Below are 72,089 nucleotides of genomic sequence, written 5' to 3'. Positions count from 1 at the left end.
GAGAAGGGCAGTGTCTGGGCCCTGGCTTCCTCACCCTGCTGCTGAACTCACACAGAGGCTAAACTCGCTGTGGCTTACTTGGCACTTTGTTCCCAAGGCACTGGGTTTCCCAGAGGCCATGTGTGCTTCTGCAGAGAGGTGTTCGCTTCTGCTTGCACAGTGTGGTGAGGGTCCTGCAAAACTTAATTCTTTGCACTCTTTCTAGCTACGCCACTGCCCCTAATTTTTCCCCATTGTGTGTCACAGTTGACAACCTGAGCAGTATATAACCACTGGAATCTTAAAATGGGCAATGACCAGTCTGACCATAGGGCAGTAAGGTACTGCTGAGGAATCACAACTCAGAGGAGCAGGCGGGATATTGACATGCTTATCAGGCAAGATAAAGAACGGTGTAATCACTATGCAGTTAGCTTGTTTTAAAGAAACATTAACAGATCTCTGTGAATAGTCCCTGTGGAGGTGCTTCTGAAATGCAATCCCTATATGTTGATGAACCCATATTTGGATAGAACCACCTTTCAGAGCCTATATGTTGATGAACCCATATTTGGATAGAACCACCTTTCAGAGCGCGATACCATAGTCTTTTGAGACTGAAGGTTGCCAACTACTACTATTTGGATAGAAACCTAGTAGCTCAAGCAGGTCATCCAATAGATTTTTACAAGAGAATCCTTTCTATATCATCCTCCTAACCCTGTCACATTACAGGGTTAATAAAATTTCTCCAATCCAGAAGCATTTTGTTACCAGCAATTACTGCTGTTGTGATTTTGTCATGTGCTTATCTCACATGCATTTAACCCGCACAATATTTTATGACCATTTGGCTCCACTCCTTAAGTTTTGTTAAATCAACACTGGTATTAGTGAGGGAGGGAGTGATACAAACTGACGAAAAATATGCTCCATCTAGTCTAGTGATTGCTAGGTATTCTGCTAAAATGGTAACATATCATCTGAAAACACAGATTTACAGCACAGGCCTATACATGTCTACTCAGAAGTAACCTCCATTGTGTTCAAGTACATTTAGGGACCAATCCCATCCAACTTTCCAGCAGCAATACAGCTGCAATGCAGCCCCAAGGTAAAGAAACAAACATCCCCTTACCTTGAGGAGGCCTCCATGACTGCTACCCCCAGTGCAGGATGCAGCACACACCCTATTGCTACAGCCAGTGGCGTCGCTAGGGGGATGACGTGCACTGGGGAGGTGAAGCGCTAAAATTGCGGTGGTTGGGAGTAACCCCATCATGTTATATGCCATCGGATGCAGAATTCCCAGCGGAACGCAATGCAAAAAACCAGAGTGAAATATCTCTTTTCTATCAAAGGTTATGGCCAAAAAAACCAGTGAACAAAAAATGCATGGAGCCCTATGGAAGGTGAAACCAAGCCGTATCGCGCGTTTACTCACGAGTAGGCAAACTTCCCTTAGTCCACCGGAAAGGACAGGCTGAGAGGAATCCAACAACACCAGAATGGTCCTGATCCAATGAAAGTAGCCCCCAAAAAACATCTGAGAAGGAAGTCCCTCCCTCCAAGCTGGGAATGTATTGAGCCCTATGGAAAGTGAAACTAAGCCACATGGTCGTGTTTACTCATGAGTAAGCAAATGTGCCTTTGCTCCTGGGCAGGTCAGGCAAAGAGAAATGTGAGGCCACCAGAATGGTCCTGATTTGATGCAACTGGAACTCAACAAATGCTCCAGAAGGCAGCCCCCCCCCCCTAAAAAGAATGAAACAGAGGTAAGACTTGACAGGGTAAGGTGAATCTTTTTCTGTTTTAGGCTGCAATCCTATCCACTTTCCTGGGATTAAGCCCCATTGGCTATAATGGGACTTACTTCTGAGTAGACAGGCATAGGCTTGGGCTCTCAGACTTGTAAAGCCAGGTGGGTCCTGATAGTGATATGCTTGAAATATAAAAACTTAAATTGAACTGGGTACTGGGTAGGGATGAAAATCTTACTGATTCTTTTGGGGGAGGGTGTTATTGCAGGCAGGCTACATAGAAAATTCACTTGGTGGAACAGGGCTGGCTTCCCCTTATTTAATTATTTGTTTTACTTTAATTATTTATAACTATTTATTTTAATTTGCTTTGTGATGGGTTCTGTCATTCTAAAAAGATTGTCATTCTAAAAAGTGGTTCCCAGTGCTAAAAGTTTGAGAACTGCTCCAATAAGATGTTAGTGACATCCTGGGGGGAGGTGACACCACTAATGACCAAAATCACTAAAATCAGTTTGTAAAAATACCATCATGTTATATATCAATCAACGCGTAATTTCATGCAGAATGCAATGAAACAAACTGCGTTGAAATATCTTTATTCTATCAAAAGGTAGAGCCAAAAAACCAGTGGGGGCAGGGCGATGGTAGATCACGCCCACCACCCGCAGTGTTGCCCCGCCCACTGCATGGGGGTGATCCGCTGGCCTCCCGCACTGGGTGACGTGAACTCTAGTGACGCCACTGGGTACAGCTGCATCAGTGCTGGAAACTTGAATAGGCTTTGGCCCTTACAGCCCAATTCTAGGTCTCCACCCCTACCCCCGCTGATGCAACCATGCCAAAAAGGGAACATTTGTTCTCTTTTCCAGGGGTAAGCCTCCAAGGCACAGATGGGTCTACTTGGATCAGTGCCAGCAAAATGGCAGGTTGGAGGATCAGGTTCAGGAAGGGGGATAGGATGTGGTATGTGCCACTGCCGCTGATCCCGCCTGCCCCAGGGCCTGATCCACCCACCCCCACCCCGTTGCCACCTTTCCTCTGCCCCATTACACCCCTCCCTGCCCTCCTCCCACTCTGTCCAACCTCCGTGCTTAGCACAGATCTTACCGTCTGTTGTGCACATAGCTCCTTCTGGTGGTGCACATGGGCCAGTATGAACCTTCACACCAGCGCTGGCTACTGTGAAGTCATCACAAAGTGCTTTGCAGCACTTCTGCAATAGCAAGCACCAGTGCAGCACATGCTATACTGGCACGCACCTTCCTAGGGTTGGGCTATAAGGTGAGACATAGCTGCATGGCAACTTCTTTCAGCTGTGCAGGGCTTCTATAACAACTGTGCAGTGCAACTTACAGGTAATAGTGACTGCCAGTGGCTGGCTTGCTCTGACATCACAGCCTCAGTTGTTCTAATGGGAGCCTAGGGCCAGGCAGCTGACAATGTGAGGCAAAATCTTTGGTTTTGAATTTCAAAAACCAAGAACAACTGTGAGCAAATCAATTGCAGTTGCAGTGTGTGATGTGACAGAGTTTCCAATGACATCAGAGGGTAGAAAATTCTTGAAGCATTTAACTGGAAATAGACAAACGTATAAAGTTGGGTATGTGTGAGGTGTTCTTGAAAATTATACATATGAATAAAATAATAAAAAGAAAGAACGAGAATAATAAAAAACGAGAATAAAAAAATAATTTCCATTATTCTGGAAAATAATGGCAATTGGCATAAGGTGTTGTCCAGCATACACAAAATATCTTTGTGCATATAGCATATATACTGTACATATTCGATCTTCCTATTTTATATGTATTATATGTACCCATAGATATATATACTCACAGATATGTAAACTGTTTGGGTATATAAACACACACTATATATACGGTCATATGAAAATATATTTTGATCCCTTCTCTCCCATTTCATCAGTTTCTAGTGCAGCACAGATGGTGTAGGAAATTGGGGTAAATCTCATTTAGGTTCTAATCTGCACAAACATATGCTTAATTAGCCTAGTCCATTTTACATGGTATAAATCGGAAGCCTACTGTATTGCAATAACTGAATGATGGCAAAATAAATTGGTTTATTCTTATCTTCCCTACTAGGCTACAAACTATTGCTTTATCATTCAGATGTGGTGATGAGTATTAGCTCCATCTTGTTGAAGGGATAAATGAGAACATAACGAAGGTGAGATAAGGATTAATCAAACTAAGCCCCTATTCCTGCCCAAGATTACTGTGTGTGCTTAATTGGGCTCACATGACTTCCAAAGAACCTGGAGTTGTATAGTCCAAACCCCCCCCCCCCATTTTACAAAGAAAGATTTGTATTGTTCAGGGTGGCACAAGAACTCATGAGAAGAGCAACAGAGAAATCCATTTCGGGTAAGTTTGTGTAAATGTTCAGTAAATCCCCCTCCCCAATTTTTTTGTATGTTGCAGGGTCAGTGGCACTGGGCACCTAGTTCACACTCCAGCCCAGATCCCTGCTGGCTGTAAGAGCCCCTTGCTTTGCTACTAATGCACCCCCCTCCTTCCTGTTACTGCCTGTTAACCTGCCCTTTCTGAGCACATAAGCAGTCTTTGCTTGCCCTTAACACCCCCCCACCCCCCCTTGGTGCTGCAGATGGGGCCCTGAGGCAGCTGGACAGTGACTGGGTAGTTCTGATAGTCAGAAACAGGGATTCACTAAAGACCTTCAGGAGAGCTGAAATATATTAAATGTACATTTAATAAACTATTCTTATTAATAAAGAATATTTGTATACCACATTTCAACAACAAGTACATAAAAAAGTGGTTTCCAGAGCAAAATAAATGAATAAATGGTTCCCGGTCCCCAAAGGCTTCCTGGTCCCTAAATTTTTTGCAGTCTACAAAGAAATGCAGAGGAGGCATTGGCAACAGCCACTGGAAAAGATGCCATGCTGGAGCTTTTATTGTGAGTCAATACAAGAAAAATAAAACAATGTTAGAGAAAAGGCTAGGTCAGAGCTGTGCTTGGCCATACCAGGAACCAGGTCTGTGTTCCAATCAGTAGCTTAGCCAGAGGGGAGGGTATGGTAAATAGTGCAGGCACCACAATGCATCATGAAAGAGGCCCTTCTCACAATAGGAACCATTAGGGCATCGACAGCAAAGCACAGGTGCTAAGTTGCCAAATTGTTGTAACTTATAAGTGATATTATAACTTATAATCAACTCAAAGTACTCACAGAAAAATCAGATGCAAGGGCAGAAGACATTTTTTGTGGGCCTTTCTGCATTCAAAGGTGGGTGGTGGGTAGGTCGTGACCTAAAGCAGGACATTCTTGGTTATGGCACCCTGACTCTAGAATGTGCTTCCCTGGGAGGCTCACTTGGTATCATATCTGATGTCTTCCTGGTGCCAAGCCTTTCTTTTTATTTGCCCAGGTCTTTTGGATCTTCAGTTTGCTTGTATGCATTCATTTATCTGGCTGTAAGTTTCTCTTGCAATTTTTTTCCTTTTTTATGTAATTGAAGTTTGTGTGCTTATTGCTTGTACTGATATCTTACGTTAGCTGCTCTGGATGGTGATTGCCTGGAGTATGGCAAATAAGTGCTTTCAATACATGAATAAATCAGGCCAGGCTCTTACTATTTCTGCCAGGTCTGGCCAATCTAGAGGCTCCATACTGCTTACCAACTGCAGAAACCAAGGTTGCCTACCTCTATTTCTATCTCTATCTCTGGGCCTTGAATGGCATCAAGGGTTCACAACCATCAGAGAGGCCACCTGTCCAGGCTGCCCCTTCAAAACACTGAATTGCAACAGTGGCAGATTGCAAGGGGTCCGAGTGGGCAGATTTGGGCTGCCTTTCTTCCTGAGTCTGCTGTTGCCGCCACCTCCTTCCAGCCTGCTGCTAGTGCACTCAGTATATTATTCACCCCTTTTCATGTTCCTTCTGGGCTGCTGTCAAACCTAGAAATCCCAACAGTGCACTAGAGCATAGTCAGGATTTTACTTTTGGTTATTTTGGTAGTGCAAAGGTGGTAGGCCTGAGATAGCATCAGGTAGTATTCTTGTTTGTACCACCCCATGCTCATTGACTCTGGACTGGCATCTCTTAGTTCCAAGAAGGGTGGTGCTTACCAGACTCCCATTAAACCCTTCAGAACCAGCTCTTACTTTTTGTCTCTGTGCTACTGCTGAGACCTGCTCCTAAACTCTTTCCTGGCTCCTCCTGGCCTGACCTGCTTCTCCATATTGTAGTCATCTCTGCCCTAGTGAGCCAGCTGTCTGGCCTCCTAAACTGGGAACAGATTCTTGGGCAGTTAGGAGCCAACAGTTTATGGGATTCTTCAACAGAACGCTTACCTGGGTGGGCCTTTATCAGATCCAGCAACATATATCATAGGACGCTTATAGTGAGTCGAACCGTCTAGTTCAGTATTGCTGACATTGCCTGGCAGCTAAGGGTTCAGGCAGGGACACCTCTCTGCCCTGGAGATAGTGCCAGGGACTGAACCTGGAACCTTCTCCATGCAAAACAGGTGCTCTGTCATGTCTTATATTCTCAACAAAGCATAAGTACTAGAGATTGCTTGCCACACAGGGTTACACCTTAACTGTGAAGAGATCCTGAAGATGCAGCCATGTTCTAAAAACATAGCAAATAGGCGTCAAAAAAAAAAGATAGACCAGTTCTGACTGGTCCCATCATAGCTTATGAGATACACAGGATGCAAATAAGAGGATCTGTGGAAGGTCAGTAGCCTCCAAGCCTAGTTCTTAAGTAGCTATGATGGCTCACTAATGGTCACTTTAGAAAGAATAGATTATCTTAGGGAGCTGAGCACCTGACTCTTATTTATCAAGGCTGGGCTGAACAGTTAATAGCTCATCACTTAAATGCTTCATGGTATCAGTCTGACACTGTGATACTGCCCTTCCCTCCCCCATACACATTTCTTTGTGGCTGCTTCTTCTTTTTCCCCTAACCAGAAGATAAGGCAATTTCTAGAGTCTTTCACAGGTCCTCTACAATCCTTTTTTGTTTGAATCTCACAGTGGTGTTTCATGTAAGGATGCAGATTTTAAAATGGCTTTCCTTAGCCATGAGACTGAGCTGGGAGAAGTGTCACATCCTTTGTGTAGAAACATCACAGTCCTCTTGTATTTCAAGGTTTTCAATTTTTGGTTCCTTTCTTTCAACTGAGGCTAACACCTGAGGGAGGCTAGCACGCAACTGGTGAGTGCTGATGCAACAACAAACGTGATAGTCTTCAAGATGCCATACATTTCTTTGTGTGTGTGTGTGTGTGTGTGTGTGTGTGTGTGGTTTTTTTTTCTTTTTTGCTGCAACAGGATTTTGCTGCAATCCTAAACATAGTTTAGACTCCATTAAATGTAGTTACTTTTGTACTACATTTGTACAATGTTACTTTTGAATGAGCATACATAGGATTGCACTGTCAAATGGCTACCATGAATACCCCTTGAATATGAGGACCCCCATTGGATCAGACCAAAGTCCATCATTCTGTTTCCCAGAGTCAGGGGTGGTGTGACCCAGAATGCTGCCCGCTGCTGTCTCAGGTCCACCACCTCTACTGTCCCTGTAAATGAATCTGGAAGTCCAACACTTCCAGGTTTGACATCGGTGCAGCTGGGGGAATGACCTGCTTCCTGCTTGAGTTTGCATTGGTGGCAGGTTGGAGGGAGGAGGTGGCAGACTCAGGTGAAAGGTATGCCTAATTTGCTGCCCCCTTTGAGCCCTCACAACCTGGTATTACAACCTGAATATTACAACCTGGATGCGGGAGAACCCGTGGACATTATATATCTGGACTTTCAGAAGGCGTTTGACACGGTCCCTCACCAAAGGTTACTGAAAAAACTCCACAGTCAGGGAATTAGAGGACAGGTCCTCTCCTGGATTGAGAACTGGTTGGAGGCCAGGAAGCAGAGAGTGGGTGTCAATGGGCAATTTTCACAATGGAGAGAGGTGAAAAGCGGTGTGCCCCAAGGATCTGTCCTGGGACCGGTGCTTTTCAACCTCTTCATAAATGACCTGGAGACAGGGTTGAGCAGTGAAGTGGCTAAGTTTGCAGATGACACCAAACTTTTCCGAGTGGTAAAGACCAGAAGTGATTGTGAGGAGCTCCACAAGGATCTCTCCAGACTGGCAGAATGGGCAGCAAAATGGCAGATGCGCTTCAATGTCAGTAAGTGTAAAGTCATGCACATTGGGGCAAAAAATCAAAACTTCACATATAGGCTGATGGGTTCTGAGCTGTCTGTGACAGATCAGGAGAGAGATCTTGGGGTGGTGGTGGACAGGTCGATGAAAGTGTCGACCCAATGTGCGGCAGCAGTGAAGAAGGCCAATTCTATGCTTGGGATCATTAGGAAGGGTATTGAGAACAAAACGGTTAGTATTATAATGCCGTTGTACAAATCTATGGTAAGGCCACACCTGGAGTATTGTGTCCAGTTCTGGTCGCCGCATCTCAAAAAAGACATAGTGGAAATGGAAAAGGTGCAAAAGAGAGCGACTAAGATGATTACGGGGCTGGGGCACCTTCCTTATGAGGAAAGGCTACGGCGTTTGGGCCTCTTCAGCCTAGAAAAGAGACGCTTGAGGGGGGACATGATTGAGACATACAAAATTATGCAGGGGATGGACAGAGTGGATAGGGAGATGCTCTTTACACTCTCACATAATACCAGAACCAGGGGACATCCACTAAAATTGAGTGTTGGGCGGGTTAGGACAGACAAAAGAAAATATTTCTTTACTCAGCGCGTGGTCGGTCTGTGGAACTCCTTGCCACAGGATGTGGTGCTGGCGTCTAGCCTAGACGCCTTTAAAAGGGGATTGGACGAGTTTCTGGAGGAAAAATCCATTATGGGGTACAAGCCATGATGTGTATGCGCAACCTCCTGATTTTAGGAATGGGTTAAGTCAGAATGCCAGATGTAGGGGAGAGCACCAGGATGAGGTCTCTTGTTATCTGGTGTGCTCCCTGGGGCATTTGGTGGGCCGCTGTGAGATACAGGAAGCTGGACTAGATGGGCCTATGGCCTGATCCAGTGGGGCTGTTCTTATGTTATGTTCTTAATACCCCAGCAACTGGTATTCAGTGGAACACTGCCTCTGAACATGGAGTTCTGTCTGCTTGTCATGTGGAATAACTGTTGATAGACCTGCCCTCCATATAACTAAAAGTGAAGAACAGATCCCTCGATGGGGAATATTGAGCTACAACTTGAACCTGGAAGCTATTTATTCTGAACAAAACTGAGACTTGAACTAATTTTCCTAACTGTAACCAAGATATGCACTCATTTTAGCTTGAAGGTAATGCTAATTTGATTTTTTTTTTTTTAAAGGATCACTATGTTTGGGTATGTCAGATCTAGTGCCTGCATCAACACCATTTGATTTACACATCTGATGCTCCTGACAATTGCTGGTGTCCAAGTCTTGGCTTCCAGGTTGCTGTATGATGATATTGCATATGTAAGTGCACAGATGCACAGTATCCAAAGGGAACAAGGCAGATGAAACTGGGTCACTAAGGGCACAATCCTAACCAGGTCTACTCATAAGTAAGTCCTATTCTGTTCAATGGGGCATACTCTCAGGAAAGTGTGGTTAGGAATGCAGCCTAAGAAGTTCTAAGCATAATAGAAAAAAATATGCAACTGAAGTTTCCAACCTTTCAGCCATCCTATGGCACACTGTTTCAAGTGGCTTGATAAGCGGGAACTACTAAGGGCACAATCCTAACCCCTTACGTCAGTGCTTTCCAGGGAACAAATATTCCCTTACTTTGAGGAGGCCTCTGTGAGTAACACTCAACTGCAGGATGCAGCACATGTCTCATTGGCACCGCCTATGCCAGTGCTGAAAAGCACTGACATAAGGGGTTAGGATTGCGCCCTAATTGTTGTAAATCAAGTTGTTATTAAAAAACATAGCTACAGAGGCTGGTTGAATCTACATACAAAATTAAATATTCACAATGTTAAACCTGCAATCCTATGCCTGCCAACTGGGGAGTAAGCCTCACTGAAATGGAACTTATTTGAGTAAACTAAGGGCACAATCCTAACCCCTTAGGTCAGTACTTTCAAGCACTGGCATAATGGTGCCAATGGGACATATGCTGCATCCTGCAGTTGGGTGTCACTCATGGAGACCTCCTCAAAGTAAGGGAGTGTTCATTCCCTTACCTCAGAGCTGCATTGCCCTTAAGTCAGTGCTGGAAAGCACTGACATAAGGGGTTAGGACTGTGCCCTAACTTGCACAGGAGTGTGTGGTTACTTAGCCCTTGGTTTGTTTGTCAGTGGAGGAAGTTGAATTTGTATTTTTAATATGGCAAATAAGGAAGAGCAACTACCAGCTGTTTTCTAAAATTCTGGCCTTTCAAGCTGAGTATGTGCAGCCTTCAAAACACATAGAAATCCAACATAAATTACATTAAACACATAGAAATCACAACACACCTACTAGAAACTAGGAATAAAGAAATCAAGCATATTTTCTAGCTTTACATTCTCTTTCCCTGGTAGGCTATGCTGATACTCTGGTCGCTTTAGGTTAAAAAGAGTACCATTGAGAAATTGCTTTTAATTCGTGTGTGTGAGTTGCCATTAAATATCTGCAAAAAGAGAGATTCAGTCAAAGAATTGGTGTAAGTTCCATTAATTTCAGTAGAGTTCAAAGCCCTCCCATTGAAATCAGTGGGAGTTTGCAACTTTTTAATTTGACTAGATTGTGCTCACAAGGTGTGATTTTGCCATTGATACCAAGTGAGCCTCCCAGGGAAGCACATTCTAGAGTCAGGGTGCCACAACCAAGAATGTCCTAATATCTTATATTTCTTATTTATGGCAGGTTTTAATATTTTCTTCTTTTGTAATCTGTTGTAAATTGCTGTGGCTTGTTATGAAAATTGGGATGAAAATTGTACAGATAAAAAACAAACAGTATTTACTGGCTGTCTGTTGATGCAGCACTCTATGGGCAAGAGAAAGAAGTCATTCACACTCTCTTATTGGAAAAGCACTTCAAATGTCCATGAAACTTAGCTGGTAATTTTGAGAAGAGATGGTTGATATTAGGCTTACTATATAGCAATATGAGCTTGGAATGAAGTTATAGAACTGTACTGCCTCTGTCTGCAGATAGAGGATCACATTTTAAAATACTTCCCTATGTAAATAAAACTTCCTATATGCAGAAAACTAGTGCAGCCTGGAGAGGAGAGATAGAACCTGGCTTTTTATTATTATTATTATTTTTACTACCAGGAAGTTTTCATATGGAGGAATACTCTGAAAACATATTTATCTGCAGTCTAAAGCAGTACTGTCCAATCGATCCGTTGCATGTGTAGACCATGCTTTAATAATACACTATTCATATGCATTATGGAGGAAAACATCCCCAATGTATATTTTGGAAGCACTGTTAGGTATATAAACAGTGTTAGAAGAGGAAAATTAGTGTATAATCTTGGATAGCATCTAACACCCCACCCCATTATTATATGTGACCTGCAATCCTATGGTTGCACCTATATATGGTTAGGTGGACACTAACCATTACGAGATATTGTTGAAAGCTCTCCTTTTCCTCCTTTCGTGCACTGTATTTATCTAAGGTTGCAATCCGTAAGGCACATTTGTGCCTCCTCAAGAGTTGGCAGGGATGCGTGCTGGCCTGTGCTGACCTTGATGGGGAGGCTTGTGTTGGCCAAGCTTGGCAGACAAAAGGGTCTTTGGAGGGTGGGGAGGAGGAGGTGTTCCAGGATGGGGAAGGGTGGTCAGAGGGCAGTCCGAGGGGTGGGCGGGGAGTGGAAGGCAGGGCTGAGACCCAGCATATATGCAGGAGCCTAGGCCCAATTTCCAAGCAGCGTGGAGTGGCTGCAAGCCACTTCACTCTCCTCAGACTTATGCCACCTCTGGGGGTGGCACAAGTCTGAGGAGACCCATTGGGGCTGCAGTGACTTACCTGGGGTAAGGGGAAAGAGTTTCACCTTACTTCCAGAAGAGCCACTTTGGGACCCTATCTTGTGCTGGATACAGTGTAGGCATCCAGGCCTTCCTGTTCCAGCGCAAGATAGGATTGTGCTGTAACTTGCATTTAGGTTAGGCCTAAGTTGCACTGGGTTTACTACAGGTTCACAAGACCAAGTCCACAGTCCACCATCCATAGAATGCTGTCTGTGCTTCATGTAAACCTAGTGATTCACCACCTAATGGTGCTGAGAGCAACTGGCCTGCTTATCCCCTTCAGAGCCATTCCAGCCCGCTACAGCAAAATGGAGGTGTATGCCTTTTGGAGCGTTCCAGGGAAGACTTTTGGGCGTGCGCCTCCATTTTGCTGTAGTGGCCTGGAATGACTCCAAAGAGTCATTGGGGGCCATTTGCACACATGATGAAGCACCATGCAAAACTTGGTGCTTGGCACCCTCACCTACGAGGGAATGTGTAGGTGGCTACGCTACGGAGTACCAGCGGCCCACGTTTTGTGTTTTGAACATGTCTTTCTGTTTCTCCTCATCACTTTTATTGCTCCCCTCTTTCTGTCTTCCTCTTTTTTTGTTAATAATCACAATAATAGGCAAAAACAAAAATCTCTCTTTGATGGCTTGGGCTTGAATATACCCTTGATCTTAATTTCTGTAAACATAAATTTATTAGCAAGAAAACCATCCTGCATTGCTTCCTGTGTCAACACCATTCACAGGTGCCACACAAGCATTCCCCTCAGCATCCCTGAGCTGAGGGATGTGTAGTTGTTAGATAACCTCAGAGTAAATATCTGAGGTAACTTCTGATGGGATGTGTAGTTGTGAAGTAACTTCTATGGGGACGTAAGTTTGGAGGTAACATGAGGGGATGTGTAGTTCAAAGGTAACCTGTGAGGGGATGTGTAGTTCTGAGGTAACCTGTGAGGGGACGTGAGAGGTAACCTCTGAGGGTACATGTAGTTCTGAGGTGACCTGTGAGAGGACGTGAGAGGTGACCTCTGAGGGTACGTGTAGTTCTGAGGTGACCTGTGAGGGGACGTGAGAGGTGACCTCTGAGGGTACGTGTAGTTCTGAGGTGACCTGTGAGGGGACGTGAGAGGTGACCTCTGAGGGGACGTGTAGTTCTGAGGTGACCTGTGAGGGGACGTGAGAGGTGACCTCTGAGGGGACGTGTAGTTCTGAGGTGACCTGTGAGGGGACGTGAGAGGTGACCTCTGAGGGTACGTGTAGTTCTGAGGTGACCTGTGAGGGGACGTGAGAGGTGACCTCTGAGGGGACGTGTAGTTCTGAGGTGACCTGTGAGGGGACGTGAGAGGTGACCTCTGAGGGGACGTGTAGTTCTGAGGTGACCTGTGAGGGGACGTGAGAGGTGACCTCTGAGGGGACGTGTAGTTCTGAGGTGACCTGTGAGGGGACGTGAGAGGTGACCTCTGAGGGGACGTGTAGTTCTGAGGTGACCTGTGAGGAGACGTGAGATGACCTCTGAGGGGACGTGTAGTTCTGAGGTGACCTGTGAGGGGACGTGAGGTGACCTGTGAGGGGACGTGTAGTTCTGAGGTGACCTGTGAGGGGACGTGAGAGGTGACCTGTGAGGGGACGTGTAGTTCTGAGGTGACCTGTGAGGGGACGTGAGAGGTGACCTCTGAGGGGACGTGTAGTTCTGAGGTGACCTGTGAGGGGACGTGAGAGGTGACCTCTGAGGGGACGTGTAGTTCTGAGGTGACCTGTGAGGGGACGTGAGAGGTGACCTCTGAGGGGACGTGTAGTTCTGAGGTGACCTGTGAGGGGACGTGAGAGGTGACCTGTGAGGGGCGTGAGAGGTGACCTCTGAGGGGACGTGTAGTTCTGAGGTGACCTGTGAGGGGACGTGAGAGGTGACCTCTGAGGGGACGTGTAGTTCTGAGGTGACCTGTGAGGGGACGTGAGGTGACCTCTGAGGGGACGTGTAGTTCTGAGGTGACCTGTGAGGGGACGTGAGAGGTGACCTCTGAGGGTACGTGTAGTTCTGAGGTGACCTGTGAGGGGACGTGAGAGGTGACCTCTGAGGGGACGTGTAGTTCTGAGGTGACCTGTGAGGGGACGTGAGAGGTGACCTCTGAGGGGACGTGTAGTTCTGAGGTGACCTGTGAGGGGACGTGAGAGGTGACCTCTGAGGGGACGTGTAGTTCTGAGGTGACCTGTGAGGGGACGTGAGAGGTGACCTCTGAGGGGACGTGTAGTTCTGAGGTGACCTGTGAGGAGACGTGAGATGACCTCTGAGGGGACGTGTAGTTCTGAGGTGACCTGTGAGGGGACGTGAGGTGACCTGTGAGGGGACGTGTAGTTCTGAGGTGACCTGTGAGGGGACGTGAGAGGTGACCTGTGAGGGGACGTGTAGTTCTGAGGTGACCTGTGAGGGGACGTGAGAGGTGACCTCTGAGGGGACGTGTAGTTCTGAGGTGACCTGTGAGGGGACGTGAGAGGTGACCTCTGAGGGGACGTGTAGTTCTGAGGTGACCTGTGAGGGGACGTGAGAGGTGACCTCTGAGGGGACGTGTAGTTCTGAGGTGACCTGTGAGGGGACGTGAGAGGTGACCTGTGAGGGGCGTGAGAGGTGACCTCTGAGGGGACGTGTAGTTCTGAGGTGACCTGTGAGGGGACGTGAGAGGTGACCTCTGAGGGGACGTGTAGTTCTGAGGTGACCTGTGAGGGGACGTGAGGTGACCTCTGAGGGGACGTGTAGTTCTGAGGTGACCTGTGAGGGGACGTGAGAGGTGACCTGTGAGGGGACGTGTAGTTCTGAGGTGACCTGTGAGGGGACGTGAGAGGTGACCTGTGAGGGGACATGAGAGGTGACCTCTGAGGGGACGTGTAGTTCTGAGGTGACCTGTGAGGGGACGTGAGAGGTGACCTCTGAGGGGACGTGTAGTTCTGAGGTGACCTGTGAGGGGACGTGAGAGGTGACCTCTGAGGGGACGTGTAGTTCTGAGGTGACCTGTGAGGGGACGTGAGAGGTGACCTCTGAGGGGACGTGTAGTTCTGAGGTGACCTGTGAGGGGACGTGAGAGGTGACCTGTGAGGGGACGTGTAGTTCTGAGGTGACCTGTGAGGGGACGTGAGAGGTGACCTGTGAGGGGACGTGTAGTTCTGAGGTGACCTGTGAGGGGACGTGAGAGGTGACCTGTGAGGGGACGTGTAGTTCTGAGGTGACCTGTGAGGGGACGTGAGAGGTGACCTCTGAGGGGACGTGTAGTTCTGAGGTGACCTGTGAGGGGATGTGAGAGGTGACCTCTGAGGGGACGTGTAGTTCTGAGGTGACCTGTGAGGGGATGTGAGAGGCGACCTCTGAGGGGACATGTAGTTCTGAAGTAACCTGTGAGGGGACATAAGTTTGGAAGTAACCTCTGAGGGGACGTGTAGTTCAGAGGTCACCCCTGAGAGGAGGTGTGGGGAAGTAGCCCCAGGGCCTGTGTGAAGCGCGGCTCTGAGAGGGGCTCCCCGCCCCCTGTGCAGCCTGCAGGCGTCGCACTCATCCCGCGCTTGCGTGGCGTCACGTGGAAGTGCCCGGGCTAGGAGCGCCCTCCAGCCCGCCTGAGGGTGCTGGGGAGAGGCGCTGCTGTGGCTGGCCGGAACTCTTTCCCGCCCAGTGTGCGAGCCGCAGGGCTGCGCGGAAGGTTACAGTCCCCGCGGAGGAGTCTGCGCAGACCAGTGCGGCTCGGCTCAGCCCAGCTCTGCTTCGCTCCTTCCTCTTCTTCTCCTGGCGCAACCAACCCCAAGCGCTGCGGACATGTGGGCGGCACTACGCTGCGCTCAGCCAATCCCAGCCCTCGGCTTCTCACGCTGCCGCCCGCACCCTCCCGCCGCCTGCCCCGCCTCCGCCCCTTGACGCTTAGCGGGCGCCTCACGCGATTGGCCGCCCTTCCTGCCAATCTCCGCCTCCCCAGGCGAGCTGAGGCAGCAAGTGAGGAGGGAGGAGCGAAGAGCGAGGGTGGGGGCTGAGGGAGCCGCTCTCCGCCCCTCCCCCTCATCCCTCTGGTACATTCCAAGGAGCGGCCGCCTCCTGACGGACGAGGCCGCCGGCCAATGGGGCGCGCTCAGGGGCAGGGGTGGGGCCGGAGGGGCGGGGCCAGCTCGTCAGCCAATGGCGGGCGTGGAGCGGTGAGGGGCAGCCAGCGAGAGAGGGAGTGAGGGTGGCAGAGGCGCAGCTCGGGGGTGAGGAGGTTGGTCTCCGAGGTTTGGGGGAGGGCTTGCGGGGCTCCCACCGGGCCCTGAGGCGAAGGGGGCCGCGTGCGGGGAAGCGCTGGGGGCCTGCGGCCTGCGCCGCGCCAGGGGGTGGCTCCCTCGCTTTGTTGTGGTGGGAGGAGGCGGTGCTGCTGCGGTGGGGGAGGGGAGAGGAGTCCTTCGGTGTGGGAGGGTTAGTGAGGGGGACTCACTGCTGGGGGAACCCCCAAAGCCGAGCTGGGCTGTGAGGAAGAGCCAGAGGAGGGCTTGGGGGGGCTTGTCGCTTCCCAGCCCCCTCCTTTGGGCTTGGGAGGTCTTTCTCCCCATTGAACTTAGTGCGACTTTCCCCTCTCCTGGTTCAGCCTGCCCCCGGGGCTGTGATCCCGTTGCACGCTTTACCTGGGAGGAGGAGGTGCCAGTTGGGTTCAGGCGGTGATGGTGGGGGGGGGGAGGGTGTTAAGTTTCCCAGTCCAAACGTGCTGGGGCTCTGGTTGCAAGGCTGTGCCCAGTGGTGTAGCCAGAGGGGGAGCAAAGCGCTAAGTTGTGCAGGGAGCCTCACCCTGGCGTGCAGGCGGCCCCTTCTCCCCCTTTGGGGCCATTCCTGGTGGGGGAGCAAAGAGGGTGCTAGAGGAGGGCAGTGCCTTGCGGAAAAGCTACAAGGGAAGGAGCAGTTCTCACTCCCCCCCAAGGGATGCCACTGTTGTGGCACCAGGGCAGAGAAGGCTGTGCAGTAAAGGGGTGTAGCTAGAGGGGGTGCAGTGTTGAGTTTTGCAGGTACCTGAACATGCTGTGCAAACAGCCCCCCCAGACATTTCTGGTGGTGGAAGCAAAACAAAACAGCAGTGGAGTTAGGGAAGTGAATGTCTGTTTTTCTCTCCCCCCCCCCCAGAATGGCTCAGAAGGGGTGGGGATGAGGCTGCCTGCATGCTTTGGTGAGGCTCCCTGCAAAACTTAGTGCTTTCATCCTCTCTAGCTACACCACTGTACTGCACACCTTCTCTGTAGTGGAGCTACAACTGTGGCATTGGGGGGGGGGGAAGTTGAGAAGCCTAGGCTCCCCCTCTTGGCTTTTCTTTAGACCAGGGTTCAAAACCTGCTCCATCTGGCTGCTGAGTAGATACTTGTCCTCTGAGCCTCTGAAATATTGCTGTGTCTTGACTGTCTCCTTGGGCCTATTTGTTCCCTCCCCCATTGGCTCAACAGTATGTGGTGGTCTTGCTTTATTTTACGTTTCACTGTTTATTGTTAAAATTAATTTTTTTTTAATGCTCTGACTTTTTTTCTATCCTGTTACGATAGCTTTGTACTTTTATTATGGAGCTTTGTAAGCCAGCATTTCTCAACCAGTGGTACTTGTACTTGAGGTGGTGTCCAGTGGTACCCATGGGTCCCCAGCCCACTGCTGCCTGGCAGCATGAGCAGCAATGCAACATGAAAAGCAGTAGGAGGCTCAGTGGGCAGAGCTCAAGCATAGGCTTTTTGCGTGCTCAGAAATGTCATCCCATCCACCCTGAGCTTCTTACCAGTGTTTGTGTCTGGCCTCCCAATCTGGAAGTAACTGGTAATGACATCATTGCCAGTTACTTCCGGTGGTTCTTCCAATAGGTGGATCATACAAAGTGGTATGGCGGAGGACAGATGTTGAGAAACACTGTTGTAAGTCGCCTTGGACATTTGCTTCAGTGTGGGAAAGGTAATAAATCTCTAGTAATAACAGAGAACTGTGGTCCTGTTCCAAATCTGCAAGTGAGCAACACTTGAGCCCATTTCAAGCTTGCTGGCAGGTAAGCATCATATTGGATCAAATGTCATGTAGAATTATCCTAAGGGACATCTAAGTTGGGAGCAAGCACCCACTGGTCTCCATGGGGATTGCTTCTAATAAAGTGTACTTGGATTGCAGTTTTGTTGGCAGCCTTCAGTCTCGAAAGACTATGGTATAAGCTTACAGCACCCAGTATTCCCAGGCGGTCTCCCATCCAAGTACTAACCAGGCCTGACCCTGCTTAGCTTCCAAGATCAGACAAGATTGGGCATGTGCAGGGATTGCAGTTTAAGGCTGCAGTTATTAACTCTTAGTAGGGAGTAAGCCCAGTCAAATACAGTGGATATGATTTCTATCATATGCACAGGTTTGTGATCTTATTCTTGAGGGTGGAGGTTGACTGCAGAATATTAATGTAGGCTGGTTATTTTCCCCTCCCTTTTTCCTTCTCAGTCTTCTGAAATTCCAACCCACACTTTTTTTTTGAAAGGTGGCAGTCATAAACATGCTTACTATAGGGAACAGTCTTGCTTCTGAATAAATATGTTTAGGATTGTGGTGAGTGTTTACACTTGCTGTAGTTGGAATCTAGAGAGGGGGAAGTGTGTCTTGGCTCTTCATTCTAGTGCTCTCAATATACAATGAGAAGGAGAGTAAGTTTTGTTTGAAACTGTTCCTTTTTTTCCTGCAATGGGTAAAAAGGAGTTTTTGTTGAAAATTTTCTCTATCCTCTACTCAGCACTGAAGGAGCAGCAAGTCATTACACATACCTTGCCTCCAAAGGACAGAAATGTTGAGAAGGGACCAAATCTTTAAGAAATCTTCACACCAAAGCTGCTTTCTCTGACAAGCCAGTAGTAAGATGAAGGGAGTTGTATTTAGCTTTGCTTCCTGACCTGTCTATAAGGTTTTAACTCTAATTCAGCCAAAACCAAGCTATAACACAGAGTTTGTCAGTTTTTTAAAATGTTACTGTATAAATTGTCTTGTAAATATTTTGTTGAAAAAAGGTATTGCAATATTTTAAATAATTACAAACTTTCTTGATTCAACTTTTTTTGCAGTTCAGGAAAGAATTGGTCTGCTTTCTAGTCCTTTCACGGTTTTTTCCCTGTCAAGTCTCAAGAATAGTTTTTATATCGGTATTTATTATGTGTGGAAATCTCATCTTCCTAGTGAGCTTTGTGTAAAGAGTATCTCTTGTTTTTGAGAAGCCAAGCTCTTGAAGTAATTTCCACTGCATAAAACTAAGTGGCTACATATTCTGAATGTATAGAAGTAGCTATTGGACTTTACAACATTTAAACTGATCAGAAGTTGTAAATTAGGATGCTTGTAACTAAGATATCCAGTGGTTTGTGTCTTGGTAGCAGTGAACTTGCATAACTTATGGGAATTGTTAGTGCTGCATTCTTGTCAGTACTGGAGAAACACACTTGTTTCTCCAGGGAAACTTACTGCTGAGTAGAGTAGATTAATTCTTGTAATACAGGAAAGACTTATTCTAATTGTAAAAGGTAATGTAGTCAGGAAATGTATTTCTGTTGAGTGAGGTTTTTCTCCAGAGTAACTCAGGTTTGTCTCCTTGTGCAGGACAAAGTCTTGGTTGCCATTAAAAAATATGTTGCAAAAATATCACCACTTTTACAGTCAGGGATGTGAATATGTTTACTCATGAGGCAATCATATGCATAAGTGAATTTAACTTGGGGCCCAATCCTATCCAACTTTCCAGCACTGTTGAAGCTGTGCCAGAGGGGTGTGCACTGCATCCCTTGTGGGGATGCCTGTCATGGAGGGCTCCTGAAGGTAAGGAAACATTTGTTCCCTTTGGGCGGCAGTGTGGCTGCATCAGCACTGGCAAGTTGGATAGGATTGGGCCCTTGAATAGGAATACTGGGGCAAAGGAATGAAAAGGAGCTACAGATAAGATGTGAGTGACTCATGGTAGGTGTGTGATGGGGTGAAAATATTGTCCAGAGATTGTAGCCTCTGCTGATTGTTTCTAATGAGATGGAGTAGGTGATGTACTGTGGTATGAACAAGTAGTATTATGACAAGTTTATAAATGACTATTTAATTTGTTGCCTGTAGTGAGCAAAAATCACTTCCAGGCAACCAAATAAGGAAGCCTAGCAAAATGTAGGTAGTGCTCTTTTACTTGATAGTTACTCCCAATTGGGGAAAAAAAACATACCTACATTTGGCCTGTGTAGCCTTTTGAACCACAAATGATTAGCATAATATATTTTTATTTTGTAGTCATTTTTATTGTTTACACTATTTTTATCTTTTATAGTTTTATCTGTATTTTAGTGTCTTTGTATTTTTATTTATTGATTGTTAGCTGCATTGTGTACCCTTCAGGAAGAAAGGTGGAGTTTAAATCTAATAATAAAAATAAAATAATATGTGTGTCCAAGTGGGCTAGTGAAAAAAGTTTGTGGGCTTGTAACTTTTGTAGATTTACTCCTAAGGCTGTAATGTCTGCAAATGAGGGAAGCACCTTTACACCCAGCCTATAGGTGTTAAGGAGTTTTTTTCTAGTAGGAGGATTGCAAGAAGATGCAACTCTCTGCCCTCTGGAGGATAGCTGAACAGTTTTCTATGGTAATTTGCATGTAAAAAGTGCTTGATGGGAGATAACTGCTACTCCTTTTATATGGAAGGGTGGGGATTGGAGTTTTAGTATATTTGCCTCAGGCCATGTCATGAATCTGTTGCTGATTGAGGAGCTGAGTCTAGGTTTGAATCCACCTTGTCTCTTCCCAAACAGGAGTAAGAGATCTCTGTGTTGCAATTCTGTGATGCTGTTGAGTATTAAAAAAAAATCTAAGAGTGTAGTTTTAAGTCACATTAAAATATTTTCACATACTAATAAGACTAGCTTGTGCTAATGATAGTTGGAAACATTTTTCAAGCTTTTATGTATTCCCGATTGATCATATTTTGTGTTTGATATGTTTGCAACTGATTGCTAAAACTCATGATGTAGTAATCCAATTATTTCTTGTTTCATTTGCAAATAGTGGGTTAATTTTACAGTAGTGTGTTCTTGTCTAGTGAGAATATATGAATGCACATCTTTCTATATCTGTGTTAAACTAGGAACAGGTTGCAGTCCTCATTGTCTACTAGGACAGCTAGTAAGACAGCTGCTGCAGGTAAATGTTTGTTGCAAAATGAATTTGGGAAAATGTATAAGTAATCTGTTGTACCTATAAAGATGTTTCAGGTTTTCTTCTGTGGTTCTTCAGTTGGTAGGGATGCTTACTGAGCTACCTAGAGTTGTGCGTTGTTGTCAGTGACTCATTCCTGGAAATAACTTCTCACATGAGTGATTTAATTGCCAGAATAGTGTACTGTCAAAGATTGGGGCTTGTGAAGAAGTGTCTGGTGGAGGTGCAATCTTGTACAGATGTAAGCTGTCAGTATAATCTGAACATTTGGTTTAGTATTTGGTACCTGGTTGTTTAAAAAAATGCAATGAAAAAGGGCTATCAACTACTATTTCTGGTTGTTTGGAATTTTATAAATTTAAGCAGAGGTATCACCGTACAATACTCTTAAATGTCTGAGATAGAACTGTTTCCATCTAACTGGCTGAAAGTGATATATTGTTTCCATTTATGTGTATAATAGGTACAGTAGTACTAGAAGGAACAGAATATCTGGTTCTAAACGAGCTGTAACTGGTGGAATGAGTTTTAGCTAATAGGAGAGTATGTGACTCCACTTAAAGAAGTGCTACTGGGGCACACAATCCAGCATTGGTGGCAGCATCTATAGTGCTTTGGAGCTTTATACAGATCCATTTTGATCATGGTGGTTATTTACCACCAGTCTTTTCAATGGTTCAGTTCAAATCCCTGGTTTATGAGAAAAGATGAGATGATTATGGAAACCTTTTGGTTATGGAAGCATAATCATGTTTTAATAGTGTAACATTTGACCACAGATGATTCTGTATAAGTAATTACTGATGTTGGTGGAATTTTTCCTTTGCGTATGTAAATACTTCAGAGTAAATCTGGGGAAGGGCTGTTGGTCTGGTACCAAACAGTAAAGAGTGGCTTGTTGTGGGTGGTGTTGGCTGAAAGCATGACTTTTATGGGAGATCCAGTCTAAGCTCATCAATCTCAGCATTTGGTTCTACAGTCTCAGGCCAAACCTTTCAGTCTCATGGTCTGGTTTCCCCCCCCCCCCCACTCATGTGGTTTAGAGGCTGTAGGCTACCTCGTAATGACATTGCCATCTTGCATAAGGTGCTGTAAGACCAGTAAGCTGGCTGAAAACACCAGTGGATCCCTTCTTTTCCTCTTGACAGGCTGAGCTCCTGTTGGGAATGGGCAATGACCCCTTCTTCCTCACAGAAGCCTGAGGGGAGTAGTACTGGTAAGTAAAAGACACAACAGCTTGCTTTGTGTGCTGTTTCTGGACCAATGGTGCAATATTCTTAGGCTAGGGGCCAGGTTGCCTTGCATGGATGTTTCATGTGGTGTTTCTCTCCTGTGGGGAAAATGAGATTGCTTCTTTCCTATGGTGCAGTGACATAAGAACATAAGAACATAAGAACAGCCCCACTGGATCAGGCCATAGGCCCATCTAGTCCAGCTTCCTGTATCTCACAGCGGCCCACCAAATGCCCCAGGGAGCACACCAGATAACAAGAGACCTCGTCCTGGTGCTCTCCCCTACATCTGGCATTCTGACTTAACCCATTCCTAAAATCAGGAGGTTGCGCATACACATCATGGCTTGTACCCCATAATGGATTTTTCCTCCAGAAACTCGTCCAATCCCCTTTTAAAGGCGTCTAGGCTAGACGCCAGCACCACATCCTGTGGCAAGGAGTTCCACAGACCGACCACGCAATCTTGGTGACCTTGGGGCAATCCACCATTTCTTAATGGGAATGGTAGGCTGCTAAGCAAGATGAGAAATGGATCACTTCTCTTGTCCTCATTCTGGCCTGGCTGGTGCCATTTGTTCAAACAATATTTTTTGTGGCACAAGTATGGTAAAGCAAAAAGCGGTACTTAAAATGCCACTTGCATATGGTAAGCAATTCAGGCAGAAAACTCATTTTCTGTTAAGAGTGGTAGCCAGTACATGAGAAACTGTTCTTTCAAGGCTAAGGTGGCGTGGGGTAGGAGTGCATGGGGAACAAGAGACAGTGGTGTAGCCTTATGTAACTTTGGCTGCCAGCTGGCTGTGAGATGTGAGCCCTTTGAGTGTACAAGTGTTTCTAGTGATGGTTTGAAAACCAGTAGAATGCCATTGCAAGCATTCCAAATACAGTACTCCTAAAATTCTTTGTGATTTAAAAAATGGAAAGGCACAGTATAAACATTTATAGTAAGCTTATACTGGTAGCACAAGGCACTTGCACAAAGCACTTGCACAATGGAATTGATGTTGCTGGTCATGTTATACAGGAGGAGGATAGGGAGACATTTCTTTCCCACATGCTGATTGAAATTGCTTAGCAGTAGATTCTGACAAAGGGAGTACTTTGTGTCACATAACGCATAATTAACTTGTGGAATTTACTTCTGCAATTTGTGATGATGGCAGCCAGTGTCAATGGTTTCTAGAATGACCCAGGATCCATGGGCTATTGATAGCTATAACCATGATAGCCAAAACAAACTCCATATCTTGAGGCACTGTATTTCTAAACAGATGCTTGTGAACCTTTCAGAAGCATGTGGCTGGCTTCAAACAAACTGTGTTGGCCTCCTGGTCTTACATGATTCTTGCATTTAAAACCCAGTACAAATAAGAATTTGTTATTTTGGGTGGTTATTAGAGTGAGACGTGTAATTGGTAAAAATAAAGGTTTTTGGTTGGGTTTATGAGACCTAACGTCTATTAAAATTGTGAAGAAAAATGCAGATGCTATTTCATTGGCTTGTAACTATTTTTGAATCTCACACTTAAGTGCAGAACAATTACTGTGAGATCATGCAAATATGCTTAAGAATCTAATTTCCAATAGTGGTAGCGCTGTTGCTACTCTTTAAAATGGCTATGGGTATTAGGCTTTTAAGATGTTTTTCTCATGAAAAAGTTTTGAATTTCATGGTATCTCATGGCCCACTGTTAAAAAATAGATTTATAAGATATATTAAGTGTACTCCTATCTTTTTAGGACAGAGGAAAGTACACCTATAGACGATCCTAGATACTGCTTGTATACTAAAATATGTGAATGTCAAAAATAGACTGGTTAAGATGGCATAGGAAACCAGTTTCCCACTATGTGAACAAGGCTTTCCTTCTCCCTGCCCCCGCATGACGGGAAGAGAGGAAAACCCTTTCCTTCCACTAAGAAGTTCCATGCTGCATCTGAACTGTGGTTTACTTCAAACCACGATTAAGGAAAAACAAACCATGATTTTTAGATCCTGCTCGCTTGCAGAGCCTGGGCTGGCCTCTTGGGAGAAAAGCACACACCTTTTTTAGGTAACTTGAACATGATGCTTGCAGTCATTTTATCTTTGTTATTACTTCAACACCTCCTATTCCTTGTGTATGATGAATTTTTGTTTCAAAACACATCTCCTGTGAGATCCTTTAAAAGTGCAGTTATTGCGGGCATGAGAAGTACAGGACAAGACCAAACTGAATTTGTTAAGAGGTCTAGGCAACATAGGCTAATTGTCTGTTTGGCTTTCCAAAGGCTTTCCCTTCAGTCTGTGATGTGGTTCACTGGTGACTCATTTCTGTGCCAGTTACTTGGGGGGGGGGGGAGAAGTCAGAGGCTTTATCAGACTATATCCACTCCCTGAGCCCTACATTGCCTACTGTTAAGAACATAAGAACAGCCCCACTGGATCAGGCCATAGGTCCATCTAGTCCAACTTCCTGTATCTCACAGCGGCCCACCAAATGCCCCAGGGAGCACACCAGATAATAAGAGACCTCATCCTGGTGCCCTCCCTTGCATCTGGCATTCTGACATAGCCCATTTCTAAAATGAGGAGGTTGCACATATACATCATGGCTTGTAACCCATAGTGGATTTTTCCTCCAGAAATTTGTCCATTCCCCTTTGAAAGGCGTCCAGGCCAGACGCCATCACCACATCCTGTGGCAAGGAGTTCCACAGACGAACCACACGCCGAGTAAAGAGATTTTCTTTTGTCCTAACTCTCCCAACACTCAATTTTAGTGGATGTCCCCTGGTTCTGGTGTTATGTGAGAATGTAAAGAGCATCTCTCTATCCACTCTGTCCATCCCCTGCATAATTTTGTATTTCTCAATCATGTCCCCCCTCAGATGCCTCTTTTCTAGGCTGAAGAGGCTCAAATGCTGTAGCCTTTCTTCATAAGGAAAGTGCCCCAGCCCAGTAATCATCTTAGTCGCTCTCTTTTGCACCTTTTCCATTTCCACTATGTCTTTTTTGAGATATGGTGACCAGAACTGTTCTCCAGGTGTGGCCTTACCATTGATTTGTACAATGGCATTATAATATTAGCCGTTTTGCTCTCAATACCTTTTCTAATGATACCAAGCATAGAATTGGCCTTCTTCACTGCCACTGCACACTGGGTCAACACTTTCATTGACCTGTCCACCACCACCCCAAGATCTCTCTCCTGATCTGTCACAGACAGCTCAGAACCCATCAGCCTATATGTGAAGTTTTGATTTTTGCCCTAATGTGCATGACTTTACACTTACTGACATTGAAGCGCATCTTCCATTTTGCTGCTCATTCTGCCAGTTTGGAGAGATCTTTCTGGAGCTCCTCACAATCACGTCTGGTCTTCACCACTCGGAAAAGTTTGGTGTTGTCTGCAAACTTAGCCACCTCACTGCCCACCTGTCTCCAGGTCATTTATGAAGAGGTTGAAAAGCACCGGTCCCAGGACAGATCCTTGGGGCACACCGCTTTTCACCTCTCTTCATTGTGAAAATTGCCCATTGACACCCACTCTCTGTTTCCTTGTCTTTAACCAGTTCTCAGTCCATGAGAGGACCTGTCCTCTAATTCCCTGACTGTGGAGTTTTTTTAGTAGCCTTTGGTGAGGGACCATGTCAAACGCCTTCTAAAAGTCCAGATATATAATGTCTTACGGGTTCTCCCGCATCCACATGCCTGTTGACCTTTTCAAAGAATTCTAAAAGGTTCGTGAGGCAAGACTTACCCTTACAGAAGCCATGCTGATTCTCCCTCAGCAAGGCCTGTTCTTCTATGTGTTTTGAGATTCTATCTTTGATGAGGCATGCCACCATCTTACCCAGTATAGATGTTAGGCTGACCGGCCTATAGTTTCCTGGGTCCCCTCCTCTTTCCCTTTTTAAAGATTGGTGTGACATTTGCTGTCCTCCAATCTTCTGGCACCGTGGCTGTTTTGAGGGACAAGTTGCATATTTTAGTCAAGAGATCAGCAACTTCATTCTTTAATTCCTTAATAACTCTTGGGTGGATGCCATCAGGTCCCAGTGACTTATTGATCTTTAATTTATCAATGAGGTCTGGAACATCTTCTCTTTCAACCTCTATCTGACTTAAGTCCTTGGTCAGAAGGGTCTGTTCGGGCAGCTGTATCTGCCCGAGGTCTTCTGCCATGAAGACAGATGCAAAGAACTCATTTAATTTTTCTGCCATCTCTAAGTCTCCTTTTATCTCCCCTTTCCCTCCCTCACCATCCAGAGGGCCAACCACTTTTCTGGCAGGTTTCCTGCTTCTAACATATTTGAGGAAGCTTTTATTATTCCCCTTAATGTTGCTGGCCATGCGTTCCTCATAGTCTCTCTCGGCCTCCCTTATCACCTTCTTACATTTCTTTTGCCACAGTTTATGTTCCTTTTTATTTTCCTCATTAGGGCAAGACTTCCATTTATGGAAGGAAGCTGCCTTGCCCTTTACAGCCTCTCTAACTTGGCTGGTTAACCATGCGGGCACCCTCCTGGAGCCCTTCTTCCTTTGTGGTATACACCTCTGCTGGGCTTCTATTACTGTTGTTTTAAGCAGCCTCCATGCACTCTGGAGAGATTGGACTCTTTTTTCCCCTCCCTTTCAACCTCCTTCCAACCAGCATCCTCATTTGAGGGAAGTCCGCCCATCGGAAGTCAAGGGTTTTTGTGAGATTTGCCCAGTATTCTTCCCCCAACGTGCATGTCGAAACGGATCACAGCATGATCACTGTTCCCCAACGGCTCCGTAACATTGATATCTCTAACCAGGTCCTGAGCACAATATTAAATCCAGAGTCACCTGTCCTCTGGTGGGCTCCATGACTAGCTGCTCTAAGGCACAGTCATTTAGCATGTCAAGGAATTCGGTCTCCTTTTTGTGACCAGAACATAAATTGACCCAGTCAATATGAGGATAATTGAAGTCTCCCATGATTACAACCCTGTCCCTCCTTGTCACCTCCCTGATCTGTTTCCTATTTTCAAGTCTCCTTCCAGTTGCTGGTCTAGAGGATGATAGTATGCCCCCAGTATTACATTGCTCCTCAGGCCTGGATTGATAAATTTTGAACTTGGGTTACTTCTCAGTTATGGTGCTTTACTAGTCTTTCAAAAGAGATCTTCATCTTGCCCTATCTTTGCCAACTTCTAAATGATTTCTTTAGGGTACCTTGCCCTAGTAGGCATCTTTAGTTGGAGCCTGTGATGTCATTTTTTAGTCTGTCTATGCTGAATTTTTATGATGCTTGTTTTTACTACTTTTGTCTTTATTGCAGGAATTGTTTTGATCTTTTTGTGATACATTTGTAAGCTACCTTGAACATGATTTATAATGGGAGAGCAGGGTAAACATGTTGTGACAAATTAGAAGGTATTAACTCTATTTGCAAGCAAAGTGAACTCTTGAGGTTTGTGACTAAGTTTACTTCCTCACTCGTCTTGCCTATCCTCGAACCAAGATAGCAGGATAGGCAAGCAGTGTGGAAGGAAGATGAAGCATGGCACTACCTGTGAATGCTTTTCTGGTAGTAATTATTTACAGTATTTAGTTGTTCGCAAGAGTTAGGCACTCTTTAGAAAGAGTGAGTAGAATCTAAGTAGTGAGGTAAATCTACATTAAAAAGTCACCCCTTTGGAGATGAGTTAATGGCCATTGGGACAAGGAATTAAATATGGAAACAAATAATTCCTTGTGGAAAAGTGAAGGCAAGAGTGATATTCTAGTATAATTACTGCTGGGTTATGTTCTTGTTAGTAGAGGTCATGTAGTTAATCTTAAAAGGTGCAGAAGAGAGTAACCAAAATGATTAGTGGGCTGGGGCACTTCCTTGACAAGGAAAGGCTGTAGTGTTTGGGGCTTTTCAGTCTAGAAAGAATGTACTGGGGGATGGGGAGAACAGGTCATAATTGAGACATACAAAATTATGCATGAATTGGATAGAGCCATTAGTTATTTGATTTTTTCCTGTAAACCGCTATGTGAACTTTTAGTTGAAAAGCAGTATACAAATACTGTTGTTAATAATAATAATAATAATAATAATAATAATAATAATAATAATAATGGAAAGTTCTTTTCTGCCTTGCACAACACCAGAACCAGAGGGCATCCTCTACAATTGACTGATGGGATAGTTAGAACAGACAAAAGGAAATATCTCTTTACCCAGCCTCTAATCTGTGGAACCCCTTGTCCCAGGATGTTGCAATGGCAACTGGCTTAGATGTTTTTAAAAGAGGATTGAACTTATGTATAAAGGAAAAGTTCATCACAGGCTAAAAGCCATGATGACTACATGCAACCTCTGGGTTTCAGAGGTAGCTTATCTCTGAATGCCAGATGCTGCAAGGGTGTGGCAACAGGATACAGGTATCCTATTGTGTTAAGTGTTCCCTGAGGCATCTTGTGGGCCACTGTGAGATTCAGGAAGCTGGACTAGATGGAACCTTGACCTGACCCAGCCCGGCTCTTCTTATGTTCTTAAAATACATAATTATTGAAAAAGTAAAAAATGAGTCTTATAGCATAATGTTTCAGAGTGAATACAGTCCTCTCTCAATGAATATAACATAGAAATATGTATTGCATAATAGCTAAGCGACTTGAGTTTTAAATAGGGACTTCCCCTGTTTGAATATTGCCTCTACCACAAACTTACTTCTCAGCTCCCCATCTACTGTATGTAGATAATAATGCTACTTGGCTCTGTTAAAAACTACATCAAGATAATACATATGAAGTGCTTTAAACACTATACATATGCCAAATATTATTAGGCTTCCCATTTTAACTATTTATTTATTCCCATTTTATTTATTTATATTATCTTCCCATTAGGAAGATAGAATCATGGATTTATGATTATGAGACCAACAAAGTTAAGCAGTGCTTCCTGATATAGGACATAAAGTAAACTTTTCTTTATTTTGGGGTGTGGTATAAACATTGCAGTGCCTTAATGGACCATACATATAAACTCTTGTAAATGAAAACATCTTTTTAGGAGCCTGACTTACTAAGTGAACTGTAAATTCTGCTTTCCAAATTGAATTTATTTACTTCTGTTTGTAAAGCAGTAAGACAATGCCACAGCTTACTTTGTCAGAATATTTGTAATTGTTGATCTGTTAAACAGTTAGGGTTAGTTGTTTCAATGAATCGGTTTGGTATTTGAGCTGTGATATACTACAAGAAACAGTGGTATCTAAAATTCAAATGGCTAAGTATGTAGCAATGATTGACACTCATTTATTTTGGTTTATCTACACTTGGTAAAAATTTACTGTGTCATTAAAAATTTATCAAGGCATTTGTATGGCATTTCCAACTCCTAAGAGATCTTTAAGGCGGTTTACATTTGACTTAAAATGTAGTTCCTTCTCTTCCCCGCAAAGGCAGTTGGTGGCTCTCTGGGAGTGTGTATGCAGTGTATCTTAAATAGGAAGTGCTGGTGCTGGAGTTTCTGGAGCCAATCTTCCTCTTGCATACAGAGGCAGTTGGTGGCAAGTTTTTCTTCATGGAAGTTCAAGAAGCTAAGTGTCCAATTGCTTAATTTGTAGCTGAGTTGTTTTGAATAAATTGGGACTACTGTTGCAAAGGCAACTGGAATTATTTGAAAGCAAATACTGAAAGTAGTTGTCATGCTACTTCCTATTTATACCTTTGTCTGTACATTTTGAGGGCAGGTTCCTCACTGCGCTCTGGAAGAGTGAGATGGCTGTTGAAGTGTGTTTAACTGTATTTGCTGTACTGCAGTGGTTCTCAAACTTTTAAGCACAGGAACCCACTATTTAGAGTGACAATCTGTTGGGATCTGCCGGAAGTGGCATCATCAAGCAGGAAAATTTTTAGCACCCTCATAAGATCAAATCAATCAACTAAGTAAATTAAAAGTTTACAATATAAAAATTTATTTAAAATTAAAAAGAACCCTCTTAATCTTCCCAAGTAATTGCTAAAAAAAAAAAAACTTCCCAAAGGCTGCAATCCTGTTCACACTTGCCCGGGAGGAAGCCCCATTGACTATCATTGCTAAAAGCAAATGCAGTCACATACCATGGTAGCGTGATCAGATCTAATATATTAAAATAATACGCATTGAAATGATTGGCGATCCACCTGAAATTGGCTCACAATCCACCTAGTGGTTCCTAACCCGCAGTTTGAGAAATGCTGCTTTACTGTATAGACCAGTGCTTCCCAAACTGAGGATCAGAACCCACCACTGGGTCATGAGCCTATTATTGTGAGTTGTGAAAAGTTTTTGAAACTTTAAAAAAAAAATACTGTGCAAGCACCCTTGCTAGGTTTGCAGAAGAAAAACAGCAGGAATGCTAACCTGTGGTAGGAGGTAATATTTATGCCGCCAAAATGTCACATTTTCCAATTTTTCTCTAGTAATCAGCATACCATAAACCATGAATGAACCCAGTTTTAGCCTTTTGTCTGGCCTGAAAGTACCTAACTGCGCCTCTCACTCTCCAGTTCAACCTTCTAGGTACCCTGGAATGACTGCAAAGGTTTGGGGGGAATAGTTCTTGAACTCCATCTCTAGGGGGAGAGTCAAGCAAATATTTTCACATACTGTACATACTGTATGAATGGTCTCGGGCAGCCTCGGGAGAAAAGGACCCAAATTATTATTACTATATAAAATAAAACATTACTGTATTAATCTTTTTGTCTAGTGGATTGTGATATTGCCACTTTAAAGTGGGTTCTGGTGCTGAAACATTTGGGAATCACTGGTATAAACTAACCTTTGTCTCAAGGAATCATGGTTAACACTGCATAATGCAGAGTTTCTTGACTCTCAGGTCTAGTGCGTGGAGTGTGACATTCAACATTTGATATTGTTTTGGAATTTTAACTGCAGAAATTTTAATTTTAACTGTTCTTAAGATGTGTTTTGTGTGTGACCATGCTTGTTGTGGGCACATTTACTCCTTCTGTTTGACTAGGTATGGTTAGAGCAAAGCTGGGGCTCTGGCTTTGTAGGTCTTGGGGACCTTCCCCCACTCACAGCCAGTTGCATAACCAGATGGAACTTAACTGCAGTAATTGGTTGATGAACTGAATTGGGGTGGGTTGCTCCTTATAGACTAGTACTTTTTTTCTTCCTGTAACCTCCTTTTGTGCAGAGGAAGAAAACTTGAGGCTCTTCACATTTATCTTTCCTTTTTCTGTCTCCTTCCACCATCACCCGTTTTTTTACCATAACAGAAGCATTAAGAGGAGTGCTCCTGATTTTATGAAACAGCCTTCTGTAACTGACCTTGCATAGGTGGGGAGCTGATTATGGCTCTTTAAGCAGAGCTTCAAGTTGTGACAAATATTAGGAAGGTCAAATAACTGAGCTGATGATGCTGGTTCTGGAATGAAAGTACATGGTGTATGATTTGGATTCTTTATGCGACATTGTGGTTACAGACTTGATTCATAATAAAGATAGAACAAATGTAGAATAGGGACGCCAGCTGCGTTGAAAAGCAAAGTCCTGTTGGATCAGGCCAAAGATTAATGTAGTCCAACATCTTGTTTCCCACACTGGCTCACCTCTGGGAATCCCACAAGTAAGAGAGAGGCTCACTGCTGTCCCACCATTGATTCTGGAGACTGCCACTGAATTTGGAGGTAGCAAAGAGCCATTGATATGAAAGGATTGATAGACTGTCCTACATGGATTTTCCCCTTCTCTTTTTAAAACCATTCAAGGTAGTGCCTCTCAGCACATTTTGTGTCAATGTATTTTGCAGAATTACTTTGTACCATATGAGGAAGTAGAGGTGGGGCCTTGGTATCTGCGGCGGATCTGTTCTCGAACCTCCCCCGTGGATACTGAAAAGTATGGATAAGCGAATCTGTGATCTTTGACCCCTTATGCCCAGTGAAGGGGACCAGAGCTGAGATCCAGTCACCTCCGTAGGGCTTTCTGAAGCCTGCAGAGTAAGAGCACATTTGCCCACTGTCTCTGCAAGCTTCAGAATGGCTTGTGGAGGCGAAAAAAATACCACTTCCAGTTTCCCTTGGGAAATGCAGTGTAGGGCATTCTAAGGCCAGGGAAAGTCTGTTTGGGAAAGTGAGATTTGTTGTAAATGGGAAAAGAGAACCGTGGTTTTCTAGAACTGGCAATTCTAATAACCTTCTGCTATTATGTAGATCACATGCATTTCATGGCTTTTGGTCTTCTGATCTGTGGAAACTCCAATTTTGTCTAATTGCGTGGAAAAATTGAGATGTGACCTCAACTTGAGCCTTCTACTGATTTCCTTTTCTTCTAGGTTGTACTGGGAAAAGTATAAGCAGAAGTTGAACTACACCTGGGCCATGTCGTCAATCTTGCCATTTACCCCACCTGTTGTGAAGAGACTCTTGGGGTGGAAGAAGTCAGCCAGTGGTTCAGGTGGTGCTGGTGGCGGTGAGCAGAACGGTCAGGAAGAAAAATGGTGTGAGAAAGCAGTGAAAAGTTTGGTCAAGAAGTTGAAGAAGACGGGACAACTGGATGAGCTTGAAAAAGCAATCACCACTCAAAACTGCAATACAAAATGTGTTACGATACCAAGGTAAGAATTCCTGAGTTTGGAAACTAAGTAGTTGTAATGCAAAATCTGTTTAAATCTGCTGGCAATCTGGTGCATTTCAGCAAGGGTCATAGGGAATGTGAATATCTTTTGCATTAGTTGACTTCTTCCTGAAACATTTTTCCTTTGGATTTGATAAGGTTTGTTGATACTACACTTTAAGAGTGCTAACTAGATTCCTTTCATTCATGTTTCAAATGGTAGTACCTAGGATTCTTTCTACAGTTACGTACTCTTAGAAGGGCATATTTACTGACTCTTTCACTGGTCAACAGTGGGCTAATCATATGTAATTATTGTGCAATTTTTCTACACAGTGAAATTTCTACAGTTCTATAAACTACCTAACTACTGCTACTATCTGTTCCTTTACTTTAAATAGTGGTAAATTTACATGTATTCTTGGATTGGAATTTTAGTAATCTTAAAAATGGAGCTTTTGTTTAGTAGGTGATATTTGTTAGAATAAGATTCCTTCAGGCAGCTTTGACTTTAGTTATTAAAAATATTATGTACAGTCATGTTAAACGTATGTTACAAAGATACCAACATAGCTAAATAACAAATTCAGAGGCCATGCAAAGCAAATAATGCTTTGAGAAACTGGAAATCTTGCAAAATCTTTAACAAGTGCAGAGAATTTGGCAAATGTCAGTGTACAGGAGAGCAATGAATGAAGAAACAGACAAATTGACACACTTTTAATGGTGGTGGAAGCAGGGTGATGGTGGGCCCATTGAGTGTGAAGTGTTAAGGGAATATTCCTGGAAGATTCTTGAATTGTTGAGAAGCTACATTGATTCCTAATGTCTGTTTGCCCTGCTGACTGTGGTGTTGCTTGTGCCAAAACCACTTTTTTTACTTTAACTGCACCACATAGTTATGTAGGCAAGATTGAGGACCACTCAAATGAAACAATGTCATCAAATTGGATTATATTCACCTGAGTTCCAGAATTCAAATATGCAAGTGCAGGGCTTTGCTCTTAAAGCCAGGTTCCTTCCAACTCTAAGATTCTGTGATTCTTTCTAGGCAGTAGGAATATAGCAAAATATTGATCAGTCTTTTTAAAAAATCTATATTTAGAAAGCTGTGGTCTTGCTTGTCTAATTTGATTAGAAAAATTGAATTTTAAAATGCTGTTAAATAAATGAATATGCCATTTTGAGAATGAGGCACTATGGTTTCTGCAAAGGGAACTGTTTCTTCCTTATTCAGAATTCTTTATGGATGTCAACACCTGTCGAGAGAGTGTTCATTGACTTTCACAGAGTATTTGAGAAACTTGGATAATCTCAGTGTAAAGGGCAAGAAATGAATGGTCAATTCACTCAGTTGAGAGAATGGATTTGTATAAACTCTGTATTGGAGCCAGTGTAAAACTTATTCATAAGCAGCATTAATTGAACTACAAAATACATAAACAGGGTGCAACAAATTAGTATTGAGGTACATGATGAATTTTTCAGCTTTTAGGCCTCCCTACACTAATGTTGAAGAGGTCCAACTGCACTTGCAGCTAAGGCATGGACTACTGAGCTTTGCAGTATTGGCTGTCCAATACTTGCAGCCATTCTCAGGCACTGAGAGATGATATTTTTGTCTCCATGGCAACCTAGCACCCAGAATTTGTTGATTATCCCTGAGCTAATGTTAATCTGCATAAGTGAAAAGTAAGTGGAATGTTGATCCTAATTATGCATACAGTAACTGGGTTTTGCTAGTATGGACCACTGATCTTGTAAACATTAACTTTGTGCCACAGCAGAAAGAGGACCAGAACATATTCTCTTGAGTTTCCATCTTGGCACCCATACTCTAATAATAATAATAAAAATAACAGGTATTTATATACCGCCTTTCTTGGTCTTTATTCAAGGCGGTTTATATAGGCAGGCTTTTATTTAAATCCCTTATTAAACAGGGATTTTTACAATTGAAAGAAGGTTCTTTCTTTCAAGAACCACTACATTCAAGGTGTTTCATTCCGATCTGGCTTCACATTCTGGCCTCCATCCTCCCATGCTCAGAGCAGATGGAAATAGCTCGGCTTCAGCTTGTCAGCTGCTTCAAGGTCGCACGGTGCTGGTGGCCTCGAACTGGCGACCTTGTGGATGTTATCTTCAGGCAGACGGAGGCTCTACCCTCTAGACCAGACCTCCTGCCCAAACCTCAAAACTGCTTTTTAAGCTTCCCTGGGGTTTGAAAAGCAGACTGCAAGTGTGGCGTGCAGTGTGATAAAAGGGGAATGGAGGTTGGGGGAAAGAACAGGAAGGACAGATCCTGTCTTTACAGCATTTGTACTGTCCTTCAAAAACTTCTTTAAAACTGTGTTGTAAACTTTTGAAGTTCAAGGTGTTCAGTAGGTGCAGTTGTCAACAAGAAGACTTGTCCTACTGGCTAATTTTTCCATTTTGTATCATGGCCAGTATGCTTTAATTTTGCTCCCTATTCCCAATCTTCATACCATATACGATACTTCCTAATGGAGAATATGATTAGCAGTTGTGATATTGCCTCACCACACAGATATGAACTTGACAAAAAAGTGTAGGAGTTTGTTCTGTGACTTTTTCTATACAATCACAAGCGATCGACGTGGTAAGGAAGAAGAATTCTGTAGAAAGCCTTCCACTTCTGTTTCTGTAGAAAGCTTCCACTTCTAAAAGTGTACTGATCTCATAACTAATAATTGACATAATGAGTACTGTGCAGTACCAGTCAGATCTTGCAGCTTTACAAATTCTTTTTTTAGGTGGTTTAGAGACCACCTTCTGTCCATTCACTCAGTCAGTAGTCTATCGGGAGCATGTCTGCTGACCTGGGAGCTTCTGCCTGCATGTTCAGCAGAAGGTAAACATGGGCTAATGGCCCATGGAATCTGTTTTCACATTCCACTGATTGCATAGAACAGTGGTTCTCATACATTTAGCACCGGGACCCACTTTTTAGAATGAGAATCTGTCAGAACCCACCGGAAGTGATGTCATGACTGGAAGTGACGTCATCAAACAGGAAATTTTTAACAATCCTAGGCTGCAGTCCTACTCGCACTTACCCAGGAGTAAGTCCCATTTACTATCAGTTAAAAGAATATACATAGTAGTCTGTTCAAAGTACAAGACCGTAACATTTCCCCAAATGCAGTCACATACCATGGTAGCATAAAGTCTAATATATTAAAAATAAAATATTGAAATGAATGGGGACACACCTGAAACCAGCTCATGTCCCACCTAGTGGGAACCAACCCATAGTTTGAGAAATACTGGCATAGAAGTTTGGGGGAAAGGACACTGGATACTATTTGGCCTCTCCTCCATGTGGAATACGCTAGGATTTTATACAGAAGCTCCTCTACTTATTTGGTTTCAGGGGTCTGTTAAGTCATTTTGTTCTTGAGTCTGGCATCAATATTGGTATCAAGCATGTTGTGAAATATGAAAAAAGGTTTATTACTCCATTGGCTCCATTCCGGATCCACTTATGCTTTCTGTATCAATCTTCCCGCCTGGTCAGCCAGCTCTTATCTCATAATACTTCCAGTGACAAAAGCCCTGAACAGCTGCATTTCTGTCTTGAACATTTGTAAGTATAGGAACTTCTCTATGTAGGAAAGGTCTGAGTGGCATCCTGACTAGTGGTTCTGTCACTGGGAATGTTCTCCATGAATGGAAGGAACATCCCACTTGTGGAAGTAGTGCTTGCCCACACGAAAGGGTTCTTTTGTTGAGGAATGTTCTGACAATGGAAATGCTACTCTGGATGTCACTCTGTATATCTACATAAGAACATAAGAACAGCCGCACTGGATCAGGCCATAGGCCCATCTAGTCCAGCTTCCTGTATCTCACAGCGGCCCACCAAATGCCCCAGGGAGCACACCAGATAACAAGAGACCTCATCCTGGTGCTCTCCCCTACATCTGGCATTCTGACTTAACCCATTCCTAAAATCAGGAGGTTGCGCATACACATCATGGCTTGTACCCCATAATGGATTTTTCCTCCAGAAACTCGTCCAATCCCCTTTTAAAGGCGTCTAGGCTAGACGCCAGCACCACATCCTGTGGCAAGGAGTTCCACAGACCGACCACGCGCTGAGTAAAGAAATATTTTCTTTTGTCTGTCCTAACCCGCCCAACACTCAATTTTAGTGGATGTCCCCTGGTTCTGGTATTATGTGAGAGTGTAAAGAGCATCTCCCTATCCACTCTGTCCATCCCCTGCATAATTTTGTATGTCTCAATCATGTCCCCCCTCAAGCGTCTCTTTTCTAGGCTGAAGAGGCCCAAACGCCGTAGCCTTTCCTCATAAGGAAGGTGCCCCAGCCCCGTAATCATCTTAGTCGCTCTCTTTTGCACCTTTTCCATTTCCACTATGTCTTTTTTGAGATGCGGCGACCAGAACTGGACACAATACTCCAGGTGTGGCCTTACCATAGATTTGTACAACGGCATTATAATACTAACCGTTTTGTTCTCAATACCCTTCCTAATGATCCCAAGCATAGAATTGGCCTTCTTCACTGCCGCCGCACATTGGGTCGACACTTTCATCGACCTGTCCACCACCACCCCAAGATCTCTCTCCTGATCTGTCACAGACAGCTCAGAACCCATCAGCCTATATCTAAAGTTTTGATTTTTTGCCCCAATGTGCATGACTTTACAGTTACTGACATTGAAGCGCATCTGCCATTTTGCTGCCCATTCTGCCAGTCTGGAGAGATCCTTCTGGAGCTCCTCACAATCACTTCTGATCTTTACCACTCGGAAAAGTTTGGTGTCATCTGCAAACTTAGCCACTTCACTGCTCAACCCTGTCTCCAGGTCATTTATGAAGAGGTTGAAAAGCACCGGTCCCAGGACAGATCCTTGGGGCACACCGCTTTTCACCTCTCTCCACTGTGAAAATTGCCCATTGACACTCACTCTCTGCTTCCTGGCCTCCAACCAGTTCTCAATCCACGAGAGGACCTGTCCTCTAATTCCCTGACTGTGGAGTTTTTTCAGTAGCCTTTGGTGAGGGACCGTGTCAAACGCCTTCTGAAAGTCCAGATATATAATGTCCACAGGTTCTCCCGCATCCACATGCCTGTTGACCTTTTCAAAGAATTCTATAAGGTTTGTGAGGCAAGACTTACCCTTACAGAAGCCATGCTGACTCTCCCTCAGCAAGGCCTGTTCATCTATGTGTTTTGAGATCCTATCTTTGATGAGGCATTCCACCATCTTACCCGGTATGGATGTTAGGCTGACCGGCCTATAGTTTCCCGGGTCCCCCCTCTTTCCCTTTTTAAAAATAGGCGTGACATTTGCTATCCTCCAATCTTCTGGCACCGTGGCCGTTTTGAGGGACAAGTTGCATACCTTAGTCAAGAGATCTGCAACTTCATTCTTCAATTCCTTAATAACCCTTGGGTGTATGCCATCAGGGCCCGGTGACTTATTGATCTTTAATTTATCAATGAGGTCTGAAACATCTTCTCTTTTAACCTCTATCTGACTTAACTCCTCGGTTAGGAGGGGCCGTTCGGGCAGCGGTATCTGCCCGAGGTCTTCTGCCGTGAAGACAGATGCAAAGAACTCATTTAATTTCTCTGCCATCTCTAAGTCTCCTTTTATCTCCCCTTTCCCTCCCTCACCATCCAGAGGGCCAACCGCTTCTCTGGCGGGTTTCCTGCTTCTAACATATTTGAAGAAGCTTTTATTATTCCCCTTAATGTTGCTGGCCATGCGTTCCTCATAGTCTCGCTTGGCCTCCCCTATCACCTTCTTACATTTCTTTTGCCACAGTTTATGTTCCTTTTTATTCTCTTCATTAGGGCAAGACTTCCATTTACGGAAGGAAGCTTCCTTGCCCTTCACAGCCTCTCTAACTTGGCTGGTTAGCCATGCGGGCACTCTCCTGGATTTAGTGGAACCCTTCTTTCTTTGCGGTATACACCTCTGCTGGGCCTCTATTACTGTTGTTTTAAGCAGCCTCCATGCACTCTGGAGAGACTGGACTCTTTTTACCCTCCCTTTCAACCTCCTTCTAACCAGCCTCCTCATTTGAGGGAAGTCCGCCCGTCGGAAGTCAAGGGTTTTTGTTAGAGATTTGCCTGGTATTCTTCCCCCAACGTGCACGTCAAAACGGATCGCAGCATGATCACTGTTCCCCAATGGCTCAGTAACGTTTACATCTCTAACCAGGTCCTGCGTACCGCACAAAATTAAATCCAGAGTCACCTGTCCTCTGGTGGGCTCCGTGACTAGCTGATCTAAGCCACAGTCATTTAGCACATCAAGAAATCCAGTTTCCTTATCGTGACCAGAACACAAATTGACCCAGTCAATATGAGGATAATTGAAGTCCCCCATGATTACAACCCTGTCCTTCCTTGTCACCTCCCTGATCTGTTTCCTCATTTCAAGGTCCCCATCAGATTTCTGGTCTGGAGGACGATAGCACACCCCCAGTATTACATCGCTGCTCAAGCCTGGTAATTTAACCCACAGAGATTCTACGGTGGAGTCGGACCCACCTTCAATCTCTACTTTGCTGGATTCTATCCCTTCCTTAACATAAAGGGCCACCCCACCTCCAACACGCCCCTGCCTGTCCCTCCTGTAGAGTTTATAGCCCGGGATTGCGGTATCCCACTGATTCTCCGCATTCCACCAGGTTTCCGTTATGCCCACTATGTCAATATTTTCCCTTGTCACCAGACATTCCAGTTCTCCCACCTTTGCTCGTAGACTTCGGGCATTCGCATAAAAGCATTTATACACGGAATGCCCCAGGATGGGCTGCTTATTCGCTCCTTTGTCCCCGCATCCTCTCATTGTGCCAAACTGTCTATCACATCTAGAGTTTGGTTCTTTGGTTGGGCTAAAAGTCTGTTAGCAGTTCTAAGTACCATAATTTTTTTCTAACTAATTTAAACAGTGTAAGGAAGATACATATGTCATGTTTACAAGTACTTGAAATAAAATAAGCTTGAATTTGTTTCTGTGAAGCATGAAACTTTTCACATTTTCCCTAATAAAATATTTCAGTTCAAATACTCTTTGCTTTGGTAGAACTTCTGAGAGTTTACTTTTATATGTGTAAATATAGCATGCACATTTTAATTTTGTTCACCTAATGTAAATCAAACATGCTAGGGCAGATACCAAGCAATTTTTGACACCAGAAAAATCCAGAAAATGCATACATGCATGTATCATCATGCATCATCATCATATGCATACATGCATGTATTATCACGTATGCATTCCAGAAAATGCATACATGATAGTGTATTTAACATAGTTAATAAATTGTGGAATTTCTTGCCATATGATGTCGAGATGAATGCTGTCTAACTTCTTAAGTTAGATATTCATGCTGGGAAGTTCCGTAGGCTCCTAGCAGTGAGATCCAGAAACATGGTTTCGTGTAGAGAGAGAGACTATCCCCTACTTCTGAGCAGTGCTGTTCTGAAGTAAAAATTTAAAACCAGTCTCTTGAAAATAGTTGATTTATCCCATAGAGTGATTTGTTCTTGTAGATGTCATCTTTGTTCAGTCTAAAGACTCCCAGTGCTTATTTAAAATAATATGTGGAAAGCTCTCAAGAGTCGATGCTGTATTGCCAACTGGTTTTGATCTTTGGACCAAATATTTGACATGCCCAGACTTGAAATTGTAGTGTAATTCCTCTGTAAACAAGCAACTCAAACATCATAAAGTTATTGATGAAGTCACAGGCCGTTGAACATTTTTGATGCTTTTCTGTATCGTCATTTCCTCCCTGTTCTGCAGACCTGTTGTCACTAGTGAATTCTGTGATCTGAGACTGATAACAGTAGTTAGTTGTGCTGACATATCTTTTTTCATTTTCTTGAAATAGCTTGAACTGGCTATTTGAAATAGGCTACCCTTGAAATAGGATGAACTGGCCCTACATGTAGTTGTTTGCTGTACATGCTTCTCCGTCATATAGGAGAATTCGGTATGATGAGCTTCCCCCCAAAGCAATTATAGGCAGAGCCTTTAATTCCCCAGGATACTAGGGGAGGGGTTTGCACCACAATTGCGTTAACTGCATGGCAATTAATATGTGGGGCTGGTTCAGGCAATCAAGTATTGTCTGAACCCACCTGTTTATGAGGTCTGGTGGTGCGACAATAGTGTATTCATCTTTTGAGGAAGTTATACTACCTTTGAGGGATCAGGTTTGCAGCTTGCTGTTCCAATTTGTCTCAAGCAGACCTCACCATGGGTTATATCTTAGTTATATCTAGGTTATACTACAGCAATACCTGATTTCCATACACTTAGCTTTTGTCACTTTGCTCTTTCAGCAGTTTTCAGTTCTAACCACATTTCAAATTTTGTCCACATGCTTTCCTCTTTCTATCTCATTCAGCCTTCCACAGTGCCCATCAACATTCTTATGTATGTTTTAGTTTTATTTCTGTTTTGCACATGTTTGAAGTATTATCTAGAATAGTTTACATTTTTTGCTGACCAAAATCTGCAAGCTAAAGTAAGGCTATTTAACATTAATCCACTTTTTTACTTCTATGCTCTGGTCCCTGACCAGAGGAAAGTGCAAGGTATTGTGCATGGGCTACATTTTGAAGAGTTTGGAAACTTGTTTAGAATTGTAACTAAGGGTTTTCATAGAGGCAAGGCTTTATGATCATTCTATGCCTCTATCAACTCGAGCTGGATTGGTTGCCGGGCACAATGAGGTGCTGATAAATGTCCTGGGGCCACAGTATCTGAACTACTACCTTCTTGTACTGAGAGATCTTTAGGAAAGCTATCTTGTGAGTGCTGCTTCCACCCAAAGTCAAAGAAGCGACTTGACCCATGAGAGAAACTTCTTGTTCTTGGTGGCCCTTATGAAGTGGAACTCTCTTCCCTTGGTGGTGCAGTTGGTGCTCTCTGTTGATCTTTCACTGTTGCCAAAAGGCATGCCACATTCATCAAGCCTTTGCAGATATGTAAGAATTCTGTCTTTTTCATAGTTGAGTTGACTTTCTTGTTTCACTCTAGCTGTATAATATGTCCTGAGGCCTTGTAGAATGAGCAGGATATAATGTTTTAAAAGAACTCAACTACCTACATTTCTTTCCAGAAGGTTCAAGCTGTTTGTTGGAAAACTTGCTTCTCACCAGGATTCTTGTACATTGCCCTCATAAAATTATATAGATCTTGTGCTTATTGTCTTTAACCAAAATTTGAATGCAGTCTCAGAAGTCTGAAATGGATCTGAAATGTATAGATCCCTACTAGCAAATAACAGGTTTTAACTATTTTTTGTCTAGAAGATGAAATAAGATAATAAATTATTGATGAACCCAGATTTCTGCCTTTATGTATTTTGAACTGTCAGACCATTAACAGAGAATGTAACTAAAATATCCCTTGGCCAGCAATTTTCAAGTGAAGAATCTGGATTTTCAACCCTATCTGATCTGTGCCCCATTCTAATAGTAGTACTAACCATTCTTCAGTGTAGGAAACAATGCAATCCTATATGTTTCAAAGTTCCAGTATATACTATCAGGCCCGTTTGTATAGAATTGCAGCCTAAGTAAGCTTGACTACTGACTTGCCTTCTCCACAGAGAATACTCCAAAGGCTAAAATTGTTGGTTTGTGTTGTCCAAGTCCTTTCATGCTCTGCTCATTATTATTTGCTCATTTTCTTCTGATCTTTTTGAAAGCAGCATTCCCCACCCCATTCAGTTCAAGTGAATAAACTGGACTGAATACATTCTCTTTAAAATGAACAGGATGCTTAGAATTTGATCATTTGTCAACAGTGAAAGGTTGTTGAAAATGCTGGTTACTCTACCTTTACTTCCTTGTTTAGTGAAAGTTATTAAGTGATCCTTCTGACCATTAATTAACCTATATATAAATCAATTCCTAGTCTATCAGTTCTCCAGCCTAATTAAACAGTTTGTGTGCCTGAATCTTCTCTAAGGTCTTGTGTGCCTGCTAAAGCAGGAAACAATGTGTGCATATTATCTGAAATAATGCTACACTGCCTTATGTTGCTTCTAGAGAGACTAAATCAGACTTTTGGAGAAAGGAAGTAATTTTAAAGCATGCAGGAAGGTGCTGTCTAGCTCTCAATTTCCTCATTCAAGAGGCCATGGCAGAGATTGCACCAAGGTAGATTTACCCAACTTGGGATCCATCCAATCAAATTAAGCCGGCCAGCTAGATACTCTGTATTCTCACCACTTCCTGTTTGTGTAGTAAAACCAGGTTTTAGTCTGACGAGCCATCAGTCATAACTGATGGCTGTGTTTGACTTGTGTTAGAGGATGTGCAGATCTCTTAAGTAGAAGATATTCAGAGCTTTATATGTGACATTGCCATTGAAGATACGTTGACAACAAGATCTAGAGATTCAAAATGTTAGTGCTACATCATAGACTAAACTTGTCGTAACTAGGGCTGTCACCTGACTAAACAAATCTTAGTGGATGAAATGATGATTTTTACTCATGCATGGTTAATCAGTTCTGAAATGAGAAGCACATTTTCTTGTTTAAGTTTATACATGCATATATGGTAGCACATCCCATCTTAGAAGAGAGCTCCTTTTGGGGGGGGGGCAGAATATTGCTTTTAAGATCATGTTTGCCACAGTCACTTTTTAGAAATGCTTATAATAGTCAGCTCTGTTACCTGATCAGTTAGAGCAGGGTTCTCCAAACTATGACCTGGGAACCACATCTAACCTTCCACAAGATTTTATCTGGCCCTCAGCAATATTTTTCTCCCAGCTTTGCAGTTGCATATGCAGTGGTGCACACAATCACAGATGCTGCTTAAAAAAGAATTTGCCTTTTGGTTTCATTGGTACAGATGATTGGTTGAATGACTCAGTCATGCTATTCATGTTTTACTATCATAATAACTTGAAAAATTAATTATTGTACAAAATATTAAGTGCCACAGTGAAATTTCTTGGTGACCTAGCAACCTGCCACAATGCACTTGGTAACCTAGACTGGATTTCTAGTCACTTGAGTATATGGTCTAATATAAGGACTTGACTGATGCTATCTCAAAGAGGGTTTCTTTGATTTCATTCTAAGCAGATATTCCATGTCTTTGTATGATGTGCCATACAGCAAAAAAATTATGTAGTATTCATGTAGTATTCATAATTACAAGATATTATTTCTTAATTTTGATGAAAGTGAAAGCAGTTTATTGGATCAGTAGACAGACAGACAGACAGAGGACCTTTATTAGGCATAGAACTTGGCAGTTGCCTGAGCAACTTACACAAAGGATTACTGTAGATACTCATGTAGTAGGTGAAATTTTTGCCAAGTAATCAAGCTCCAATTATCATGTGCCTTATCTCTACCTTATCTCTGGGTCAATCAGAGGGCAGAGCCTTTCAGCTCTGAACAGTTTCCTTTCTCAAGCAGCAGACAGGCACCAAGTTTCTCAAGCAGCAGACAGGCACCAGGCAGGCAGGGCAGAGAGTTTCTACAGCAACTGGGAAATTCCAGCCAAAGTTAATCTTTTAATCTCCTTCCTTATGCTGCAGCCTGGTTCTGCTTTGCAAATGCTTGCAAAGCAGTTCTGTTTTTTGAAACACCGAGATGGGACCCTCCTTCCCAGGCTACAATTCAGTGCACCATTACTTAAGAATAGCACCCATGGAAAGCAGTGGGTCTACTGAGTAAAAAGGGCTGCAAATATATGCAGCTGCATCTCTCTGCTGTGAATTGAATTGCACACTCCCAGTTATGTGTTATATGCTGTATGTAGAGCTTCTGGCTTAACACACCAGACACCTTAAAGGTGGATTTGATTTACGGTTCAACCTTTTTCACTTGCATATCCCTTGGCAGCCCATTTCCATAAATTGTTCCTATTAGCATAATGTTTGTAATTAGTAAGACAAACCCTTATCTCCTCCATATGAAAGCCCAGACTTCATGTATTCATCACATATTTTCTCTTTTTATCTGTTTGAAGAACAGAAGACTCTGCCTTTGCACTGTTTTGCACCAGAAGTGTGCTGAGACATTCTGGGTGATAGATCACTTTCTATATTATGTTTCAGCTTTTTTACGTGCTGGTTTTCAATCACTGGTTCATACATGAATTGATGACCAAAAACTAGCTATTGCTGGGGCTTTCACAGCCAACTAGCTACCTCCCTTCCAGGCTGTGCATTCTGGAGCCTGACCTGCCTTTTTCTGCCATTATTCCATTCTTTTTCAAGTACCCCTAAAGGTCCTGTTGAGTGTCCCTGGGAGTACATGAATACCAGGTTGGGAACCACTGGTATGTTATTTACAGTGCACTTTACTCTGATAGTGTTTACAAAAAGGTGGTGAAGACCAGAATTTAAAAAAGAACAAAAATTTCTTATCTTTTACTATGTTTTTAATAAATCAGAGACTACAGTTCTTAGGTAACAATTAGTGGTATGTTATTTTTCAGGATCTGGCCTCGGGTAAAATCAGACAAAACTATAGTCAGACACCCCCCTAAGTTTAACCCCCGACTTATCTGTGGGGTCATAGAAAATTCCACGACTGTTCAAAACTTGCCCTTGACTTATCTGTGGGGTTGACTTATAGGCGAGTATCTGCGGCATATTTGCGCAGGTCATCAGAACAAATATAGATTCAAGTAAAATTTCCCTCCATTTTATATTTAGTTAAAATCTCATATAAAAAGACTGCCATTGGTTTTACCATTTTCTCATTTGTAAGTAAAATCTGTAATTTTACTTCATGTATTGGATCAGTAACTAAGATTAAACACTAAGGGCGCAATCCTAACCAACTTTCCCGCTCTGACATAGCTGTGCCAGTGTGGTGTGCACTGCATCCTGCAGTGGGGAGGCAATCAAGGAGGCCTCCTCAAGGTAAGAGCATGTTTGTTACCATACCTTGTGGCTAGGTTAGTGCTGGAAAGTTGGTTAGGATTGTGCCCTATGTGTAGAGCTCCCTGTGACTCTAAGGGTACAATCCTAACCCCTTATGTCAGTACTTTCCACCACTGGCATAGTGGTGCCAATGGGACAGGTGCCGCATCCTGCAGTTGGGTGTTGCTCATGGAGGCCTCCTCAAAGTAAAGGAATGTTTGTTCCTTTACCTCGGAGCTGCATTGCCCTTATGTCCGTTCTGGGAAGCATGGACATAAGGGGTTAGGACTGCATCCTCAGTGAACTAATAATTTATGGTAAGTAATTTATGGTCTAAATCAGGGGTGCTCACACTTTTTTGGCTCGAGAGCTACTTTGAAACCCAGCAAGGCCCGGAGATCTACCAGAGTTTTTTTTTACAATGTTCGCGCCATCATAACATATAACATTTATGTGTACAATGTATGTTGGTGTACCTGGAGCCCCACTGAGTATAACAGGACTTACTCCTGAGTAGACATGCCTAGGATTAGGCTGTGAGGCTGCAATCCTAGCCACACTTACCTAGGAGTAAGCCCCATTGAGTACAATGGGGCTTACTCCCGGCGTTTCCTCCCATAGGCACCTGAAGGGGGGGTCGGCACTCCGCGATCTACTCATTTTGCCTCGTGATCTACCGGTAGATCGCGATCCACCTATTGAGCACCCCTGGTCTAAATAATGACCTGATAAGAGATTTGGCTTGTAACTTTCTCAATCCAGATATGCTGTTGCTTGTAGCAATGTTCCAACTTTAAAGATGCAAGTACACTTCTAGTGGAAAAAATTGTGGCACAGTAAGATTTCACAATTCACGCAGTAATGAAAAGGTAGAACTTTGGAAGTGGTAGTTTCTTGTAGTATTGTATTTTAAATAAAAAGAAGGTACTAGCCCAACACCTAATTCAGGATCTTTAAACAGTTCAAATATTCCTGTTTATGGGGGGACACAATGGGACACATTCTTCTGCAGTTTTGCGTTGAAAGCTAATCTTAATTCAGATTAGCTTTATAGATACATGAATCAAACATTCAGAAAACACAGGTAGCAATGGCCTCAGATTCCTGAATTCACCTGTCTAATCAACTTTTAGCCCTATACAAATGTATTAAAAATGAGGGCAGTGAACCTGGGTAAAAGTGTGTGTATGTGCACATATGCTGTATGTTTTAATAACATCTTTATTTTTTATGGAAAACAACTTGCCTCCAGAAAAATTATATTCTGTAAGCAGAAACCTGGTATTCCTTAACTTGAAAACTCTGGTCTAATAGCACAGAATGGAAAACACAATGGGTAATGTCCACAGTGTCCTTGCCACAAAGGAAGGGAAATAATAGGTGCTACTCTTTGATGCTGTTAATGGTATTAAAATACAATACATGAAGGACTGGATGAGTTAACAGTACATACAGTATTCTTTGTTCCAGGCTTTGTGTTCAGTGCTTCTGCTATTGAAAATGATACATAGCTACTGGTGAAGTAGTGGCTGTCCCGGGATCTAAGTGAGCACCACCTGCAAGTGTTGTGTGTGCCTGAGCTGCCTTTTATTTTAATCGTAACCTTGCAAAATAAGATCACCTTCACCCCTTCCCAGGCTCCTGTGCAAAGACATGTTTGCATTGGAATAGCTCTGCAACATTTGAAAGACTTGATATATCTCCTTCAGGACCCAATCCTGTCCAGTTTTCCACTGCTGGGGCAGACATGGCAATGGGGCGTGTGCTGCATCCTGTAGTGGGGAAGCAGTCACAGAAGCCTCCTCAAGGCAAGGAAACATTTGTTCCCTTACCTCGTGGCTGTATTGTGGCTGTACCAGTGCTGGAAGCTTTGGGTAGGATTGGGCCCTTAGGTTTCTCAGTAGCCACTATGCTCCTAGAGTACAGAATTTATTGTCAAAAATTTGCTTCTGAAAGTTCACAGAAATCTGGGTTACTGTGCCATCTTAGTGAAGCACATCCAATGCGACTCAGCTACAAAGTGTCTGTACAGATTACTGCCCATAAGAACTGCATGCAGTTTCTGCTGCCAATAAAAGTGCAGTTTCTGCCACCTGTTTATTTTATAACTTCTTCAAAGCCTGATTAGCAACAGGATTATTGTGGAATGTCTTTATTATCACTTGGTAGCTTGCCAATATTTTCTGAATTGTACTTGCTGTATCCTGTGCTAGAAAAACCAACCCATTAACTTGTCAGGCAGATACTATTAAATGAGGGCACCTTTCCCTTTAATATTTTCAATGCAGCTATTAATGTTACTTGTATTATTGGTTACAAAGCCTGGTACCCTGGAGTGATCTGGCACTCTTTGTCCCTTTGCTTGGTAAATGGACTCTGAAGCCACCTGTATGACAAGGTGATTTGGTGGCAGGTTTTCAGTTGTAATCATAATCTGTTAATTTCCTTGTATATTAGTCCATCTTGATACCCAAGTTCGTGATTCTACTTGACCAAACCATTGAATAACCATCATTTGAGCTCTGTCATACACTCTGAGAAAATGTATTAAGCAATAAATAATGTGACAACTTACATGATGTACAAATTAATTAGTGATGTTCCAGAATTGATTTCCAGTTATGGGAAAATGCAGTGGACCCTTGGTATCCATGAAGAATCTGTTCCCGGATCCCCCATGGATACAGATTTCTGCAGATGGAATGGTCTGTCTTTTTTGAGCTCTGTGCTCAAGAAGTTGTGTGTTTTTTCTGTGGTAATTTTTTTCCCTTCAGCTCTCCTCATCTTTACCTCCCTCCTTCTTGTAGCTAGGGATGGGCCTTCATGGGGGGAGGCTGTTCCAGTGAGGCTCTTGGGCTGGCTAGTTGAGAGCCCAGGATTTTGTACCTGACTAGTCCCTGTTTGTAGTTTGTACCTGACTAGTCCCTGTTGCTCTACCTCTTGATACTGACTAGATCTATTGGTTTGACTTATGCTGCCATGTGTTTGTCACTACTTCCATAGGTAAATGGGTTGATAATCTGTTCAGTCTTACAGTTTGTTCATACTTAATGGTATTTCAAAGAGGTCAATAAAACATTTTCTCTCTCTTTGGTGTTGGTTTTTCTTTGTATTTAAAAAAACATTTCTGGCATTTAAAGAAAAGTTTGTGTTGCTCTTAAGTCTGCAGATTCCTGTGTTGTGTGCAGTTTATACCTTTTGGGCTTTGAAACATCAAATACATGTACCCCAGTCAGTTTTCTCATCACATTATGCACATGTCCAATTGTATCTTCTGGATTATGACTATGGTTTAAAAAAGCACACCAATTCCTTGAGCCAGGCAGACCTTAATCAAAACCAACCTCTAGATTATTCTGGTTTATGTTGCACCAGTTTGCCACACACCACTTTCAGAAGTACCTCGTAATTCACTCTTGCCACTGTGAGTGCATGTGTTTGATTTCTAGAAGACAGTGCAACTGAATACGTTACAAAAGTTTAATGATGACCTACCAGTGACTTTGACATGAAAAACCCAACTCTAATTGGCTTTTTTTCCATAAATGATTGTCCAGGGTAGAGCAAGAGGGGAGCTCTTGCTTTTTGTTAGCTCAAATTTGTTCTCCTGCTGCAAGTCATGCAGACTCTGAAAATCATTTGGATACTTCAGAAGGAATCAATGGGCTCTTCTTACCCCCACTCACCTCTCTAATCACATTTTATTTTGGGGGTTGGTCTTCACAGAACATGCATGTAAACATACCTCTCAAATTTCCTGTTTTTGAAGACATCTTTGCTATTTTGAAGCAGGAATTTTGATTTGGGTTTCTAATGTAAATAGCTTTATAAATATAAAGTTGATGAATAGTTAGTTCAAATGATTATGTTTTCATGTTTGTTGGTTTGGTAGTGAACTTTATTACTTGAATTTTAAATTCTCAGTTAATAAGAACATTTGTGTAAGAAAAAAACATGTATTGATTCTGGCAGCTGGAACCTCTTAAGTCAGTGCTCCCCAATAGCACCAGAACCCACTTCATTTGTCAGATAGCATCCCAGAATGTTCCAGTCAGCACCTGCCTGCAACCTTTTTGTGACTTACAAAAAGTGGCTCGCAATCCACTGGTGGGATATGGCCCACAGTTCGGGAACTGCCGCTCTAAGTTAGTTTATCATAAAGGCATTGCTGGAAGGTGGATGGCCTTCCTGAAAGCTGTTACTTAATGGGCGATGTTGGCAATGGCCACACTAGGGTTTGTGTCACCCATTTCAGAAGGCCAGTACATCACCCCATGGTAGACCTCCTCTGGTCCAGTGCAGGTGATGTACAATCATCCCACCCCAACTGGTTTTTTTTTTTACTATAACCTTTGATAGAATAGAGATGTCAACACTATTTGTTTCATTGCATTACACATCAGTTGATATGTAACATGATGGTGGTATTTAAAATTTTTTGGCGGGTAGTGGTGTCATTCCCCTGTGCATGTCATCCAGTGAGGCCAACACCCCTTAGCAACACCACTGGGTGTTTGTCAGCCTCAGCAGATACTAATTTTCAAAATGTTTCTGGAGACTGAAACATGGCCCAGGTGGGAAGCAGTGCTTTACAAATTCAAGCTTCTTCCATAGGGAGACATGGTTTTTTGGGCTCAAACTACAAGAGACTATTTTAAGATGTGTTGTTGTGGTCTGGGTATATAAGAACTTTCCAAAAAGTAAATGGGCAGTCAATCCTATCAGCGCTGGTGCAGTGGGGCTGCATGGCCCGAGCAGTAGCCAGTGCATGGTTTGTGCAGGCTGGAGATCGCCTCAGGTCCTCCGAGTTGCTCGCAGCAAAGTCCAGCAGGCTGCCAGGAGATGTGCTAACGACTACTGGCTCCAGCTCTGTTCCGAGATACAGATAGCAGCTGACACGGGCAACATCAAGGGGATGTATGATGGTATCAAGCAGGCCCTAGGTCCAACACAGAAGAAAACTGCCCCTCTGAAGTCTGCAACAGGTGAGGTCATCCAGGATCGGGCGCAGCAGATGGAACGCTGGGTGCAGCACTACTCTGAGCTATATTCCAGAGATAATGTAGTCACCGAAGAAGCGCTGAACAACACTGAGTGCCTGCCTGTGCTGGAGGAGCTTGACAGTGAACCAACCCTAGAAGAACTTCACGTGGTCCTGGACTCCCTTGCCTTTGGCAAGGCACCAGGAAAAGACAGCATCCCTGCTGAAGTCCTAAAGTGCTGCAAAGAGATCATCGTCACTGAGCTGCATGAAATCCTCTGTCTCTGCTGGAGAGAAGGTGGAGTACCTCAAGACATGAGGGATGCAAACATCATCACACTGTACAAGAACAAAGGTGACGGGTGACTGCAACAACTACCGTGGCATCTCTCTCCTTAGCGTTGTAGGAAAGTTGTTTGCCTGAGTTGCACTAAAGAGGCTCCAGGTACTTGCAGAGAGTGTCTATCCAGAATCGCAGTGCGGATTCCGAGCCAACAGGTCCACCACTGTTATGGTATTCTCCCTTAGACAACTGCAGGAAAAATGCAGGGAACAACGACAGCCACTCCTTATAGCCTTCATAGATCTCATGAAGGCTTTCGACCTGGTCAGCAGGGATGGCCTCTTCAAGATTCTTCCCAAGATCGGATGTCCACCCAGGCTCCTCAGCATCATCAGATCCTTCCACAAGGACATGAAGGGCACTGTTGTCTTCGATGGCTCCACATCAGACCCCTTTGACATCCGAAGTGGCGTGAAGCAGGGCTGTGTTCTTGCACCAACCTTGTTTGGGATTTTCTTCGCTGTCCTGCTGAAGCAGGCCTTTGGAACTGCAACAGAAGGCATCTATCTCCGGACCAGATCAGACGGAAAGCTCTTCAACCTCTCCAGACTGAGAGCAAAATCCAAAGTCCAGCTGAAATGTCTGCGTGACTTCCTCTTTGCTGACGATGCAGCTGTCACTGCCCACTCTGCCAAAGATCTCCAGCAGCTCATGGATCGTTTTAGCAAGGCCTGCCAAGATTTTGGACTGACGATCAGCTTAAAGAAAACACAGGTCATGGTTCAGGATGTGGACTCACCTCCCTGCATTACAATCTCTGCACATGAACTGGAGGATGTCCATGACTTTGTGTACCTTGGCTCAACGATCTCCGACACTCTTTCTCTCGATACCGAGCTAAACAAACGCGTCGGTAAAGCAGCTACCACGTTTTCCAGACTCACAAAGAGAGTCTGGTCCAACAAGAAGCTGACAGAACATACCAAGATCCAGGCCTACAGAGCTTGCGTCCTGAGTACACTTCTGTACTGCAGCGAGTCATGGACTCTCCACTCACAACAGGAGAGGAAACTGAACGCTTTCCACATGCACTGCCTCCGACGCATTCTCGGCATCATCTGGCAGGACAAAGTTCCAAACAACACAGTCCTGGGACGTGCTGGAATCCCTAGCATGTATGCACTGCTGAAACAGACGCCTGCGTTGGCTCGGTCATGTCATGAGAATGGATGATGGCCGGATCCCAAAGGATCTCCTGTATGGTGAACTCGTGCAAGGAAAGCGCCCTACAGGTAGACCACAGCTGCGATACAAGGATATCTGCAAGAGGGATCTGAAGGCCTTAGGAGTGGACCTCAACAGGTGGGAAACCCTGGCCTCTGAGCGGCCCGCTTGGAGGCAGGCTGTGCAGCATGGCCTTTCCCAGTTTGAAGAGACACTTGGCCAACAGTCTGAGGCAAAGAGGCAAAGAAGGAAGGCCCATAGCCAGGGAGACAGACTGCACTTGCTCCCGGTGTGGAAGGGATTGTCACTCCCAGATTGGCCTTTTCAGCCACACTAGACGCTGTTCCAGAACCACCTTTCAGAACGCGATACCAGTCTTTCGAGACTGAAGGTTGCCAATATGTGTGGTATGTAAGAGAACATTTGTTCCCTTATCCTGTGTTGAGCCCCAGCTTACTCAATGGGGATACTCAGATAGGCACCAGTGAAAGCACTGACGCAAGTCCAAGAAGCCCCATGTGGAAAGGGAAGGCTGGGGGGGGGGGAGGAAATAGGATTCAGTGTAGGCCGCCTCTGCTGATCCTGCCCCCCTCCTTGCCTCCGTGCCGCCCACCTCTGCACTGTTTGGCGCTGTACTCACCAGTGCCAGCAGCCACAGCTCCTTCCCACTGGCACGCTTTACTCCAAAGTCATCACGAAGCATTTTACAGCAGATTTTTGACTGCTGCACCACCACTAGGAGGAAATAGGATTGGGTCCTAAATGAAACGTAGGAGAGTGCCACAACCTCATTTTATTTCCAGGGGTTTCGTTGGATTGCTTCAGTGAGGTAGGAGCTTGATGGCTTGGATCAAGAGTCGGAGCAATGGGAAACCCATGTTTGCTCCCCCAGCCTTTATTCTACAAGCTCTTGTTAGATTCTGTTCTTATTAGTAGGGTTGGCCAGTGCGGATGGTAGCACTTATTCTCAGGCTTCTGCTCTTTTTTCCAGTGCATGAATGCTCTCTTCCTCTGCCTGGGTTTTGCATTGGAATCTAGCACCCCATTAGAGTTGATGAATACCAAATTGGAGCAGGTAGACTTGCATGTGTTCATTCTGTGAGCCATGCCATATCCCTTAACCATGGCTATTTATTATGTCTGCATTGACCCAGAGTTTAAGAGGATAATGGCAAAAAATGAAAGGTCAGAAACACAGAAGTGTCCTTAACAATGGTTTTAAATCAAGATGATCAAATATGGTTTGGGTTTACCTTTCTCAGAAGGAACATCTGTAGGATGCATGCAGAAAAACATTATGCATCTCTTCATGTGTGCAACGTTTTTTGTAATAAAAATCTTTGAGCAGGAACAGACAATCTATTCTCCTGATGACTTTTTCTTGCAAGATGTGAATTTGTAAAATCTGTCTGATGTTAGTGATACTGTTGCTAGCAGAGTCTGATGGGATATTTGATGGTAGCGGGTTGTATGCCTTTTGACCATTCTAATTCCAGCAGAGCTTGGAGCACTGATAGTTTTCTGCAGCTGACTCATATTGGTTGTCATTCCCCCCCCCTCCAAAATGGGTGGTGTAGGCTCACTTCCTGGTGTATTCTTGAGAAAAAATAGCTGTTGGGAATGCTCTCGGCATTCAAAATGCCGCTCTAGTTGTGTTGTCTACACAAGCGTGCAAAAGTTTAAGGAAGGGGAAAAAACAGATGAAATTCCTGAAGCAGCTTTTTTAATGGAAGCCTTAACATGATTGCAAGGTATTTCTTGTGCTGCAAACATGAGGATTTTGGATTTAGAGCTATCTTGTTCAAGCTTCTTGTGTTAGCTGTTCTGCAAATGCTAGAGCCTTTTGGAACATGGAAGAACAGTTTGGATCTAACCTAAATAAATTGGCTGGCCCTCTTGGTTGTTGGCTATCTAGGAATGATAGCAAACATTACTGCTGCTGTCATATCGCTTATTGCTAGTTGGTCCCAAAGGATGAGGCACATAGAACAGGTGCAGTTGCAGCTTCACTGGATCATCTTCTGTTTGGTAAGTTTTGACAGGTTTGCTTTCTAATAGATGTCTTTGGGCAAAGAATTACCAAGACATGTTAACCTGGAGTTCAGTACAGATACCCAGTAGCTGCTTAATTGTCCTTCTCTTAGATGCACAATGATTCTTCCTGGTAGCTGGAAAACCAAAGAACAATTGCTGCTGTTCTGTATGCCAAAGAATACAAAGCTATAGTGTTTCTGTGTAACTGGTTGGTTGCTCTACAGGTGGTTTTCATCTCATTTCTGCCACTGGGATAAGTTTGATTGCAGTATTGTCCCTAAAATGACATGGCCTTGTTTGTTGGGATTCCTGTGAAATGGCAACCATCTTTACAGTTTACAGGGAAACGTTTGGGTTTATATGTGGCATCATTGTAACTTCAGCTGAACTGCTTGAATTCTCATGTGGGATTATGACAAGGCCATAAGGCCTTGCCAGCGTCCAGGATGCCTGCGTGTTCAGGCTTTATACCCTGTTAGTGGCTTCTGAACGCGCTCTGAGATTTCCATAGGCTTTTAAAATTCGTAAGGTCCTAGCTTTAGTTTTGTGACTTTCAGTATGCTTGCAAAGAAAATTCCCTAATGGCTCTGTACTGCCAGGTTGAGGAGGTTTTGCCTGTTTTAAGGTGTATTTTAAATATGCTGATTGTGTAAATTCAGCAGAACTTGTTCACCTTTTTGAAACATCATTTTACCTTGAATCACATGTTCCATTTTATTGGCCTCCTTCATATAGAAAATATAGCACCCCATAACTTGTGTTTTGAAAAGCAATATCTTCTATTTGGAAGGAAGTTTTCTGTACATTTTCCCCATGTCTTACATCATGGTAGTTTGAATAACCATGCTTCCATATTCACATCAACTTTTTGTTTTTGTTTTTTCAATTTTGTACACAGCACTTGCTCTGAAATTTGGGGACTGAGTACACCAAATACGATAGATCAGTGGGATACAACAGGCCTTTACAGCTTCTCTGAACAAACCAGGTGAATATTCTGCCCTGTGTCTCGTCGTAGAGATCTTGTGGGAGGGTTTGGCTTTCAAGGGTCTTGTTTATTGGAAATGCTTCTTAGTCAGCAAAACATTTTAAAACAACTGATTTGCCTTAAGTGTTCTCAGCTGATGTTTTGACCAGTGAAATTTTAATTTTGGAAAAACCCTCTCCACATCAGTGCTTCTTAAAAGGGGAAACTTTGGGGTGGAGGAATGCAACCACATGGTCTGGTATGTAACAGAATTGGGGCATTTAAATCTCTTATCAAGTGTGTGTTTAAGACAATAATTAGTTTGCACACTGCTCTTGACTAGTTGATCAGGTATGTGCCTTCAGACTTTAAAAAACATAATAAAATCTAGCATGAGCAGCTTGTCTAGGCTTTTGATGGTTTTTTCATGTCACCCTCTACTTGCATCGTGTACTGAGGTTTGTCTTTCCCATTCCATGAGTCATAAACCATCTACATTTGTGTAGGCCTAGGCAGTCTGTCTTAAAACTAGCAAAACTTTTCAACTGGTAGCAAGGGACACAAGAACGCAAACTGATCACGAAACCGCAAGCAAGCATAATATGTGTCTGATGCAAGCATCAGGTTGTAAATGGATGTTAATCACTTGGATTTCTGACTGCTGTAACCTTCTGTGCAGTCTTGTATGACAGATTTACTTAGAGCGGTAGTGTAAGATGGAGGGTGGTGAAGGAGGTATTATTGGCAAGCGGGCTTAGGCGTGGTGTAGACTTAAATACGCAGTGGTTTCTAATATACAGTTTCACAGAGAATTCTCTTGACTCTGATACCAATGAAAGTAGTGTATAATGAGGATACTACCTTTTCTTACTTGAAGCCTCCTTGAACATAAAGTCCTATTGTAGTCTTCTTTCATCTCTTTTGGGGGCAGGGGCAGCTACAAGCCCTACATTTCTGAACATCTCTATGTATGTTGCTTGTAACTGTCTCTGAATATTTTGGAATATTTTTCCTTCCCTTAGGTCTCTTGATGGCCGCCTGCAAGTATCTCACCGTAAAGGATTACCGCACGTTATTTACTGCCGTTTGTGGCGCTGGCCTGACCTTCACAGTCATCATGAACTTAAGGCAATTGAAAACTGTGAATATGCTTTTAATCTTAAAAAGGATGAAGTATGCGTAAACCCCTACCATTACCAGAGAGTGGAGACTCCAGGTAGGAAAATAGCAAGGTGCTGCTGGCATAAAGGTGGTACTTGTTCAAGTCTGTTTGACTAAACTTCTTGCTAATACATAGCATGGGCAAAGCTGAATGAGGAAGGAGTCCTTATTAATTATCTTAGAATTCCAAAAGCTAAGTGGAAATCAATAAAAACATTTAGTTTTGATCGTGGTATTTGACTATTGAAATGCATTGTTCATTGTATTGAATGCATGCCATCAACACTTCTCAGTATTGTTTGGAATTGCAAAATGTTGGCCTGAAAGCTTGCAACTTGAACTGTAGAGCTATTTTCTCAGTTGATTGTCTATCCCATTGCAGAGGCTCAGAGCAGGTCATGTTGTTTATAATGTTAAAAGAAATGTGTAAAAATGCTCTGTGCTTTATAGGTCTATCCATTGGCAACAGGGGAGTCCCACAGATAAGAGGGAAACTGGCTTCCACCAGTAGTGCTTTGTACACTGGGTAAGGAGGACAGAAAGTGTTGGACAAGGACCAGAGAGATCTGGGTTCAAATCTTTGTTCAGTCATGAAGCTGTTTGAATAGCTTTAAGTTAGTCATTGCTCTTAACCTTGAACCATTCTGACCAGGCAGCTGTGAGGGTAAAATGAGAGGAAGCAGTGTGTGCTGCCTCTAGGAGGAATGCAACTGACTTAGACAGAAAATCTTTAGGAAAGACTTGGCGATACCTTGGAATGAAGAGCCAGAGACATGTGACCAACTAAGACTTTGTCCCCATTGCCCAACATCTTCCTAATTCCAAGGGAGATGTCATTCAGTACTATTTGCCTTTCCTCAGTCAACTCTTGCAGTCGGGCATAATTCAGCTTTGTTACTTGGAGATGTGACCTTTTCCTTAACTCTTATCTGCTTTGCTGTCTTTAACCCCAAACAAATATCTACGCCTTGAGCTCTATTGTTAAAGTTGGTATTGTGTAATATACTGACACCCTGCAGTTTGAAAAGGATACAAAGTCTGTGTGGTGTTTCTAGCTTTCTAAAATATTATCTGGAAAGTCTTAATACTTTGGGATTTTTTTCTTCCCCAGTTCTTCCTCCTGTCTTAGTGCCCCGGCATACTGAGATTCTGACCGAACTTCCGCCACTTGATGACTATACTCATTCCATTCCCGAAAACACTAACTTTCCAGCAGGAATTGAGCCACAGAGCAATTACATACCAGGTATTCATGTAAAAGTGACTTGCAGATGTCCACTTTCTATGTCATGTGAAAGACTGAACCTAAGCATGTCTAGCATGCTCAGGAAAAGCAAATCTGGGAAACAGACTCTGGGACATCATCTCCTATCATGCACAAATTCCTGCAGAACGTTTCAAGAACTGCTTTAGTGTTCCAGGCTGCAAATATACTTTTGTAGTAGGGGGAAGCAGGGATGAATAACTCAAACTTCAGAAGCAGGTAAATTGACTGCACCCAGTGTCTGTCTTGCTTTTGCAGTGGAGTCACAGTGACATTCTAGGGAGCAGGTGGTTGCAGTTCAGTCTATTTGGGATTTTTTCCAAAGGTTAACAAAACTCTGTGCTTAAAAATCTGTATGTTCACAGTGTAGAAAGTATGTATTCCTTTACATAAAGCAGTAAAGAGGGAAGGAAGTGCATTTGGCTGACTCCTTTCTCTGTCCTCTATATTTCTAAAGTGACTTGATAGCATTCACTGTCCTTCATAAAGTGAAGGTCATGTGTGCTCTATTCTGTAAACCTACAAAGAACATGAAGTTTTAATTTGTTCATACTAAGAGCACCTCTTGTTTCAGTGACTCACTAATTGTCCTACTTTTCAACTTTCCTCGTGATAGAAACACCCCCACCAGGCTATATCAGTGAAGATGGAGAAACAAATGACCAGCAGTTGAACCAAAGTATGGACACAGGTAACTGAGTTAATTTTTTACTGACTTCAAACCCAGGATTTCATAATAACATGGATAACTTCAATGTGTTTGGATGGCTCTCCCTTTGTTCTGGCATGAAATTTACTTAAAAAGTCATGCTGTTTTAGGCTTTCTTTTCGTAGTTCAGAACAGTTCATAAAGTGAAATTAAAATTATTGGATTCTCTTTAGAAAAAGATGGTACAAGAAATGAGACCTGACCTACTGAGTACAACTGACTTGGGCTTGTATAAGAAAAGGCAGTCCATGAAAGATGTTGGTCCCAGGCTGTAATAGACTTTGGTGATAGACCTCAGTGTGGGCTGTTTTGGGAAAACATTAAATCTGTTCCCTCTGAGTCATTCTAGGTCAGCGTGGAGCAATACATGGCCCATGAGACCCATTTTAGTGGCCCAAAAAAGCCCCACCACAGCCCCCCACTGCTTTCTTTCCACTTTAGCAGCTTTTTGGTCTCTCTGCTGTGCTGTTCCAGCTGCTCCTTTGGAGAAAGAGAAGCCAGAATGGTGTGGCAAGGAGAATTAAAAAACCCAGCTGCACCTATCTCCGTCTCCTTCCAGTTGAGCTGACCAACTGATTTTGGCAGCTCAGAACCCATAAGTAGTTGGTGGTGACAACATCATGTCACCATCAGCTACTTCCACATCTGTGCAGTTGGGGGGGCGGGAGTCATGCCAGGGTTGTGCATCCCCTCCCAACCCCCTCCCTAGGGAAGCTGGACTTCCCTGGACTAGATTGTAAGAGTGGCTCATTTACCAAAGAACATGTATAACTAGGGCTAGACTTATCCATCCTCATCCAAGACACTATTGTAGCTTTATAGATAACTATTGTAGTCACCAGTAAGAGACATCATCTAGTGCACAGTAGTCTATTAGTCTACACTTTGTTCACACACATTTCATTGACCATCCCTCTTCCTTCTCCTGGTCATATTGAGAGGTTCTATTGCAACTAGATGCTCAACTCAAGAAGTAGTTTCTTTTGGGAGCTAACATAATGTCAAAAGTATCTGTCTAGCATCTATTCACTTGGCTTTTCCTTTGTTGGAGGGTTTACATGAAATGAAAAATAAAGGAACAGTCTGCTCAGCTAAGTTGTGTGTTTGCGCCTTTTGCCCTGATTTCATAATCCTATTTTTTATTGTACTCCTATCTGGTGTAGTAAAGGAGAATGAAGTTGTAATCCCAACCTAGGTTCCTGAGGAAACTACAAACCTCTTCCCAATAATGCTGGATATTATTGTAGGCTGCAAGCTTGGGTTTTTAAAAAAAAATATAATTTAAAAATAGCATACACTACGCATGTGGTGTGAATGTTCCTGTTTGTGTAATAATACACAATTTAACAACAAAGTTTGGCTCGGTTATAAGCATTCTTATAATTGAACAGTAGCTATATTAGACTATCTCTAGGTTAAATCATCATATTCCTAGTTTAAAAAAAAAAAAGCTGATCCCAGTACCTTCAACTACCAGGTGCACAGTGTCCAAATATAATGTTAGCATGTGGAGAAACATGGTGGCCTCCTGCAGACTATCAGAATCGCTGGAGTGAATTTTGTTGTAAAATAACATTCTTTGTCAACTCCCCAGGTTCCCCAGCAGAGCTGTCTCCCAGTACACTCTCTCCTGTCAATCACAGCCTAGGTAAGCTGAATGCACATTTTCCTTCCAAAATGGAATAAATGAACATCATTGGAGATGAGCCTCTGGTTAGAGAGTGGCAGATATATTTTCAAAAAGAAGTCTGTAATTGGAGTTAAGCAGGTGGAGTTATTTGGTACTTTTGCCCTGTTCAAACTTTTAGGTGGTGAAGACCTTATGCTTTAGTTGCCTGTGTCAGTTATCACATCTCAAACTGTGGGACTTGGAGTGTGTGTGGGGAGGGGGGATTTGGCAGTGGGTGGGAAGGATCCTGCAATAGTGAAATCCCTTCGTGACCCAGGAAGAGCTGCTGCAGTGTTCTATGGGGGTGGGGTTCAGAAGGGGGTCAGTTGTACTCCCAGTAATACTCTTTATGCACAGCTCACTACTATACACAGGCATCTGTGAACACAGTTGCGTGAAAGTATTTGGTAGTCACTTGTATGTTTGATAGATCTACATTAGAGGGACCCAGAGGTGAACTGCATTTAGAAGGAACCTAGCTTCAAAGAGTTTGACATATGGACCTTAGCCAGATTTACCTGTGTATCTGCTATGCCCTGCTTCTGAGTGTAAAGAATGGCTTCTGGACACAATTCTGCAGATTAAAATGAGAATACTTGGCATTTACGTACTACCTTCTAAGTGTTTATACTGTGACATGTTGCATTTTGGTATCCTTTCAGCAATCTGGGAAGATAGCCCTATATTGTTGCCATACTTTATATGAAAAACTTGAATCTTGGGAGTAACTTGGCTGGTGAGTTTGTTGTTATGGTGAGACTGGAACTAGGTACTTCCTGGTTCCCAGCCCAGCCTCATAGCTGCTCTGCTGGACTGACTTTTCTTAAAAGTCTCTTACATTGCTACATCTCTAGGGCGCTATGAAGACAAGCAGTTGTGCTACTGCATGCCTGTGGTAGTAGATACTAGACTGTGCATGGGTCCTACCAATCTTGTGGAAATGTGCCATAAGGAGATTTGGCCAAACTGGGAACGGGTGGGGATAGCAGTCATTGTCTAATACTAGCAGCTTTATCACCTTTCCCTTGCCTTATGGAGGCTTCCAATGCAGCTTACAATCAACCATTAAAACTCCATAAAATCAATCAGAAATAGCAGAACTGAACATAGGAGTCAAAGTCAACTTAAACCCAAATCAAAGGCTTTCTAGAAGAGAGGCATTTGTGTTTACATTTTGGTGTGGATGAGGGTGAACAATTTGAAACTAAAAATGAAAAAGAATTATTTTGTCTTGGAAAATCTGATTTTAACAGTGCAGTCTGTTAAAATCCCCTCCTGCCCCGGATTGACTTGGCAGTCTGGAACTGCTGGCATTTATCAGTAGGTGCTAAGGTGACATCAATTGCCCAAAGTGATTTTTATCACCTTGGAGAAGATGGACCCAGGTGCCTTATTCACAAATGCATTCCCTTTATCCACACTGAACTACTGTAATATACTCTGCATGAGGCTGCCTTTGAAGAGGGTTCAGCTAGTACAGAATTTGTCTGTAGAAATACTGATGGGAACCCAGAGGTCTGACAGTGTTGTTCCTGTTCTGCACTGTAGACTTGTGGCCCAGTGTGCAGATGACACTAAACTCTTCATGGTGATAAAAATCAGTGCATAGGAAGGATCTCTCCAAATTGAGACTAGGCAGCCCAGCGTGCAAATGTGGTTTGGTGTCAATAAGTGTAAAAAGTGGTTCCCAAACTTTTTAGCACCAAGATCTGCTTTTAAAACAAAGTTCTATTGGAACCCACCTAAGTTTACCAGACTTAAAAAAGATCTAGAAAGAAACAACATTTTCATTTATTTATAAGTAATAATAACCAGAAAAAAGACCCTCAAACATTTATCTTCCTATACTGTATTTACACATGCTTGCAAACTGCAGGAGCTGAACTCTTCGCAGGGTAATTAGCTACAGTATCTGATTTTTGAATAGCCTCGGGGCTTAAGGTAATTATCTGATCTTTCCATCACCCTTTGGCAACCCACCGAAAATCAGGTCATGACCCACCAATGGGTCCATACCCATAGTTTGGGAACCACTGGTGTAAAGTGATGTATGCTGGGAACGAAAATTCCAAATTCCTTTTGGAATTCCTATTAGGAAAGAAATCGAGAGTAAGACTGCTAATGTATATAAAACTATGATGTGGCTACATTCAGAAGACTATGTGCTGTTCTGGTCACCCCAACTCAAGAAGAATAGTGTCAAGGTGGAAAAGGTGCAAAAGACGACAACTAATATTCAGAGGGCTAGAGCACCTTCACCATGATGTAAGGGTGCAGCGTTTGGAGCTTTTTTCCTTCAAGTGGGTGAGGTGATTAACTGGGTACTATTATTGAGACTCCTAAAATTATGCATAACGTGGATGGAATGGATAGAGAAATGTTCCTTTTTCTCTCAATACTAGAACTAGGGATAATCCAGTGAAACCGATTGGTAGGATATTTAGGACAGACAAAAGAAGGTAACTATTCACACAGTGCTTAATTAGCATGTTGAACTTGTCACAAGATGTGGTGATGGCCACTAGGTTGGGTGGCTTTAAAAGGGTGTTAGACAAAGTCATGGAGGGCGGTTATATTAATGTCTGTCTGTCATGATGGCTATGTGTTTCCTCCAAGTTCAGCAGCAATCTGTCCTAGAATATCAGCTGTAGGGGACCATTGATGGTAGGTCTTTCTCTCCTGTTTGAGATTCCCAGAAGCAGCTGTTGGAAAATGGGATGCTGGACTAGATGAGTCTTTGGTCTTGCTTAGCAGGACTTTTCTTTTGTTCGCATGTACAGCCTGTACTGATGGGCAATTGGCTTCCATGTCCAAGTCAAAGTGCTGGCTTTAGTCTTGAAATCCTACATAATTTGCATCCAGGTCACTGTAAGAATTGCCTTTTGCTTACTTGAGCCTTCCCAGACTTTACAGCCTGCCTTGCAAACCCACCCCTCTGACCTGTCATTAACACACATTCACTTGACAAGGCCAGGACTTTCTTAGGTGGTGCTGTGACTCAAAGCCTCTGATGTTGATCCTCATCACGCTCAGCTTTTAAACAAATTGTTAAAATCTGTAAGGCTTTTAACTGACAGATCTCATGGCTGTGATTTAAACATTTTATGTTTGCTTTTTTGTGATGGTCGTCCTTGTTTTTTTATTGTATAGCAGTAAACTGTCTTGTGAAACGTTTCACAGACAGGATATAAAGTGATGGTCACATAACACAGCATCACTTTACTGTTTATCGGAAATGTGTGATGAAGAGGTGGCTGAATTGAAAGGGTCAGAAATCATGTCTCATGAGTGCAAGATGTCGTGTGTTGGATATGAAGCATCTGGACAAACTGAGTTTTCCAGGCATGAATATATCTTCTGTTTCTGTTCTTCCATTATAAGGTGGCTGAGGAGTGTTGGAGAGGTAGTAATGAGCTTTGAAAAAAGATTCTAGGCTATTGACCTTTCCTAGAAGATTATGATTATGATCTGTGTGCATGGTGCTTTACATAAATGGCAAATAAAACAAGTGAATGAGAGGAAATACCAAAGTTTTGAAGAGAATGTAATAGTTAAAATTTTGAAGTGAATTAAGGTGACTGCGCCAACCATAATGTACAAGAGGAACTCTTGAAGCACAATTTAAGGCAAGAGTCCAGTTGTCTTGTTGAAGGGCTGTAGCTTTGATTAGCTAGCAAATGCCAGAGGTTTGTAAGTCAAATGCATGTTTAACTTAGGAGTTCTGTGTGTGATTTTTCTCTCTCTGCTCCAGACTTGCAGCCAGTTACCTATTCAGAACCTGCGTTTTGGTGTTCAATAGCATATTATGAATTAAATCAGAGAGTGGGAGAAACCTTCCATGCATCACAGCCTTCACTTACTGTAGACGGCTTTACGGACCCATCAAACTCAGAAAGATTCTGCTTAGGATTGCTCTCCAATGTTAATAGAAATGCCACCGTGGAAATGACAAGACGGCACATAGGTATGGGTCTTGTGTAATTCCCTTTTTCACCCATTCAGTTTGTCTCTGCTGAGAAATGGCGCTTGCATTGCTTATGTTTTGGAGGTTAATTTTCGTGTTCCAAACCCGGCTAATCTGCTTCTGTGGGAGAATTGTGCAACAGATCCCTTAAGCAGTAACCTGTTTTATTTTTCAGGAAGGGGAGTGCGTCTGTATTACATTGGTGGGGAAGTTTTTGCTGAGTGCCTAAGCGATAGTGCAATCTTTGTTCAGAGCCCAAATTGTAATCAGAGATATGGCTGGCATCCTGCGACTGTGTGCAAAATCCCACCAGGTAAGATATTTAGAGTTGTGATGTCTTCACTTCAGCTTATTGATATACATACAATGCAAGATGTATGCCTTGCTACAGTGTAAATAATACTTTTTTGTTTTAAAAACAGAATTAAATCAAGAAATCATGTTGAACATAAAGGATGATGGTATCCTCAAATAGCAAACACCAGTAATTCTTCTTCTTTTTTTAGGTTGCAATCTAAAGATCTTTAATAACCAGGAATTTGCTGCTCTTCTGGCTCAGTCTGTGAATCAGGGCTTTGAAGCAGTGTATCAGCTAACTAGAATGTGCACCATAAGAATGAGTTTTGTTAAAGGATGGGGAGCTGAATACAGGTACAAAAGGTTTTTTGAACTTGTTGTCTACTTCTTGCTTATTACCTTCTTTTTTCTTGTGTTCTTTGACTGGGCAGTAATCCAGTTTCATATGACACTTCTGTGAAGGTAGGAAAGAGCTTAACTGTGCAGGAATGTTGATTTTTTTTTTTGCGAATGTAATTGTATTTAACATTTTCAGATACTCTGCAGTTTGTGTTCTCACCAGTACACTAAGAGTGACTTTTTCACACTGTATTATGGAGGACTTCTCAGAAGCTTAAGGGCTTTTCAGTGACAAAATTGCTGGACTGGCTTCCCTGAAAGGTGTCCTGCCTGCCATTGCTGCATGGAGTTTGGGGGGTGGGAATGGATGGACTTGACTCACATGAGGAATTGGCAAGGCTCTTTGGGCTTGGGCTTTACCTCACATGAAGTGAAAGGGATATGTGAAAGGAATACTGTTTGTGTGATACAATTCTCTGCACATGTGTTGTATCAAAGCATGCAATACGTAATCACATGAAAATCAGTTATAAATAAGAAAATCATGAAACTTGCACATGATATTTTGAACCATTCAGAGGGAAGCTACTATTCCACTTACTATCCTGATCCTGTCTTCATAAACTTAATAAATGAGAGACAGTAAGTTGTTTTCTGTGTATCACCAGTCCATGGAATAAACTACATCAGCGTTTGTATTCTAGAGTATATTATCTTCTGACATGCAAGGGCCCTCAGGGTACTAGAAGAAAACTTCACTACTTTTGGCCATTTAGGGGCTCTGAAGTTGGTAACAAAACTAATACACCTCAAACAATGCGAAGAAGTACACACAAGTGGGTATCTTTTGTGTGACACTTCCTCTATTTGAGATGGTATGGACAGTAGAGGACTGTTAACAATGGGCACAGTAGAAGATATGTTGCTAGGAGCACTGGGAGCTTTGCTCAAAAGATTCTCACTTCTGAGCTTCACAAAAACTTCTGGGTAGTCCACATAATGCCTCTTTAGCTTTCATCGAGTCACGGGTATGCATTTGCCTGCACAACCGTACAAACTGGTGTCTGACCAATGTTCTTTGTTGCTGATCATTTTTTAGGAGAAAAGTGTTTCATTATTATTATAAAAACTAATACGGAGCTTATGATGTTTTTGTCATCTCTTGGCATTAGTCACTTAAAATACTGAATTTATTGTTGGTGTTTTATGAGGGGCACTTGGTGTGAGCACCTACAGTGGGCCCTTAACTTTGTAGCAGCAATAACAAGTGACTAGTAGGGGTAACTTGAACCTGCAAAGTTGCCAGGCACTTGGACATTATGCCAAGGGTGACTAAACGAACATGAAAATCCACACTCTTTCTGCAGATTTTCTCTCGGTCAGTAAAGGAGAAAGGACCGGTGTGTATACAGCTGTTACTAGGCAACAGCTTTGGGTGTCAGAGACACAAAACAGCAGCTTCTGTAACTCTGGTCTAATATTAAAGTGTCTCCAGAAAGTTTGCAATACATGACTCTCTGTGGGCTGCTTCATGTAAAATATATTGAAAGGCTGGTCATTTAATGGCAAAACAATTTTGAGGCCAAAGTGGATTGGTTTGCATTTGGGTCTGACTAATGCTGAATTTACTAATGCTAGAGCTTTTCTGCTTGCATCCCACTCCCAGTGTTGCAGGTGTTGTATCTGATTTGCATAATTGATTGGTTCACCTTACTGAATGCATATCCATTTTGTTTCAAACTTCTGGAAACATCAAGATCAAATCTGTTCAGTATAATTCAGGCATGATGGGACCTAGTCTTTGAAGTGATGATTGGTTTGGGAACATCCTGCCTCTGTGTAGTTGGTACAGCTGAATGACACCCCTGCATTTTTTCAATTCTTAATGTTTCCAAAGATTGGAAAGTACACAAAACTGTATATATTTTGTTGTTCAGTTACAGTGACTCTTCTTTCTCTTGCTGAAACAAAAAAATTAAAAATTGGAGTATGTTTAGGCTAGTGTCTGAAGTCTGGGAGGTTCTATATAAATTACTATTGGTTGCCTGTCAAGAGATGGCAAAAGTATGGAAACAGCTTGGTTGACATGAGAGATGACCTACTCTGAGGACTAGATGGGAGTGTATGCTTTTTGTTGGATCTTTGTGACCTTCAACTCCATTGACTGCGGCATTCAGTTGGATCACCTAACCAGATTGGAACTTAATGGGCACTCTTAAGTAGTGGAGCTGATCCTTCCTGGCAGGTTGAATGCAGGTGGTATTTGATTCCTGGCTGTTGTGTTGAGCTTTGACCTATAGTGTGCTGTAGTTTTATCTGTCCTCTTCGGAGTTTCAACATTAAACTGATGCAAGAGGTCATTAGGAAGTTAGGGTTGGGGGTTACCAGTATATGGGTGATACTCAACTCTATACAGGCAGGCTCCCATATCCATATATCTGGTATCCAAGGTTTCAGTTATCCGTGAATGCCCCGCATGCCCAATAATGTGATTTATGCTTAGTAATTGCAGACCAGTTACTTAAGTTTCTGGGTTTGTGCAGCATCTTTATCATGTGTTCTTTCTTTTTCTTTCTCTTTTCAGGCGGCAGACGGTAACAAGCACTCCTTGTTGGATCGAACTGCATCTGAACGGGCCTCTACAATGGCTGGATAAAGTATTGACTCAAATGGGCTCCCCATCAGTTCGCTGCTCCAGCATGTCATAAAGCTTGATGGGCTTTAAAGACAAAGTCCAGGCAACAGACTTAATCTTACAGCTCGTCTGTCGTAGTAACTCGTGTGTGGTCTCCGTGAACTGTTTCCTATCCCAAAAGTTCCGAGAAAAGGCGAGAGAGAGAAAGCACTTGAGGGTCTCATCAGTTTTAAAGCACCTTGTGGATTCTGTTTCCTATACTCTGATACTAGATGAAATGTTAGTGTATAGAGACACCTTCTTCTGAAGGAGGGGGGGACATTTTAAAGACTTTAATGGTGTTTTTATTGGGTATATATAATTTGAGTGTCCTAAAGGTTTACCAATAACATGGATGGTTTGGCTGTTTTATCATGGACTGCCCCATGATAGCATTCTGTTGTCTTGAGTTTTAATTCCCATTGGTAGGTATGCAGAAATCTTTGACTTGGGCAGCCATCTTGTAAAAAGCCCGAATTCTTGCTTCTCCATACTTTTTAATATTTTTATATATAAATATATATGCAAGCTTTCAGCTGCTCTATAACAGATTTTATTGCAGAAAAGCTTCTTCCCCTGCCCCCCAGCCCCCTACTAGCTACCACCTTAGAATCCTCTTTGGAGAGGGAATGATAACTTGGATTTTGTCTCTTGAAATCTTGGGCTTTTGAGTATACTTAATAGACATAAACATACCGTGTAAACTTTGAATCCTCTCTTCTCCCCCCCCCCCAAATCATGTTAGAAAATGGCTTCTTTTCCATTCAGACTGATGCATCTATTGCCGATAATTTGGCCCTGACAGCTACTTTGCACCTTTCTGTTTGAAAACAGTGGGATGGGGTCACTCCTGTGAGATACACCTACAGGCAAACACAGATGTAAGATTTATTTGAACTCTTAACCACAATTATGAAATTGGGAACAGGCCCTGGGATAATGCACCCCATCTCCCTCAGTTGTGAATTGTCCTGTTCCTTATATGTACATCACCATGGTACTGACTTGAACCTTGGTTAATGGTTCCTTCTTAAAGCCTGATTTCAAATGCCAGGATTTGCAAGTCTTAACTGTGGATAATGGCAGTACACCATAATACTTAAACATGGTTAAGGAGATAGTGGGGGAATTGCACAATCTCATAAACTACTTCCAGTCTCTTGTCTGCTCCAGCTTTCTCTTTTGAAGCACCTTGTAATGGTAACACTAGATAGGTGCACTCATCTGTTACAAAATAAATCTTAGGTGACCAGTCCCAAAGCAGTTTCTGAATCCTGTGCCTCTTCTCTGTGAGAAACCCATGTGTTATTGATCTACCACTACCTTTTTATGCAGGTAAGGGTGCCTTCAAAGAGGCTTCCTTGTTTTTCAGAAGTAATGATGAAGTAGCTGCAACTGTCAGGGATTCACTGAAACCCTTCATGGTTCTGAACTATCAGTTGTTGTGACAAGAAATGGGTATATGAAATGCTGAAGGTTTATTGGACTCAGTTCCCTGTGCTCAGTATGTGTTAAGTTGCCAGCCATATACTCTTTTGTTTTACTTTTAAATCTGATAGAGTGGCAGGTGAAGCAAACTGCAGCTCCCTCCTGACCATTCCCTTCTCGGTTCCTTTCTGCTGCCTCCTGCTGTAGGTCTTCATGGATGCTGTGCAGCAAGTTGAAGAAAAAAGGTTGGCTTATAAAGAAGTAGATAGGGAGAAGCTGAATCGGCTGTCTTCCACTTCATTAGTGGATGTAAAAGTAAAATATACATTTCCCAAGTTGTAATCTGGTAACCCAAAAGGTGTTCCCTTCTGTTACAAATAGTGAAATGCGATTTCACAGGAATTGACATCTTCATGAAGGCTTATGGGGCTAATTGAGTCAAAATTACATGACGTAGTCTATGAGCATGCATTAACATAGTGTATGGATTATGTAGGAATAATTGCTTCCACTAGTTCTCTAGGTGTGGGTATTGCTTGTGGTCTGTGACCAGCAAAAGGAAGTTTCTGTAGTACATGTTATTGTGAACCCTTGGACACTGCATCTGAACCTTACTAAAAAAATATTTTGAATTATATTCTGCAGATAAGTATGGGTTGGGTAAGGGTTGGGAAACTGTATAGAAGGGTTATTCTGACTTGAAAAATATACATCTTACTAACAATCTCTTGTGATCTAGCTGTCTGTCCTTGTCGTTGTGGCAGTAGCAGGATTGCCTTTTTGTCTGTTTTCTTTCCTTCTCTTCCCCCTATTCCAAATTGTTCATTTGCACTAGTCCTGTACTTTGTAAGTACACCTAGTGACAACTTCAGCTTTGAGAACAAATGTGGCCAGTGTTAAGCTTTGTAATCAGCTGACTGAACTGAAGATAGCGAGGGATATTTTTTATGCCGTAATACGTAGGGCATAGGAGCAATACCAAAAATCAAGCCTGGGGTTGGGTGGGGATCTAAGTGGGTCAGGCAATTAACAGAATTGGCAAAGCAGTTACCAATTTGTGCTAGTTTTACCAGTAGCCTCTGTATTGGTAGAACTTGTGAACCTAAGAAATAAGCTTTCATGCGTGTTGCATTTGCCTAATATGTGAATACACTAATAAAAAGTTCTAATTCTCACTGTGGTTTGGTTTAATGCTTAAGCAGCAGTCTTCTGGAAGTGTGCTTTACTTGCAGGACTGTTATCAGTTGTGAATTTGATCAGGCCTGGATTCAGGGAACTGCATAAGCAGTTTAGTGTGGCTAGAAGAGCTTCAACATTGCTCCTTGAACAGTGGTGCTTCCCTAGCCCTGCTGAATGTCAAAAGTCTTCTTAGAATGGAGAGAAATTTCAAAAGCAGTTTGTGGTGGGGGAGAACTAATCTTTCTTAAATGGGAAGAGAAAGAGGAAACTTGCTCCCTGGTATGCACAACCATGAAGTGTGAGGACAAACTGTTGTCACCATTTAGCATGCGAGAAAGCCCTATGGTGCTGTGTCATGCTGAAGAAGTGATTCTAGGGACCTAACATATTGCTGCTTCTAACAAAACAAGAGAATTTGGTTTTTCCCTCCTTGTCACCATCCAGTGGTTCAGACACTGGGCTGTTCCCTCTCCACTAGGAGGCAGGTTGTTTAGTTCTGGCTAGAAATTTGGTTAAGAGGTGTGTCTCACTTCTGCTCCCGAGCCAGTCTTTCTCTTGCCTCCTCAGTGAATGGTTGTAATTTTATGGTCTGGTTTCAGCAACTGATTCTGCCTGCTTTATTTTTGTTGGATGAAAAATCTCTTCCTACAAAAATTTAAGCTAGTGGCAACTTAAGTAGATTGGGATGCATCACATGTTGTCTTTAGTATCAAAGGATCCTACTAAAGTTAGTAAATAGTTTTTGTTTTGTTTCTTTGAGAAACCAGCCTGTGGATCAGCATCTCATCTCGTTGAAAGCCGTTAATATTTGGGGATGAGAAATTTGTGTTTAGTGACAAGTCTTATTTCCAATCATATTAAGGGAAACTTGGCAGAGGCCAGTGTCTACATTACGCATTTGTCAACCTTTACAGCCAACTTGTCTTGTGCGATATGCTGAAGAAATGTACTGAATTTTTTTATTGCAATACACTTTCCTCATTTATTCCAGCCTTGTTCCAAGACATTACGTCCCCCTGCATAGCAGGTGTTCCAGTTCATTGAACTGTCTATGATGAATATAGAGCTTGTTAATGCAACGTTCACCCAAGCAGCATGAAGCTGTCCAAAGGAGGATGTCTAAAGACACACAACGATTTGAATCGAAAGTAGAGCTTATCTTTCATCTTCCCCTCTTCTGGATGCTGCTGCTTTGCAGATCAGATGTGAATGCTAAGAGTTTACTCTGTTAAACCAGAATGTGATATTTCTTAATTTCTCACAACTTATTGCAGGCACTTTGAGGTTCTTTCAGCAATTCCATCTTTGAATAGCATCTGAATTGTGCAGAAGTTTTAACTGGAGGAAACAGAAACCCAGGGCATTTTGTGTGTGTGTGTGTGTGTGTGTGTGTGTGTGTGTGTGTGTGGTGTTGCAGTTCCATGAGAAGACTGTACAATTCAGTTTCCTGAGAACCTGATTTAGTCCCTATGGCTGTATAATAATGCTTAAAAGTATTGGTCATGCTTGGTAAAATCCCAAAAGCCAAATGAGTTGCCAAATAACATTGTCCAATGAATGGGCCAGGAATGAGTCAATGAATGCTGGACTCCTAAACTGTGAGGTTTACGTCCCATAAATAGGTTTGTTTGGTGGACTTGGACACATCATTGTGCCAAGACAACAGCTGCGATGCCACAATTTGCACCTGTAAGCAAGATCCTGAAAACCCAGTGCTACATAAAGTTTTTAATACTGATCTGTCTTTATCTTGGCCAGGACTTTCACAGGAAGGTAAGATAAAATTTTAAAGCTCGATCAGTTTAAAGGATCAGTTTGACAGGAAAGACTGCCTTGAAATTTTGTGGAGAAACAGACACTGCTTGTTTGTGCGAATCACTCGGCACTGAAAAGGCGACATACAAACATGTCTAAACTAATTGAAATGCACTTATGGAAGAAGTGGTACTGCATCTGTTGTGTCTGCTCTGTTCGTGCACAAAAATGGGGTGGGGTCTATGTCTAAAGACATCAAAAGAGGCATGTGGTTTGGAAAGCTAAATTTCCTATCCACATCCCATAGTTCATCACCTTGGCCAGTCCTTACCCAACCCAGATACTGCAAGCATGGTGTAGGGGAAAGAAGTTTCGGTGATGACATGCAAGGAAGGCAGGTGTGCAGCATAAACATTTTGATAAAATCAAACCATACCTGCCTCTACCCCACCTTCAAAGAGGAAGGGAGCCAATGTGACCAGATTAATACAAGTGCTCAGTGCATCTAGTAGTTCTGTCTTCAGCTCCCTGAATTCTT

At 43.1% G+C, this 72,089-nt stretch overlaps 1 protein-coding gene across 5 annotated transcripts; it reads left to right on the top strand.

The window, feature by feature from the left end:
• Positions 1–15,856: 15,856 nt before the first annotated feature.
• On the top strand, positions 15,857–69,792 carry SMAD2 (SMAD family member 2). 5 transcript variants are annotated; one of them, XM_066613948.1, is made up of 11 exons: positions 15,860–15,893; positions 32,432–32,713; positions 55,044–55,133; positions 56,135–56,328; positions 57,385–57,519; positions 58,154–58,228; positions 59,841–59,894; positions 63,667–63,879; positions 64,055–64,192; positions 64,386–64,530; positions 67,100–69,792. In XM_066613948.1, the coding sequence occupies exons 1-11, from the start codon at positions 15,877–15,879 to the stop codon at positions 67,221–67,223; spliced, it is 1,467 nt and encodes a 488-aa protein (XP_066470045.1). In that variant the 5' UTR covers positions 15,860–15,876; the 3' UTR covers positions 67,224–69,792. The 5 variants fall into 5 exon arrangements, with proteins under 5 accessions (XP_066470049.1, XP_066470045.1, XP_066470047.1 ...); XM_066613950.1 differs by having other exon boundaries at positions 15,863–15,947; XM_066613949.1 differs by having other exon boundaries at positions 15,888–15,955.
• The last annotated feature ends 2,297 nt before the right edge of the window (positions 69,793–72,089 follow it).

The sequence above is a fragment of the Tiliqua scincoides genome, chromosome 2 (genome assembly GCF_035046505.1).
Source record: "Tiliqua scincoides isolate rTilSci1 chromosome 2, rTilSci1.hap2, whole genome shotgun sequence".
In the NCBI taxonomy this organism is placed as follows: Eukaryota; Metazoa; Chordata; class Lepidosauria; order Squamata; family Scincidae; genus Tiliqua; species Tiliqua scincoides.
The sequence above is the reverse complement of the archived record's forward strand: the minus strand, read 5'-3'. Positions and strand labels throughout refer to the sequence as shown.

Bases quoted from the DNA above. Each gene is read 5' to 3' on its own strand.
- SMAD2 (XM_066613948.1), top strand. The intron at 57,520-58,153 runs GTATTCATGTAA...TCCTCGTGATAG, and splicing joins ACAGAGCAATTACATACCAG to AAACACCCCCACCAGGCTAT. The intron at 58,229-59,840 runs GTAACTGAGTTA...TCAACTCCCCAG, and splicing joins GAACCAAAGTATGGACACAG to GTTCCCCAGCAGAGCTGTCT.